At 44.5% G+C, this 72,089-nt stretch overlaps 1 protein-coding gene across 1 annotated transcript; it reads left to right on the top strand.

Moving 5' to 3' along the window:
- The first annotated feature begins 63,110 nt into the window (after positions 1-63,110).
- LOC119268529 lies at positions 63,111-68,979 on the top strand. Its single transcript, XM_037550189.1, has 5 exons — positions 63,111-64,285; positions 64,970-65,615; positions 66,330-67,716; positions 67,804-67,896; positions 68,038-68,979. Exons 1-5 carry the CDS (start codon positions 63,385-63,387, stop codon positions 68,866-68,868), a joined length of 3,858 nt encoding a protein of 1,285 aa, XP_037406086.1. The 5' UTR covers positions 63,111-63,384; the 3' UTR covers positions 68,869-68,979.
- The last annotated feature ends 3,110 nt before the right edge of the window (positions 68,980-72,089 follow it).

Genomic DNA, 72,089 nt, shown 5'->3' with positions numbered 1-72,089 from the left:
ATCCCCGTTCTTTGAACGCTTCCGTGCGTGATCTACAAAGGTATGTAGATGCAATCCGGTCACTCATTGCTAGATGAACTCCTAGATGGATCTTGGTGAAACCGTAGGAAAATTTTTGTTTTCTGCAACGTTCCCCAACAGTGGCATCATGAGCTAGGTCTATGCATAGTTCTCTTGCACGAGTAGAACACAATTTGTTGTGGGCGTTGATGTTGTCAACTTTTTTGCCGCTACTAGTCTTATCTTGCTTCAACGGTATTGTGGGATGAAGCAGCCCGGACCAACCTTACACGTACGCTTACGTGAGACCGGTTCCACCGACTAACATGCACAAGTTGCATAAGGTGGCTGGCGGGTGTCTGTCTCTCCCACTTTGGTTGGAGCGGATTCGATGAAAAGGGTCCTTATGAAGGGTAAATAGAAGTTGACAAATCACGTTGTGGCTTTCACGTAGGTAAGAAAACGTTCTTGCTAGAACCCTACTTCAGCCACGTAAAACATGCAACAACAATTAGAGGACGTCTAACTTGTTTTTGCAGCAAGTGCTTTGTGATATGATATGGCCAAAGTTGTGATGAATGATGAATGATCTATATGTAATGTATGAGATGTTCATGCTATTGTAATAGGAATCACGACTTGCATGTCGATGAGTATGACAACCGGCAGGAGCCATAGCGTGTCGTTGAGAAACTCCATGTAAATTACTTTACTTTATTGCTAAACGCGTTAGCCATAGTAGTAGAAGTAATAGTTGGCGAGCAACTTCATGGAGACACAATGATGGAGATCATTATGATGGAGATCATGGTGTCATGCCGGTGACAAGATGATCATGGAGTCCGAAGATGGAGATCAAAGGAGCTATGTGATATTGGCCATATCATGTCACTATTATTATTTGATTGCATGTGATGTTTATCATGTTTTTGCATCTTGTTTGCTTAGAACGACGGTAGTAAATAAGATGATCCCTCATAATAATTTCAAGAAAGTGTCCCCCTAACTGTGCACCGTTGCGACAGTTCGTTGTTTCGAAGCACCACGTGATGATCGGGTGTGATAGATTCTAACGTTCACATACAACGGGTGTAAGACAGATTTACACATGCAAAACACTTAGGTTGACTTGACGAGCCTAGCATGTACAGACATGGCCTCGGAACACAGAAGACCGAAAGGTCGAGCATGAGTCGTATAGAAGATACGATCAACATGAAGATGTTCACCGACGTTGACTAGTCCGTCTCATGTGATGATCGGACACGGCCTAGTTAACTCGGATCATGTTATACTTAGATTACAGGAGGGATGTCTATCTAAGTGGGAGTTCATTGAATAATTTGATTAGATGAACTTAATTATCATGAACTTAGTCTAAATATTTTACAATATGTCTTGTAGATCAAATGGCCAATGTAGTCCTCAACTTTAACGCGTTCATAGAGAAAACCAAGCTGAAAGACGATGGCAGCAACTACACGGACTGGGTCCGGAACCTAAGGATAATCCTCATAGCTGTCAAGAAAGATTATGTCCTACAAGCACCGCTAGGTGACGCACCTGTTCTCCCTGCAGAACAAGACGTTATGAACGCTTGGCAGGCACGTACCGGTGACTGCTCCCTCGTTCAGTGCGGCATGCTTTACAGCTTAGAGCCGGGGCTCCAAAAGCGTTTTGAGAGACACGGAGCATATGAGATGTTCGAAGAGATGAAAATGGTTTTCCAAGCTCATGCCCGGGTCGAGAGATATGAAGTCTCCGACAAGTTCTTCAGCTGTAAGATGGAGGAAAACAGTTCTGTCAGTGAGCACATACTCACTATGTCTGGGTTGCATAACCGCTTGACTCAGCTGGGAGTTAATCTCCCGGATGACGCGGTCATTGACAGAATCCTTCAGTCGCTTCCACCAAGCTACAAGAGCTTTGTGATGAAATTCAATATGCAGGGGATGGAAAAGACTATTCCTGAAGTATTTGCAATGCTGAAATCAGCAGAGGTAGAAGTCAAAAAGGAACATCAAGTGTTGATGGTGAATAAAACCACTAAGTTCAAGAAAGGCAAGGGTAAGAAAACCTTCAAGAAGGACGGCAAGGGAGTTGCCGCGCCCGGCAAGCAAGCTGCCGGGAAGAAGCCAAAGAATGGACCCAAGCCTGAGACTGAGTGCTTTTATTGCAAGGAAAGTGGTCACTGGAAGCGGAACTGCCCCAAATACTTAGCGGACAAGAAGGCCGGCAAAACGAAAGGTATATGTGATATACATGTAATTGATGTGTACCTTACCAGTACTCGTAGTAGCTCCTGGGTATTTGATACCGGTGCAGTTGCTCACATTTGTAACTCAAAGCAGGAGCTGCGGAATAAGCAGAGACTGGCGAAGGACGAGGTGACGATGCGCGTCGGGAATGGTTCCAAGGTCGATGTGGTCGCCGTCGGCACGCTACCTCTACATTTACCTACGGGATTAGTTTTGAACCTCAATAATTGTTATTTAGTGCCAAGTTTGAGCATGAACATTGTATCAGGATCTCGTTTAATACGAGATGGCTACTCATTTAAATCCGAGAATAATGGTTGTTCTATTTATATGAGAGATATGTTTTATGGTCATGCTCCGATGGTGAATGGTTTATTCTTAATGAATCTAGAGCGTAATGCTACACATATTCATAGTGTGAATACCAAAAGATGTAAGATTGATAATGATAGTCCCACATACTTGTGGCACTGCCGCCTTGGTCACATAGGTGTCAAATGCATGAAGAAGCTCCATGCAGATGGACTTTTAGAGTCTCTTGATTACGAATCACTTGACACATGCGAACCATGCCTCATGGGTAAAATGACCAAGACTCCGTTCTCAGGAACAATGGAGCGAGCAACCAACTTATTGGAAATCATACATACTGATGTGTGCGGTCCAATGAGTGTTGAGGGTCGCGGTGGCTATCGTTATGTTCTCACCCTCACTGATGACTTGAGTAGATATGGGTATGTCTACTTAATGAAACACAAGTCTGAGACCTTTAAAAAGTTCAAGGAATTTCAGAGTGAGGTTGAGAATCAACGTGATAGGAAAATCAAGTTCCTACGATCAGATCGTGGAGGAGAATACTTGAGTCACGAGTTTGGCACACACTTAAGAAAATGTGGAATAGTTTCACAACTCACGCCGCCTGGAACACCTCAGCGTAATGGTGTGTCCGAACGTCGTAATCGCACTCTATTGGATATGGTGCGATCTGTGATGTCTCTTGCCGATTTACCATTATCTTTTTGGTGGTATGCTTTAGAGACTGCCGGATTCATTTTAAATAGGGCTCCGTAGAAATCCGTTGAGACGACACCATATGAATTATGGTTTGGGAAGAAACCTAATCTGTCGTTTCTGAAAGTTTGGGGATGCGATGCTTATGTCAAGAAACTTCAACCTGAAAAGCTCGAACCCAAGTCGGAAAAATGCGTCTTCATAGGATACCCTAAAGAAACTATTGGGTATACCTTCTACCTCAGATCCGAAGGCAAGATCTTTGTTGCCAAGAATGGATCCTTTCTAGAGAAGGAGTTTCTCTCGAAAGAAGTAAGTGGGAGGAAAGTAGACCTTGATGAAGTATTACCTCTTGAACCGGAAAATGGCGCAACTCAAGAAAATGTTTCTGAGGTGCCTGCACCGACAAGAGAGGAAGTTAATGATGATGATCAAGATACTTCTGATCAAGCTCCTACTGAAATTGAAAGGTCCACAAGGACACGTTCCACACCAGAGTGGTACGGCAACCCTGTCTTGCAAATCATGTTGTTAGACATCGGTGAACCTTCGAACTATGAAGAAGCGATGGCGGTCCCGAATTCCGACAAATGGCTAGAAGCCATGAAATCCGAGATAGGATCCATGTATGAAAACGAAGTATGGACTTTGACTGACTTGCCCATAGAGCGGCGAGCCATAGAAAATAAATGGATCTTTAAGAAGAAGACAGACGTGGATGGTAATGTGACCATCTATAAAGCTCGGCTTGTCGCTAAGGGTTATCGACAAGTTCAAGGGGTTGACTACGATGAGACTTTCTCACCGGTAGCGAAGCTAAAGTCCGTCTGAATCATGTTAGCAATTGCCGCATTCTATGATTATGAGATATGGCAAATGGACGTCAAAGCGGCATTCCTTAATGGTTTCCTTAAGGAAGAATTGTATATGATGCAACCGGAAGGTTTTGTCGATCCTAAGAATGCTGACAAGGTGTGCAAGCTCCAACGCTCGATTTATGGGCTAGTGCAAGCATCTCGGAGCTGGAACATTCGCTTTGATGAGATGATCAAAGCGTTTGGGTTTACGCAAACTTATGGAGAAGCCTGCGTTTACAAGAAAGTGAGTGGGAGCTCTGTAGCATTTCTCATATTGTATGTAGATGACATACTTTTGATGGGAAATGATATAGAACTTTTGGATAGCATTAAGGCCTACTTGAATAAGAGTTTTTCAATGAAGGACCTTGGAGAAGCTGCTTATATATTAGGCATCAAGATCTACAGATATAGATCAAGACGCCTCATAGGTCTTTCACAAAGCACATACCTTGATAAGATATTGAATATGGATCAGTCTAACAAGGGGTTCTTGCCTGTGTTGCAAGGTGTGAAATTGAGCTCAGCTCAATGTCCGACCACGGCAGAAGATATAGAAGAGATGAGTGTCATCCCCTATGCCTCAGCCATAGGTTCTATTATGTATGCCATGCTGTGTACCAGACCTGGTGTAAACCTTGCCGTAATTTTGGTAGGAAGGTACCAAAGTAATCCCGGCAAGGAACACTGGACAGCGGTCAAGAATATCCTGAAGTACCTGAAAAGGACTAAGGAAATGTTTCTCGTTTATGGAGGTGACGAAGAGCTCGTCGTAAAGGGTTACGTCGACGCTAGCTTTGACACAGATCTGGATGACTCAAAGTCACAAACCGGATACGTGTATATTTTGAATGGTGGGGCAGTAAGCTGGTGCAGTTGCAAGCAGAGCATCGTGGCGGGATCTACATGTGAAGCGGAGTACATGGCAGCCTCGGAGGCAGCACGTGAAGCAATTTTGGTGAATGAGTTCATCACCGACCTAGGAGTCATACCCAATGCGTCGGGGCCGATCAAGCTCTTCTGTGACAACACTGGAGCTATTGCTGTTGCCAAGGAGCCCAGGTTTCACAAGAAGACAAGGCACATCAAGCATCGCTTCAACTCCATTCGTGAAAATGTTCAAGATGGAGACATAGATATTTGTAAAGTACACACGGACCTGAATGTAGCAGATCCGTTGACTAAACCTCTCCCTAGAGCAAAACATGATCAACACCAGAATTCCATGGGTGTTCGATTCATCACAATGTAACTAGATTATTGACTCTAGTGCAAGTGGGAGACTGTTGGAAGTATGCCCTAGAGGCAATAATAAAAGCATTATTATTATATTTCCTTGTTCATGATAATTGTCTTTATTCATGCTATAATTGTGTTATCCGGAAATCGTAATACATGCGTGAATAATAGACACCAACATGTCCCTAGTAAGCCTCTAGTTGACTAGCTCGTTGATCAATGGATAGTCATGGTTTCCTGAGTATGGACATTGGATGTCATTGATAACGAGATCACATCATTAGGAGAATGATGTGATGGACAAGACCCAATCCTAAACATAGCACAAGATCGTATAGTTCGTTTGCTAGAGTTTTCCAATGTCAAGTATCTTTTCCTTAGACCATGAGAACGTGTAACTCCCGGATACCGTAGGAATGCTTTGGTGTGCCAAACGTCACAACGTAACTAGGTGACTATAAAGGTATACTACAGGTATCTCCGAAAGTGTCTGTTGGGTTGACACAGATCAAGACTGGGATTTGTCACTCCGTATGACGGAGAGGTATCACTGGGCCCACTCGGTAATGCATCATCATAATGAGCTCAAAGTGACCAAGTGTCTGGTCACGGGATCATGCATTACGGTACGAGTAAAGTGACTTGCCGGTAACGAGATTGAACGAGGTATTGGGATACCGACGATCAGATCTCGGGCAAGTAACATACCGATTGACAAAGGGAATTGTATACGGGTTTGCTTGAATCCTCGACATCGTGGTTCATCCGATGAGATCATCGAGGAGCATGTGGGAGCCAACATGGGTATCCAGAGCCCGCTGTTGGTTATTGACCGGAGAGTCGTCTTGGTCATGTCTACATGTCTCCCGAACCCGTAGGGTCTACACACTTAAGGTTCGGTGAGGCTAGGGTTGTAGGGATATGTATATGCAGTAACCCGAATGTTGTTCGGAGTCCCGGATGAGATCCCGGACGTCACGAGGAGTTCCGGAATGGTCCGGAGGTAAATAATTATATATAGGAAGTGCTATTTCGGCCATCGGGACAAGTTTCGGGGTCACCGGTATTGTACCGGGACCACCGGAAGGGTCCCGGGGGTCCACTGGGTGGGGCCACCTATCCCGGAGGGCCCCATGGGCTGAAGTGGGAAGGGATCCAGCCCAAAGTGGGTTGGGGCGCCACTTCCCCCTAGGGCCCATGCGCCTAGGGTGGGGGAAACCCTAAAGGAAGAGTCCTAGGAGGGGAAGGCACCTCCTAGGTGCCTTGGGGAGGAGGGATTCCTCCCTTGGCCGCCGCCCCCCCTAGGAGATTGCATCTCCTAGGGCCGGCGCCCCCCCTAGGCCCCCTATATATAGTGGGGGGAAGGGAGGACCTCTCACCTTTGCCTTTGGTGCCTCCCTCTCCCTCTCCAACACCTCCTCCTCCTCCATAGTGCTTGGCGAAGCCCTGCCGGAGTACTGCAGCTCCATCATCACCACGCCGTCGTGCTGCTGCTGGAGCCATCTTCCTCAACCTCTCCTTCCCCCTTGCTGGATCAAGAAGAAGGAGACGTTACGTTGACCGTACGTGTGTTGAACGCGGAGGTGCCGTCCGTTCGGCGCTAGGATCTCCGGTGATTTGGATCACGTCGAGTACGCCTTCCTCATCCCCGTTCTTTGAACGCTTCCGCGCGTGATCTACAAAGGTATGTAGATGCAATCCGATCACTCGTTGCTAGATGAACTCCTAGATGGATCTTGGTGAAACCGTAGGAAATTTTTTGTTTTCTGCAACGTTCCCCAACACATATCCCCGTTGAGGTAACATAGTGTTATTCAAAATTTCTCCGGTTCCATGTTATTCGGAATGAGTTCGTTAACAAGACTTGATCAACCTTGTTAGTCGATTCCTTTTGATGATCATGAGATGGATGAAACTAGAAGGCATAACCTTCTGTACCCCACTTTTACTTTCTGTTATTTATATTAAATAAAATAAAAATAAATATTTTTCTGTCTGTTATCTGATTATCCATGCAATATAAAAATACCTCGAAAATAAAAGTTCTCCAAATGCCCTGAAATTAAATATGATTTTTTTCTAGAATATTTGAGGATTTATGGAACAAAGAACACACGAGGGGGGCCAACCACCTTGCCATGAGGGTGGAGGGCGCGCCCACCCCTCTAGGGCGTGCCCCCTTCCTCGTGGGCCCACGGTGGCCCTCCTCCACTTATTCCTACACCCATACACTCCTTCCTCCCCCAAACACGAATAACCAGCTCAAACCCGAGTCCAAGCTCGTTTTGCTGCCATTTTCGATCTCCATGCTCAAAGCACCTCTCACAAAACTGCTTGGGGAGATTGTTCCTTGGTATGTGACTCCTCCATTGGTCCAATTAGTTTTTGTTCTAGTGCTTTATTCATTGCAAATTTTTGCTGCTTGGGTGACCCTGTTCTTGAGCTTGCATGTCAAATTTATATGGTTCCAAGTAGTTTTGATGCATGATATAGGCCCTAGGCACTTGTAGGAGCAGTTGCTATCAATATTATTGAGTTTGGTTTACTTTTATTTTGAAGTTACTAAAAAAATTCAGAATTTTTCAGAGGAATAAAAATGATTAGGAAAATGTTCCAAGGTGGTTCTTCAAAGAAGCAAGGACCCAGGCTTGCAATGCATGATGCTGACGAAGAGCCACCAAGAGACGCTCCAGTGCGTCCTTGTGAGTGGCCTTCTGAAAATTTTATGGATCAAGCGGGAATAAAAGAAGAATTCAACGCATATTTGCGTAACGCTGATCTCGTGAGCTTCGAGGAAGAGAAGTGCAGTCAGTATCATGAGCTCACTAGCTCCTTTGTGAGGAGGTTTGAATTTTCAACTTCACGTAATTCTCCAATTGTCCTGTTTGATCTTTATGATAAATCTTATACCATGGACTTAGAGGATTTTACCACTGCACGCAAACTTCCACAATGGGGTAGTATAAGGGATCCTCGCAAATCTGAATTTAGAGATTTTCTTGTTAATGTAACTGTGGGAGAATCTAGAGATATTACACAAGCTACCATAGGGAGCATTCACTTGCTATACATTATTTTGCTCTCTTCATAGGTAGATGCATAAATGGTAAAGATGAGGCATGTCACATGTGTGTCCCCGATCTTAGTATTCTTAGGAGTGCTGTGTCAGGAGACAAATCATGTAATTTGGGAGCCATTGTTGCACGTAGGTTGCACCTTAATAGATATAATGGAGATTTCTTTGGAGGAATTTATGCAACCCGCATAGCTAATTTTCTTGGTATAGATGTGCGCGAAGATGATATTGAATTTCCTCGTGCCTATCTAGATTTTAATGCTATGGTTCACCACCAGTTTGTCGAGAGGAACGAATCACCTCTCCAGTATCGACTAATCTTTGACAGACGCCGTGCTGTCTGTATTACTCTCCCTGCTCCTGCTTTCTTTGATTATCAGGCAAGAGGAGGATATACTATTACCAAAGAGGAGGCAAATGAGTACGAGAGGAGAGAGGAGGCCGCCCGTCGCCACGCTGCAGCTCAATAAGCGATAGCTATTGCATCACAGTACGACCCCAGCTACTATTACGAGAGGAGGCCGCCCGTCGCCACGTTGATCTGACAAAAGAGCCCATATTGCCTTGTCTTCTCCTATTTATTGAATGCCTGCAGATTCCAGCTTAGTCCAATGCACGTGCACTATTATTATTATTCACATTGTTCGGTCGTGCAAGTGAAGGGAAATTATGATGATATATGATGGACTGGCTGAGATGAGAAAAGCTGGTATGAACTCGACCTCTTTTGTTTTTGTAAATATGATTAGTTCATCATTCTGATTCAGCATATTATGAATAAACATGTTTGCAATGATAATTAGAGATCATAGTTTCTTGTGCCATGCTTGATTAGCTATGAGTTATAATGGTTTACTTTACGTGCCAACATGCTATTAAAATGGTTATGATGTGGTATGATAGGGTGGTATCCTCCTCTGAATGATTTAAGTGACTTGACTTGGCACATGTTCACGCATGTAGTTGAAACAAAATCAACATAGCCTTCATGATATTTATGTTCATGGTGGATTATATCCTACTCATGCTTGCATTCGGTGTTGATTAATTTTAATGCATGTTCATGACTGTTGTCGCTCTCTAGTTGGTCGCTTCCCAGTCTTTTGCTAGCCTTCACCTGTACTAAGCGGGAATACTGCTTGTGCATCCAAACTCCTTAAACCCCAAAGTTATTCCACATGAGTCCACTATACCTGCCTATATACAGTATCTATCTGCCGTTCCAAGTAAATTTGTATGTGCCAAACTCTAAACCTTCAAATAAATATCCTGTTTTGTATGCTCGAATAGCTCATGTATCAACTAGGGTTGTTGGTATCTTCCATGTTAGGCGGGTATTCTCAAGAGGAGTGGACTCCGCTCCTCACTCACGAGATAAATGGCTGGTCACCGGGATGCCCAGTCCCATGCTTTATGCAAACTAAATCGAAATAATTGCAAACAAAACTCCCCCTGGGACTCTTGTTAGTTGGAGGCACTTGTTGTTTCGAGCAAGCCATGGATTGATGCTTGTGGTGGAAGGGGGAGCATAAACTTTACCATTCTGTTTGGGAACCACCTATAATGTGTGTAGCATGGAAGATATCGCCATCTCTGGGTTGTTATGTTGACAATGAAAATATACCGCTCAAAATATTATTCACCTCTGTTTCAAAACCGAGCTCTGGCACCTCTACAAATCCCTGCTTCCCTCTGCGAAGGGCCTATCTATTTACTTTTATGCTGAGTCATCATCCTCTTATTAAAAAGCACCAGTTGGAGAGCACTGCTGTCATTTGCATTCATTATTGTTAGTTTACATTGAGTATGACTTGACTGGATCTCTTTTACCATGAATTACAATGTCTAGTCAGTCCTTGGTCTTTAAAGGTGCTCTGCATTTATGTTTTGCGGTCTCAGAAAGGGCTAGCGAGATACCACCTTGTTATATCATATTATGATTGTTTTGAGAAAGTGTTGTCATCCGAGTTTTATTATTATGGCTTGCTAGTTGATTATGCTATTGATATGAGTAACTTGAGACCTATGCGTTATTGCGAATGTGGTTAGTTATAATCTTTGCTAAAAACTTGAATGCTGGCTTTACATATTTACAACAACAAGAGCAAACAGAGTTTGTAAAAGTTTTTCTTTATCACTTTCAGTTTGTCAACTGAATTGCTTGAGGACAAGCAAAGGTTTAAGCTTGGGGGAGTTGATACGTCTCCAACGTATCTACTTTTCCAAACACTTTTGCCCTTGTTTTGGACTCTAACTTGCATGATTTGAATGGAACTAACCCGGACTAACGCTGTTTTCAGCAGAACTACCATGGTGTTATTTATGTGCAGGAGCAAACATTCTCGGAATGACCTGAAACTTCACGAAGACACTTTTCAGAAAATAAGAAAAATACCTGCCAAAGATGAAGGCCAGGGGGGCCACCACCTTGCCACGAGGGTGGGGGCGCGCCTGCCCCCTAGGGCGCGCCCCCCCTACCTCATGGGCCCCTGTTGCCTCTCCGACTCCAACTCCACCTCCATATATTGAGTTTCGGGGAGAAAAAAATCAGAGAGAAGAAATCATCGCGTTTTACGATACGGAGCCGCCGCCAAGCCCTAAAACCTCTCGGGAGGGCTGATCTGGAGTCCGTTCGGGGCTCCGGAGAGGGGAATCCATCACCATCGTCATCACCAACCATCCTCCAGCACCAATTTCATGATGCTCACCGTCGTGCGTGAGTAATTTCATCGTAGGCTTGCTGGACGGTGATGGGTTGGATGGGATCTATCATGTAATCGAGTTAGTTTTGTTAGGGTTTGATCCCTAGTGTCCACTATGTTCTGAGATTGATGTTGCTATGACTTTGCTATGCTTAATGCTTGTCACTAGGGCCCGAGTGCCATGATTTCAGATCTGAACCTATTATGTTTTCATCAATATATGAGTGTTCTTGATCCTATCTTGCAAGTCTATAGTCACCTATTATGTGTTATGATCCGTTAACCCCGAAGTGACAATAATCGGGATACTTATCGGTGATGACCGTAGTTTGAGGAGTTCATGTATTCACTATGTGTTAATGCTTTGTTCCGGTTCTCTATTAAAAGGAGGCCTTAATATCCCTTAGTTTCCATTAGGACCCCGCTGCCACGGGAGGGTAGGACAAAAGATGTCATGCAAGTTCTTTTCCATAAGCACGTATGACTATATTCGGAATACATGCCTACATTATATCAATGAACTGGAGCTAGCTCTGTGTCATCCTAGGTTATGACTGTTACATGATGAACCACATCCGGCATAATTCTCCATCACCGATCCATTGCCTACGAGCTTTCCATATATTGTTCTTCGCTTATTTACTTTCCCGTTGCTATTGCTATCATCACTACAAAATACCAAAAACATTACTTTTACTACTGTTACCTTTTGCTACCGTTATCACTACTATCATATTACTTTGCTACTAAACACTTTGCTGCAGATATTAAGTTTCCAGGTGTGGTTGAATTGACAACTCAGCTGCTGATACTTGAGAATATTCTTTGGCTCCCCTTGTGTCGAATCAATAAATTTGGGTTGAATACTCTACCCTCGGAAACTGTGTGATCCCCTATACTTGTTGGTTATCAGGTCTATGCATAGATATTATATGCATGAGTAGAACACAATGAGTTGTGGGCGATAATAGTCATACTGCTTACCAGCAACGTTTTACTTCGATTCGGCGGTGTTGTTGGATGAAGCAGCCCGGACCAACATTACATGACCGCGTTCATGACACTGGTTCTACTGACGTGCTTCGCACACAGGTGGCTAGCGAGTGTCTATTTCTCTAGCTTTAGTTGAATCAATTTTGACTATGCCCAGTCCTTGTTGAAGGTTAAAATAGCACACTTGACGAAAAATCGTTGTGGCTTTGATGCGTAGGTAACAACAATTCTTGCTAGAATCCCGTAGCAGCCACGTAAAAGTTGAAACAACAAAGTAGAGGACGCCTAACTTGTTTTTGCAGGGCATGTTGTGATGTGATATGGTCAAGACGTGATAATATAAATTGTTGTGTGAGATGATCATGTTTTGTAACAGTTATCGGCAACTAGCAGGATCCATATGGTTGTCGCTTTATTGTATGAAATGGAATCGCTATGTAATTGCTTTACTTTATCACTAAGCGGTAGCGATAGTCGAAGAAGCAATACTTGGCGAGACGACAATGATGCTACGATGGAGATTAAGGTGTCAAGCCGGTGACGATGGTGATCATGATGGTGCTTTGGAGATGGAGATCAAAGGCACAAGATGATGATGGCCATATCATATCACTTATATTGATTGCACGTGATGTTTATCCTTTATGCATCTTATTTTGCTTAGTACGGCGGTATCATTATAAGATGATCTCTCACTAAATTTCAAGGTATAAGTGTTCTCCCTGAGTATGCACCATTGCTACAGTTCGTCGTGCCGAGACACCACGTGATGACCGGGTGTGATAAGCTCTACGTTCACATACAATGGGTGCAAGCCAGTTTTGCACACGCAGAATACTCGGGTTAAACTTGACGAGCCTAGCATATGCAGATATGGCCTCGGAACACTGAGACCGAAAGATACTATATGATCAACATAGTGATGTTCACCATTGAAAACTTCTCCATCTCACGTGATGATCGGACATGGTTTAGTTGATATGGATCACGTGATCATTTAGATGACTAGAGGGATGTCTATCGAAGTGGGAGTTCTTAACTAATATGATTAATTGAACTTTAATTTATCATGAACTTAGTACCTGATAGTATTTTGCATATCTATCTTATTGTAGATAAATGGCTCGTGCTACTGTTCCTTTGAATTTTAATGCGTTCCTAGAGAAAGCTAAGTTGAAAGATGATGGTAGCAACTACACGAACTGGGTCCGTAACTTGAGGATTATCCTCATTGTTGCACAGAAGAATTACATCCTAGAAGCACCGCTAGGTGCAAAGCCTGCTGCAGGAGCGACACCAGATGTTATGAACGTCTGGTAGAGCAAATTTGATGACTACTTGATAGTTCAGTATGCCAAGCTTTATGGCTTAGAATTGGGACTTCAACGACATTTTGAACGTCATGGAGCATATGAGATGTTCCAGGAGTTGAAGTTAATATTTCAAGCAAATGCCCGGATTGAGAGATATGAAGTCTTCAATAAGTTCTATAGCTGCAAGATGGAGGAGAATAGTTCTGTCAGTGAACATATACTCAGAATGTCTGGGTACCACAACCACTTGACTCAACTGGGAGTTAATCTTCCTGATGATAGTGTCATTGACAGAGTTCTTTAATCACTCCCACCAAGCTACAAAAGCTTCATGATGAACTATAATATGCAAGGGATGGATAAGACAATTCTCAGGCTCTTCGCAATGCTAAAGGCTGCGGAGGTAGAAATCAAGAAGGAGCATCAAGTTTTGATGGTCAACAAGACCACTAGTTTCATGAATAAGGGTAAAGGGAAGAAGGGGAACTTCAAGAAGAACGGCAAGCAAGTCGTTGTTCAAGTGAAGAATCCCAAGTCTGGACCTAAGCCTGAGACTAAGTGCTTCTACTACAAAGGGACTGATCACTGGAAGCGGAACTTCCCAAAGTATTTGGCGGATAATAAGGATGGCAAAGTAAAAGTTATATTTGATATACATGTTATTGATGTGTACCTTACTAATGCTCGTAGTAGCGCCTGGGTATTTGATACTGGTTCTGTTGCTCATATTTGCAACTCGAAATAGGGGCTACGGATTAAACGAAGATTGGCTAAGGACGAGGTGACGATGCGCGTGGGAAATGGTTCCAAAATCGATGTGATCGCCATCGGCACGCTACCTTTACATCTACCTTCAGGATTAGTTTTAGACCTGAATAATTGTTATTTGGTGCCAGCGTTAAGCATGAACATTATATCTGGATCTTGTTTGATGCGAGACAGTTACTCATTTAAATCAGAGAATAATGGTTGTTCTATTTATATGAGTAATATCTTTTATAGTCATGCACCCTTGACGAGTGGTCTGTTTTTGTTGAATCTCGATAGTAGTGATACACATATTCATAGTATTGAAGCCAAAAGGTATAAGTTTAATAATGATAGTGCAACTTATTTGTGGCACTGCCGTCTAGGTCATATTGGTGTAAAGCGCATGAAGAAACTCCATGCTGATGGCCTTTTGGAATCACTTGATTATGAATCACTTGATGCTTGCGAACCATGCCTCATGGGCAAGATGACTAAGACTCCGTTCTTCGGAACAAAGGAGTGAGCAACCGACTTATTGGAAATAATACATAGTGATGTATGCGGTCCAATGAGTGTTTATGCTCGCGGCGGGTATCATTATTTTCTGACCTTCACAGACAATTTGAGCATATATGGGTATATCTAGTTAATGAAACATAAGTCTAAAACATTTGAAAAGTTCAAAGAATTTTAGAGTGAAGTAGAAAATCATCGTAACAAGAAAATAAAGTTTCTATGATCTGATCGTGGAGGTGAATATTTGAGTTGTGAGTTTGGTCTTCATTTGAAACAATATGGAATAGTTTCGCAACTTATGCCACCTAGAACACCACAGCGTAATGGTGTGTCCGAACATCGTAACCGCACTTTATTAGATATGGTGTGATCTATGATGTATCTTACTGATTTACTGCTATCGTTTTGGGGTTATGCTTTAGAGATGGCTGCATTCATGTTAAATAGGTCACCATCGAAATCCGTTGACACGACACCATATGAACTGTGGTTTGGCAAGAAACCCAAGTTGTCATTTCTTAAAGTTTGGGCTGCGATGCTTATGTGAAAAAGCTTCAACCTGATAAGCTCGAACCCAAATCGGAGAAATGTGTCTTCATAGGATACCCAAGGGAGATTGTTGGGTACACCTTCTATCATAGATCCGAAGGCAAGATAGTTGTTGCTAAGAATGGATCCTTTCTAGAGAAGGAGTTTCTCTCAAAAGAAGTGAGTGGGAGAAAAGTAGAACTTGATAAGGTAACTATACCTTCTCCCTTATCGGAAAGTAGTTCATCACAGAAATCAGTTCCAGTGATTCCTATACCAATTAGTGAGGAAGCTAATGATGATGATCATGAAGCTTCTGATCAAGTTGCTACCGAACCTCGTAGGTCAACCAGAGTAAGATCCGCACCAGAGTGGTACGGTAATCCTGTTCTGGAGGTCATGTTGCTTGACCATGACGAACCTACGAACTATGAGGAAGGGATGATGAGCCCAGATTCCACGAAATGGCTTGAGGCCATGAAATATGAGATGGGATCCATGTATGAGAACAAAGTATGGACTTTGGTTGACTTGCCCGGTGATCGGAAAGCAATATAGAATAAATGGATCTTCAAGAATAAGACTGACACTGACGGTAATGTTACTATCTACAAAGCTCGATTTGTTGCAAAAGGTTTTCGACAAGTTCAAGGAGTTGACCACAATGAGACCTTCTCACCCGTAGCGATGCTTAAGTCTGTCTGAATCATGTTAGCAATTGTTGTATTTTATGATTCTGACATTTGGCAAATGGATGTAAAAACTGCATTCCTTAATGGATATCTTAAAGAAGAGTTGTATATGATGCAACCAGAAGGTTTTGTCGATCCAAAAAGTGCTAACAAAGTATGCAAGCTCCAGTGATCCATTTATGGACTGGTGCAAGCCTCTCAGAGTTGGAATATACGCTTTGACAGTGTGATCAAAGCATATGGTTTTATACAGACTTTTGGAGAAGCCTGTATTTACAAGAAAGTGAGTGGGAGCTCTGTAGCATTTCTAATATTATATGTGGATGACATATTGTTGATCGGAAATGATAGTGAATTTCAGAATGGCATAAAAGGATACTTGAATAAGAATTTTTCAATGAAAGACCTCGGTGAAGCTGCTTATATATCGGGCATCAAGATCTATAGAGATAGATCAAGACGCTTAATTGGACTTTCACAAATCACATACCTTGATAAAGTTTTGAAGAAGTTCAAAATGGATCAGTCAAAAAAAGGGTTCTTGCTTGTGTTACAAGGTGTGAAGTTGAGTCAGACTCAATGCTCGACCACTACAGAAGATAGAGATAAAATGAAAGCATTCCCTGTGCCTCAGCCATAGGTTCTATCATGTATGTAATGTTGTGTACCAGACCTGATGTGTGCCTTGCTATTAGTTTAGCAGGGAGGTACCAAAGTAATCCAGGAGTGGATCACTGGACAGAGGTCAAGAACATCCTGAAATACCTGAAAATGACTAAGGATATGTTTCTCGTTTATGGAGGTGACAAAGAGCTTGTCGTAAACGGTTACGTCAATGCAAGCTTTGACACTGATCCATATGACTCTAAGTCACAAACTGGATACATATTTATATTGAATGGTGGAGCTATCAGTTGGTGCAGTTCCAAGCAGAGCGTCGTGGCGGGATCTACGTGTGAAGCGGAATACATAGCTGCTTCAGAAGCAGCAAATGGAGGAGTCTAGAAGAAGGAGTTCATATCCGATCTAGGTGTAATACCTAGTGCATCGGGTCCAATGAAAATCTTTTGTGACAATACTAGTGCAATTGCCTTGGCAAAGGAATCCAGATTTCACAAGAGAACCAAGAACATAAAGAGACACTTCAATTCCATCCGCAATCAAGTCAATGAGGGAGACATAGAGATTTGCAAGATACATACGGATATGGATGTTGCAGACCCGTTGACTAAGCCTCTCTCACGAGCAAAACATGATCAGCACCAAGACTCCATGGGTGTTAGAATCATTACTATGTAATCTAGATTATTGACTCTAGTGCAAGTGGCAGACTGAAGGAAATATGCCCTAGAGGCAATAATAAAGTTGTTACTTATATTTCCTTGTATCATGGTAAATGTTTATTATTCATGCTAGAATTTTATTAACCGGAAACTTAGTACATGAGTGAATACATAGACAAACAGAGTGTCCCTAGTATACCTTTACTAGACTAGCTCATTATTCAAAGATGGTTAAGTTTCCTAGCAATAGACATGTGTTGTCATTTGATGAACAGGATCACATCATTAGAGAATGATGTGATGGACAAGACCCATCTGTTAGCTTAGCATAATGATCGTTTAGTTTTTCTGCTATTGCTTTCTTCATGACTTATACATGTTCCTCAGACTATGAGATTATGCAACTCCTGAATACTGGAGGAACACCTTGTGTGCTATCAAACGTCACAACATAACTGGGTGATTATAAAGATGCTCTACAGGTGTCTCCGATGGTGTTTGTTGAGTTGGCATAGATCAAGATTAGGATTTGTCACTCCGTGTATCGGAGAGGTATCTCCGGGCCCTCTCGGTAATGCACACTATGAGCCTTGCAAGCAATGTGAATAATGAGTTAGTCACGGGATGATGCATTACGGAACAAGTAAAGAGACTTGGTGGTGATGAGATTGAACTAGGTATGATGATACCGACGATCGAATCTCGGGCAAGTAACATACCGATGACAAAGGGAACAACGTATGTTGTTATGCGGTTTAACCGGTAAAGATCTTCGTAGAATATGTAGGAACCAATATGAGCATCTAGGTTCTGCTATTGGTTATTGACCGGAGATGTGTCTCGGTCATGTCTACATAGTTCTCGAACCCGTAGGGTCCGCACGCTTAACATTCGATATCGATTTGTATTATGAGTTTCGTGTTTTGATGAACCGAAGTTTGTTCGGAGTCCCGGATGAGATCACAGACATGACGAGGAGTCTCGAAATGGTTGAGACATAAATATTCATATATTGGAAGGCTACATTCGGACACCGGAATGGTTTGGGTCGTTTCAGAGTACCGAGGTAACCGGACCCCCCCCCCGAAAGTTAATGGGCCATCACGGGCCTTACTGGAGAAGAGAGAGGGCCGGCAAGAGGCGGCGCGTGCCCCCTCCCCCTTGCCTAGTCCATATTGAACAAGGGGAGGTGGCGGCGCCCCCCCCCCTCCTTCCTTCTATTCTTTTCATCTTTCCCTTCTTCTCCTACTTGGACTAGGAAAGGAGGGCGGATCCTACTTGGACCGGGAGTCCAAGTAGGACTCCCCCCATGGCAAGCCCTGATACGTCTCCAACGTATCTATAATTTTTTATTGTTCCATGCTGTTATATTATCAATCTTGGATGTTTTATAATCATTTTATAGTCATTTATATCATTTTTTGGTACTAACCTATTGACATAGTGCCAAGTGCCAGTTCCTGTTTTTTCCGTGTTTTTTAGATCGCAGAAAATCAATATCAGACGGAGTCCAAATGCCACAAAACTTTACGGAGATTTTTTATGGGCCATAAGGAACACAACGGGCCCTGGCTGCGCCTGGGGGTGCCCCGAGGGGGCACAACCCACCAGGGCACGCCAGGAGGCCCAGGCGCGCCCTGGTGGGTTGTGCCCACCACGGGTGCCCCCCGGACCGCCTCTTTGCTCTATAAATACCCAAATATTCCCAAAACCCTAGGGGAGTCGACGAAATATTCATCCAGCCGCCGCAGAGTCCAGAACCACCAGATCTAATCTAGACACCATCTCGAATGGGGTTCACCACCTCCATTGGTGCCTCTCCGATGATGCATGAGTAGTTCTTTGTAGACCTTTGGGTCCATAGTTAGTAGCTAGATGGCTTCATCTCTCTCTCTCTCTCTCTCTCTCTCTCTTGATTCTCAATACTATGGTCTCTTGGAGATCCATATGATGTAACTCCTTTTGCGGTGTGTTTGTTGGGATCTGATGAACTTTGAGTTTATGATCAGTCATATCTTTTTATATCCATGACAGTTATTTGAGTTTCTTTGATCTCTTATAGCCTCGTATTTCTTCTCCGATATTTGGGTTTTGTTTGGCCAACTTGATCTAGTTCTCTTGAAATGGGAAGAGGTGTCTGGTAGTGGGTTCGATCTTACGTGCTCGATCCTAGTGACAAAAAGGGAACCGACACGTATGTACCGTTGATACTAAGGATAAAAAGACGGGATCTATATCTACACAATAGATAAACGGATCTTGTCTGTTGGGTAACGTAGTAATTTCAAAAATTTCCTACGCACACGCAAGATCATGGTGATGCATAGCAACGAGAGGGGAGAGTGTTGTCCACGTACCCTCATAGACCGAAAGCGGAAGCGTTAGCACAACGCGGTTGATGTAGTCGTACGTCTTCACGATCCGACCGATCAAGTGCCGAACGTACGGCACCCTCGAGTTCAGCACACGTTCAGCCCGATGACGTCCCTCGAACTCCGATCCAGCCAAGTGTTGAGGGAGAGTTTCGTCAGCACGACGGCGTGGTGACGATGTTGATGTTCTACCGACGCAGGGCTTTGCCTAAGCACCGCTACAGTATTATCGAGGTGGACTATGGTGGAGGGGGGGCACCGCACACGGCTAAAAGATCAAACAGATCAATTGTTGTGTCTATGGGGTGCCCCCCTACCCCGTATATAAAGGAGAAAGGGGGGGTGCGGCCGGCCACGGAGAGGGCACGCCAGGAGGAGTCCTACTCCCACCTTTCCTAGTTGGAATAGGATTCGGGAGAAGGAAAGAGAGAGGAGAAGAAGGAAAGAGGGGGTCGGCCCCCCTTGCCCTAAACCAATTCGGTTTGGGCCTTGGGGGGGCTCCCCACACTCCCCTTGCTTCCCTCTATTTCCACTAAGGCCCATATAGGCCCATTAAGCTCCCGGGGGGTTCCGGTAACCTCCTGCTACTCCGGTAAAATCCCGATTTTACCCGGAACACTTCCGACATCCAAACATAGGCTTCCAATATATCAATCTTCATGTCTCGACCATTTCGAGACTCCTCGTCATGTCCTTGATCACATCCGGGACTCCGAACAACATTCGGTACATCAAAACATATAAACTCATAATATAAGCATCATCATAACGTTAAGCGTGCGGACCCTACGGGTTCGATAACTATGTAGACATGACCGAGACACGTCTCCGTTCAATAACCAATAGCGGAACCTGGATGCTCATATTGGCTCCCACATATTCTACGAAGATCTTTATCGGTCAAACCGCACAACAACATACGTTGTTCCCTTTGTCATCGGTATGTTACTTGCCCGAGATTCGATCGTCGGTATCTCAATACCTAGTTCAATCTCGTTACCGGCAAGTCTCTTTACTCATTTCGTAATACATCATCCCGCAACTAACTCATTAGTTTCAATGCTTGCAAGGCTTAAGTGATGTGCATTACCGAGAGGGCCCAGAGATACCTCTCCGACAATCGGAGTGACAAATCCTAATCTCGAAATACGCCAACCCAAAAAATACCTTTGGAGACACCTGTAGAGCACCTTTATAATCACCCAGTTACGTTGTGACGTTTGGTAGCACACAAAGTGTTCCTCCGGTAAACGGGAGTTGCATAATCTCATATTCATAGGAACATGTATAAGTCATGAAGAAAGCAATAGCAGAATACTAAACGATCGTGTGCTAAGCTAACGGAATGGGTCATGTCAATCACATCATTATCCTAATGATGTGACCCCGTTAATCAAATGACAACTCATGTCTATGGTTAGGAAACATAACCATCTTTGATCAACGAGCTAGTCAAGTAGAAGCATACTAGTGACAATCTGTTTGTCTATGTATTAACACATGTATTATGTTTCCGGTTAATACAATTCTAGCATGAATAATAAACATTTATAATGATATAAGGAAATAAATAATAACTTTATTATTGCCTCTAGGGCATATTTCCTTCAGTCTCCCACTTGCACTAGAGTCAATAATCTAGATTACACAGTAATGATTCTAACACCCATGGAACCTTGGTGCTGGTCATGTTTTGCTCGTGGAAGAGGCTTAGTCAATGGGTCTGCAACATTCAGATCCGTATGTATCTTGCAAATTTCCATGTCTCCCACCTGGACTAAATCCCGGATGGAATTGAAGCGTCTCTTGATGTGTTTGGTTCTCTTGTGAAATCTGGATTCCTTCGCCAAGGCAATTGCACCAGTATTGTCACAAAAGATTTTCAATGGACCCGATGCACTAGGTATGACACCTAGATCGGATATGAACTCCTTCATCCAGGCTCCTTCATTTGCTGCTTTCGAAGCAGCTATGTACTCCGCTTCACATGTAGATCTCGCCACAACGCTTTGTTTAGAACTGCACCAACTGACAGCTCCACCGTTTAATGTAAACACATATCCAGTTTGCGATTTAGAATCATCCGGATCAGTGTCAAAGCTTGCATCAATGTAACCATTTACGATGAGCTCTTTGTCACCTCCATAAACGAGAAACATATCCTTAGTCCTTTTCAGGTTTTTCAGGATGTTCTTGACCGTTGTCCAGTGATCCACTCCTGGATTACTTTGGTACCTCCCTGCTAGACTTATAGCAAGGCACACATCAGGTCTGGTACATAGCATTACATACATGATAGAGCCTATGGCTGAAGCATAGGGAACACCTTTAATTTTCTCTCTATCTTCTGCAGTGGTCGGGCATTGAGTCTTACTCAACTTCACACCTTGTAACACAGGCAAGAACCCTTTCTTTGCTTGATCCATTTTGAACTTCTTCAAAACTTTGTCAAGGTATGTGCTTTGTGAAAGTCCAATTAAGCGTCTTGATCTATCTCTATAGATCTTGATGCCCAATATGTAAGCAGCTTCACCGAGGTCTTTCATTGAAAAAATCTTATTCAAGTATCCCTTCATGCTATCCAGAAATTCGATATCATTTCCAATTAGCAATATGTCATCCACATATAATATCAGAAATGCTACAGAGCTCCCACTCACTTTCTTGTAAATACATGCTTCTCCAAAAGTCTGTATAAAACCAAATGCTTTGATCACATTATCAAAGCGTTTATTCCAACTCCAAGAGGATTGCACCAGTCCTTAAATGGATCGCTAGAGCTTGCACACTTTGTTAGCTCCCTTTGGATCGACCAAACCTTCTGGTTGCATCATATACAACTCTTCTTCCAGAAATCCATTCAGGAATGCAGTTTTTACATCCATTTGCCAAATTTCATAATCATAAAATGCGGCAATTGCTAACATGATTCGGACAGACTTAAGCATTGCTACGGGTGAGAAGGTCTCATCGTAGTCAATCCCTTGAACTTGTTGAAAACCTTTTGCAACAAGTCGAGCTTTATAGACAGTAACATTACCGTCAGCATCAGTCTTCTTCTTCTTGAAGATCCATTTATTCTCAATTGCTTGCCGATCATCGGGCAAGTCAACCAAAGTCCATACTTTGTTCTCATACATGGATCCCATCTCGGATTTCATGGCCGCAAGCCATTTTGCGGAGTCTGGGCTCACCATCACTTCTTCATAGTTCGTAGGTTCATCATGATCTAGTAGCATGACTTCTAGAACAGGATTACCGTACCACTCTGGTGCGGATCTTACTCTGGTTGATCTACGAGGTTCAGTAGTAACTTGATTTGAAGGTCCATGATCATCATCATTAACTTCCTCACTAATTGGTGTATGTGTCACAGAAACCGGTTTCTGTGATGAACTACTTTCCAATAGTGGAGCAGGTATAGTTACCACATCAAGTTCCACTTTCCTCCCACTCACTTCTTTCGAGAGAAACTCCTTCTATAGAAAGGATCCATTCTTAGCAATGAATGTCTTGCCTTCGGATCTGTGACAGAAGGTATACCCAACAGTCTCCTTTGGGTATCCTATGAAGACATATTTCTCCGATTTGGGTTCGAGCTTATCAGGTTGAAGCTTTTTCACATAAGCATCACAGCCCCAAACTTTCAGAAACGACAACTTTGGTTTCTTGCCAAACCACAGTTCATAAGGCGTCGTCTCAACGGATTTCGATGGTGCCCTATTTAACGTGAATGCGGTCGTCTCTAAAGCATAACCCCAAAATGATAGCAGTAAATCTATAAGAGACATCATAGATCGCACCATATATAGTAAAGTACGATTACGACGTTCGGACACACCATTACACTGTGGTGTTCCGGGTGGCATGAGTTGCGAAACTATTCCGCATTGTTTCAAATGTAGACCAAACTCGTAACTCAAATATTCTCCTCCACGATCAGATCGTAGAAACTTTAGTTTCTCGTTACGATGATTTTCAACTTCACTCTGGAATTCTTTCAACTTTTCAAATGTTTCAGACTTATGCTTCATTAAGTATATATACCCATATCTGCTTAAATCATCTGTGAAGGTGAGAAAATAACGATATCCGCCACGAGCCTCAACATTCATCGGACCACATACATCTGTATGTATGATTTCCAACAAATCTGTTGCTCTCTCCATAGTACCGGAGAACGGCGTTTTAGTCATCTTGCCCATGAGGCACGGTTCGCAAGTACCAAGTGATTCATAATCAAGTAGTTCCAAAAGTCCATCGGTATGGAGTTTCTTCATGCGCTTTATACCGATATGACCTAAATGGCAGTGCTACAAATAAGTTGCACTATCATTACCAACTCTGCATCTTTTGGCTTCAACATTATGAATATGTGTATCACTACTATCGAGATTCATCGAAAATAGACCACTCTTCAAGGGTGCATGACCATAAAAGATATTACTCATATAAATAGAACAACCATTATTCTCTGATTTAAATGAATAACCGTCTCGCATCAAACAAGATCCAGATATAATGTTCATGCTCAACATCGGCACTAAATAACAATTATTTAGTTCCAATACTAATCCCGAAGGTAGATGTAGAGGTAGCGTGCCGACTGCGATCACATCGACTTTGGAACCATTTCCCACGCGCATCGTCACCTCGTCCTTTGCTAGTGTTCGCTTAATCTGTAGTCCCTGTTTCGAGTTGCAAATATTAGCAATAGAACCAGTATCAAATACCCAGGTGCTACTGCAAGCTCTAGTAAGGTACACATCAATAACAAGTATATCACATATACCTTTGTTCACCTTGCCATCCTTCTTATCCGCCAAATACTTAGGGCAGTTCCGCTTCCAGTGACCAGTCTGCTTGCAGTAGAAGCACTCAGTCTCAGGCTTAGGTCCAGACTTGGGTTTCTTCTCCTGAGCAGCAACTTGCTTGTTGTTCTTCTTGAAGTTCCCCTTCTTCTTCCCTTTACCCTTTTTTCTTGAAACTGGTGGTCTTATTGACCATCAACACTTGATGCTCCTTCTTGATTTCTACCTCCGCAGCTTTTAGCATTGCGAAGAGCTCAGGAATTGTCTTATTCATCCCTTGCATATTATAGTTCATCATGAAGCTTTTGTAGCTTGGTGGCAGTGATTCAAGAACTCTGTCAATGGCACTATCAACCGGAAGATTAACTCCTAGCTGAGTCAAGTGATTATGGTACCCAGACATTCTGAGTATATGCTCACTGACAGAACTATTCTCCTCCATCTTGTAGCTGTAGAACTTATTGGATACTTCATATCTCTCAATCTGGGCATTTGCTTGAAATATTAACTTCAACTCCTGGAACATCTCATATGCTCCATGATGTTCAAAACGTCGTTGAAGTCCCGGTTCTAAGCCGTAAAGCATGGCACACTGAACTATTGAGTAGTCATCAGCTTTGCTCTGCCAGGCGTTCTTAACATTTGAAGTTGCATCAGCAGCAGGCCTGGCACTCAGCGGTGCTTCCAGGACGTAATTCTTTTGAGCAGCAATGAGGATAATCCTCAAGTTACGGACCCAGTCCGTGTAATTGCTACCATCATCTTTCAACTTTGCTTTCTCAAGGAACGCATTAAAATTCAACGGAACAACTGCACGGGACATCTATCTACAATCAAACATAGACAAGCAAGATACTATTAGGTACTAAGTTCATGATAAATTTAAGTTCAATTAATCATATTACTTAAGAACTCCCACTTAGAAAGACATCCCTCTAATCTTCTAAGTGATCACGTGATCCAAATCAACTAAACCATAACCGATCATCACGTGAAATGGAGTAGTTTTCAATGGTGAACATCACTATGTTGATCATATCTACTATATGATTCACGCTCGACCTTTCGGTCTTAGTGTTCCGAGGCCATATCTACATATGCTAGGCTCGTTAAGTTTAACTTGAGTATTCTGCGTGTGCAAAACTAGCTTGTACTCGTTGTAGATGGACGTAGAGCTTATCACACCCGATCGTAACGTGGTGTCTGGGCACGACGAACTTTGGCAACGGTGCATACTCAAGGAGAACACTTTTATCTTGAAATTTAGTGAGAGATCATCTTATAATGCTACCGTCAATCAAAGCAAGATAAGATGCATAAAAGATAAACATCACATGCAATCAATATAAGTGATATGATATGGCCATCATCATCTTGTGCTTGTGATCTCCATCTCCGAAGCACTGTCATGATCACCATCGTCACCGGTGCGACACCTTGATCTCCATCGTAGCATCGTTGTCGTCTCGCCAATCTTATGCTTCCACGACTATCGCTATCGCTTAGTGATAAAGTAAAGCACTACAGGGCGATTGCATTGCATACAATAAAGCGACAACCATATGGCTCTTGCCAGTTGTCGATAACTCGGTTACAAAACATGATCATCTCATACAATAAAATTTAGCATCATGTCTTGACCATATCACATCACAACATGCCCTGCAAAAACAAGCTAGACGTCCTCTACTTTGTTGTTGCAAGTTTTACGTGGCTGCTACGGGCTTAGCAAGTACCGTTCTTACCTACGCATCAAAACCACAACGATAGTTTGTCAAGTTGGTGTTGTTTTAACCTTCGCAAGGACCGGGCGTAGCCACACTCGGTTCAACTAAAGTTGGAGAAACTGACACCCGCCAGCCACCTGTGTGCAAAGCACGTTGGTAGAGCCAGTCTTGCGTAAGCGTACGCGTAATGTTGGTCCGGGCCGCTTCATCCAACAATACCGCTGAACCAAAGTATGACATGCTGGTAAGCAGTATGACTTATATCGCCCACGACTCACTTGTGTTCTACTCGTGCATATGGCATCTACGCATAAAACCAGGCTCGGATGCCACCATTGGGTAACGTAGTAATTTCAAAAATTTCCTACGCACACGCAAGATCATGGTGATGGATAGCAACGAGAGGGGAGAGTGTTTTCCACGTACCCTCGTAGACCGAAAGCGGAAGCGTTAGCACAACGCGGTTGATGTAGTCGTATGTCTTCACGATCCGACCGATCAAGTACCGAACGTACGGCACCTACGAGTTCAGCACACGTTCAGCCCGATGACGTCCCTCGAACTCCAATCCAGCCGAGTGTTGAGGGAGAGTTTCGTCAGCACGATGGCGTGGTGACGATGTTGATGTTCTACCGACGCAGGGCTTCGCCTAAGCACCACTACAGTATTATCGAGGTGGACTATGGTGGAGGGGGCACCGCACACGGCTAAAAGATCAAACAGATCAATTATTGTGTTTATGGGGTGCCCCCCGCCCCCGTATATAAAGGAGCAAGGGGGGGTGCGGCTGGCCAGGGAGAGGGCACGCCAGGAGGAGTCCTAGTCCCACCGGGAGTAGGACTCCCCCCTTTCCTAGTTGGAATAGGATTCAGGAGAAGGAAAGAGAGAGGAGAAGAAGGAAAGAGGGGGCCGGCCCCCCTTGCCCTAAAACAATTCGGTTTGGGCCTTGGGGGGCACACCCCACACTCCCCTTGCTTCCCTTTATTTCCACTAAGGCCCATATAGGCCCATTAAGCTCTCGGGGGGTTCCGGTAACCTCCCGGTACTCCGGTAAAATCCCGATTTCACCCGGAACACTTCCGACATCCAAACATAGGCTTCCAATATATCAATCTTCATGTCTCGACCATTTAGAGACTCCTCATCATGTCCTTGATCACATCCGGTACTCCGAACAACCTTCGGCACATCAAAACATATAAACTCATATTATAACCGTCATCGTAACGTTAAGCGTGCGGACCCTACGGGTTCGAGAACTATGTAGACATGACCGAGACACGTCTCCAGTCAATAACCAATAGTGGAACCTGGATGCTCATATTGGCTCCCACATATTCTACGAAGATCTTTATCGGTCAAACCGCACAACAACATACGTTGTTCCCTTTGTCATCGGTATGTTACTTGCCCGAGATTCGATCGTCGGTATCTCAATACCTAGTTCAATCTCATTACCGGCAAGTCTCTTTACTCGTTTCATAATACATCATCCCACAACTAACTCATTAGTTGCAATGCTTGCAAGGCTTAAGTGATGTGCATTACCGAGAGGGCCCAGAGATACCTCTCTGACAATCGGAGTGACAAATCCTAATCTCGAAATATGCCAACCCAACAAGTACCTTTGGAGACACCTATAGAGCACCTTTATAATCACCCAATTACTTGTGACGTTTGGTAGCACACAAAGTGTTCCTCCGGTAAACGGGAGTTGCATAATCTCATAGTCATAGGAACATGTATAAGTCATGAAGAAAGCAATAGCAGAATACTAAATGATCATTTGCTAAGCTAACAGAATGGGTCATGTCAATCACATCATTCTCCTAATGATGTGACCCCATTAATCAAATGACAACTCGTGTCTATGGTTAGGAAACATAACCATCTTTGATCAATGAGCTAGTCAAGTAGAGGCATACTAGTGACAATCTGTTTGTCTATGTATTCACACATGTATTATGTTTCCGGTTAATATAATTATAGCATGAATAATAAACATTTATCATGATATAAGGAAATAAATAATAACTTTATTATTGCCTCTAGGGCATATTTCCTTCATTGTCTACATCATGTCATCGTTCTTATTGCATTACTCCGTTTTCCATGAACTTAATACACTAGATGCATGCTGGATAGCGGTCGATGTGTGGAGTAATAGTAGTAGATGCAAGCAGGAGTTGGTCTACTAATCTTGGACGTGATGCCTATGTAATGATCATTGCCTGGATATCGTCATAATTATTTGAGGTTCTATCAATTTCCCAACAGTAATTTGTTTACCCATTGTTGGCTATCTTTCTCGAGAGAAGCCACTAGTGAAACATACGGCCCCCGGGTCTTCTTCCTCATATATTTGCTTGCGATCTACTTTTCCTTTGCATTTTTATTCAGATCTATTAAACCAAAAATACAAAAAAACTTTGCTGCAATTTATTTTATTTGCGATCTATTATTCCGATCTACTACAATTTTCAGGCATCGTTACCCGAAAGGGATTGACAACCCCTTTAACACGTCGGGTTGCGAGGTGTTGTTATTTGTGTGCAGGTGATGTTTACGTTGTGTTGCTTGGTTCTCCTACTGGTTCGATAACCTTGGTTTCTTCACTGAGGGAAATACCTACCGTCGCTGTGCTGCATCATCCCTTCCTCTTTGGAAAATACCAACGTAGTCCTAGCAGACATGAGCTTTTCTGGCGCTATAGTCAGAGAGCAATCAAAAGGAATTTCTGGCGCCGTTGCCAGGGAGGATCTTCTTCATAACCAAGTTCCTAATCACAAATCTCATCTCCTCGCAATTTACATTATTTGCCATTTGCCTCTCGTTTTCCTATCCCCCACTTCACAAAAATTTGTCGTTTTATTCGCCTCTTTTTCTCATTCGCCATTTTCTTGTCAGATTTATCCTTTGCTTGCAATCATGAGTGATTTCGGTATGGCACCAACAGATGATGGCCTAACTCCTAAAATAGGACGTACAGGCAATCTGGATGCTAAAACTTTTATCTTGGGGCAAGGGAATGTTATGGGAAAAGAACATATCCAAGAATTTTTCAATTGTGTGGGAAATTTGAGTCTTGATGATGCTCCTATACTTAAAACTACTAGATCTTATGCGGATGCTATTTCAGCACTAGTTCTGAAACTTGAAAGTAAATTTATTCATACCCATCCTACCTTGCAAAGATTGATTTTTGAGCTCCCCGTTATAAAGATTCCTAGAGCTAAAAAGTTGGCCACTATCGTTCTTATGAATGAGTTTGACTACATAATACGAGAAGCTAGGGAAATCTTTGACTTTTATGGTATGAATCGTGAAAAACCCTGTGATAGATGTAATTCTTTACAATAGTGACTATCCTTTAAGACATTTGCTTGGGGACAATAAAATCTTTGATGAGAATCTTAAAAAGGAAGTCCTAGTTCTAGATATAATCCAACAAGTTTTCAATAATGTTAATCAACATTACTCTTGGATTGTTGCGGGAAATCAAAAGGGGTATGATGAAAACCAACTTAGGATTGCTAAGGCCTCTATGGATAACATGTTTTATGTTGTGTTTACAAAGCCTCATGATGAAAATACCTCTAAGAAAGTCAAGAACAAGGATGACAATACTTAGATCCTTGCTTTAAGCCTAGCTAAGGGCAAAAACTATAGCGCTTGTTGGGAGGCAACCCAATGAATAAAATTTATTTTTGCTTTTTGCTTATTGTTCTTGTGTGTTAGCACAATTATGCTACTATTATCATTGTGTTTTTATCTTTTAATTAGTGTTTGTGCCAAGTAAAGCCTTTAGGATCTTCTTGGGTGATAGTTGTTTGATCTTGCTGAAAATACAGAAACTTTTACGCTCATGAAATTAATTTTCATTTTTTACCAGAGAGTGATAAAATACCCATTCCACTTGCAGTAGATCAACATACAAATTTCTCACGTCGTACTAATTTTTCAGAATTTTTGGAGTTAGAGAAGTATACATAATAGTCAGATTGTTACAGGCTGTTCTGTTTTGACAAATTCTGTTTTCTTTGTGTTGTGTGCTTATTTTGATGGCTCTATGGTTTTCTTTGATGAGTTTTTTCCATGGAAAAGTTGGAATACAGTAGATATAATACAAAAACAAAATATGAATTGGTTTGATACAGCACTTATAGTAGTGGTTTATTATTCTTATACTAACGGATCTCACGAAGGTTTTGTTGAGTTTTGTGTGGTTGAAGTTTTCGAGTTTTGGGTTATCTTACGATGGATGAAGGAAGGATGGAAGAGCCTAAGCTTGGGGATGCCCCAGCATCCCAAGCTATTATCCGAGAATGAGCAACCAACTAAGCTTGGGGATGCCCCCGAGTGGCATCCCCGCTTTCTTCCAACAACTATCGGTATTTTACTAGAGACTATATTTTTATTCATCACATGATATGTGTTTTGCTTGGAGTTCTTGTATGATATGTGTCTTTGCTTGTTTTTGTGTGTGTTTTAGGTCATCAATCCTTGCTGGACACACCTATTTGAGAGAGCCAAAATTATGGCATGACTTGTTAGAATTGCTCTCTATGCTTCACTTAAAATCTTTTATGAACTAGGACTTGCTCTAGTGCTTCACTTATATCTTTTTGAGCACGGTGTGCTTAGTATTTTTGAAGAAATGCTCCCTTGCTTCACTTAGATTTATTTGAGAGTTAGTAAAATTTGAAGAAATTCTCTCTTGCTTCACTTAAATTATTTTGAGAGAAAGAAATATTATGCTCATTATCTTCACTTATATTTGTTTGAGCTTATGAAAGCAACACATGAAAATTAGTCCCAAAGTGATAGATATCCAAGAAGGATAAAGAAAAAATGTCATGAAGATCATTGGACAAAATAAACTTGATTCTTAGTAATAGTTTTGAGATATGATCATGTGATATGTGAGTTATGTTGATGAGTAATTATGCTCTAGTAGGAATATTGGTGTTAAGGTTTGCGATTCCCGAAGCATGCACGTATAGTCTCTCATTATGCTATGATGTTGGAGCATGATTTATTTTTTATTGTCTTCCTTATGAGTGGCGGTCGGGGACGAGCGGTGGTCTTTTCCTACCAATCTATCCCCCTAGGGGCATGCGTAGTAGTACTTTGCTTCGAGGGCTAATTTTTTTTTGCAATAAGTATATGAGTTCTTTATGACTAATGTGAGTCCATGGATTATACACACTCTTACCTTTTCGCAATTTGCTATCCTCTACCGTGCTGTGCATTGCCCTTTCTCACATTGAGACGTGGTGCAAACTTCGCACGTGCATCCAAACCCCGTGATATGATACGCTATATCACACATAAGCCTCATTATATCTTCCTCAAAACAGCCACCATACCTACCTATTATGGCTTTTCCATGGCCATTCCAAGATATATTGCCATGCAACTTCCACCGCTTCCGTTTGATGACTTGAGCATTTATTGTCATATTGCTTTGCATGATCATATAGCTAACATATTGTTTGTGGCTCAGCCACCGTTCATCATTTTTCATACATGTTACACTAGATCATTGCACATCCTGGTACATGCCAGAGGCATCCATATAGAGTCATACTTTGTCATAGGTATCGAGTTGTAATTTTTATTTCTTTTGAGTTATAAGTAAATATAAGTGTGATGATCATCATTACTCATTTTTAGAGCAGTGCCCCAGTGAGGAAAGGAAGATGGAGACTATGATTCCCCCACAAGTCGGGATGAGACTCCGGACAATGAGAGAAAAAAAGGGGGAAAGAAAAAGAAAAAAAGAGAAAGAAAGAAAGAAAAAGAAAAAAAGGAAAGAAAAAAATAAAAATAAATAAATAAATAGAAAGGGGGCATTGCTAGTATCCTTTACCACACTTGTGCTTCAAAGTAGCACCATGTTTTTCATATGGAGAGTCTCCTATGTTGTCACTTTCATATACTAGTGGGAATTTTTCATTAAAGATTAGATGCACACCCACTTAGTTTTGATATTGAGATTTCATACACTTATAGCTCTTAGTGCATTCGTTGCATGGTAATCCCTACTCCTCACGTTGATGTCAATTGATGGGCATCTCCATAGCCCGTTGGTTAGCCGCATCGATGTGAGACTTTCTTACTTTTTTGTCTTCTCTATATTTACCCCTATCATCATATTCTATCTCACCCGTAGTGCTATATCCATGGCTTGCGCTCATGTATTGCGTAGGAGTTGAAAAAGATGAAGCACGTTAAAAAGTACAAACCAATTGCTCGGCGTGTCATCGGGGTTGTGCATGATAAATACTTTGTGTTAAGAAGACAGAGCATGACAAGACTATATGATTTTGTAGGGATAACTTATTTTAGCATTGATATTTTGAAAGACATGGTTGCTTGTTGATATGCTTGAGTATCTAAATTATTATGTCAACACTAGACTATTGCTTTGAATCACATAAAAAGTCAAATTGTCCATGCTATAAAGAAAAAGAATATGATATGACATGTTAAACAACACTCCACATCAATTTTTTTTGTTTTTATCACTTACCTACTCGAGGACGAGTACGAGTTAAGCTTGGGGATGCTGATACGTCTCCAATGTATCTATAATTTTTGATTGTTCCATGTTGTTATATTATCAATCTTGGATGTTTTATGATCATTTTATAGTCATTTTATATCATTTTTGCTACTAACCTATTGACATAGTGCCAAGTGTCAGTTCCTGTTTTTTCCATGTTTTTTACATCGCAGAAAATCAATATTAGACGGAGTCCAAATGCCATGAAAATTTACCGAGATTTTTCATGGGCCAGAAAGAACACAACGGGCCCTGGCAGCGCCTCGGGGGTGCCCCGAGGGGGGCATAACCCACCAGGGCGCGCCCTGGTGGGCTGTGCCCACCTCGGGTGCCCCCGGACCACCTCTTTGCTCTATAAATACCTAAATATTCCCCAAACCCTAGGGGAGTCGACAAAATATTCATCCAGCCACCGCAGAGTCCAGAACCACCAGATCCAATCTAGACACCATCTCGGATGGGGTTCACCACCTCCATTGGTGCCTCTCCGATGATGCGTGAGTAGTTCTTTGTAGACCTTCGGGTCCGTAGTTAGTAGATAGATGGCTTCATCTCTCTCTCTCTCTCTTTTGATTCTCAATAGAATGGTCTCTTGGAGATCCATATGATGTAACTCTTTTGTGGTGTGTTTGTTGGGATCTGATGAACTTTGAGTTTATGATCAGTCATATATTTTTATATCCATGAAAGTTATTTGAGTTTCTTTGATCTCTTATATGCATGATCTCTTAACGCCTCGTATTTCTTCTCTGATATTTGGGTTTTGTTTGGCCAACTTGATCTATTTATCTTGCAATGGAAAGAGGTGCCCGGTAGTGGGTTCGATCTTAAGGTGCTCGATCCTAGTGATAGAAAGGGAACCGACACGTATGTATCGTTGCTACTAAGGATAAAAAGACGGGATCTATATCTATGCAATAGATAAACAAATCTTGTCTACATCATGTCATCGTTCTTATTACGTTACTCCGTTTTATCATGAACTTAATACACTAAATGCATGCTGGATAGCGGTCGATGTGTGGAGTAATAGTAGTAGATGCAGGCAAGAGTCGGTCTACTAATATTGGACGTGATGCCTATGTAATGATCATTGCCTGGACATCGTCATAATTATTTGAGGTTCTATCAATTGCCCAACAGTAATTCATTTACCCACCGCTTGCTTTCTTAAGAGAAGCCACTAGTGAAACCTACGGCCCCCGGGTCTTCTTCCTCATATATTTGCTTGCGATCTACTTTTCCTTTGCATTTTTATTTAGATCTATTAAACCAAAAATACAAAAATACTTTGCTGCAATTTATTTTATTTGCGATATATTATTCCAATCTACTACAATTTTCTGACATCGTTACCCAAAACGGACTGACAACCCCTTTAACACACCGGGTTGCGAGGTGTTGTTATTTGTGTGCAGGTGCTATTTACGTTGTGTTGCTTGGTTCTCCTACTGGTTCGATAACCTTGGTTTCTTCACTGAGGGGAATACCTACCGTCGCTATGCTGCATCATCCCTTCCTCTTTGGGGAAATACCGACGTAGTCCTAGCAGACATGAGCTTTTCTGGCGCTATAGTCAGAGAGAAATCACGCCCCCTTCTAGGGTCGGCCACCTCTCCTCCCCCCTTTATATACGTGGGAGGGGGAACCCCAAAGGAACACAAAAGTTTCTCTTAGCCGTGTGCGGTGCCCCCCTCCACAGTTACAAACCTCGGTCATATCGTCGTAGTGCTTAGGCGAAGCCCTGCGCCGGTAAACTTCATCATCACCGTCGCCACGCCGTCGTGGTGACGGAACTCTCCCTCGGCCTCAACTAGATCAAGAGTTCGAGGGACGTCACTGAGCTGAACGTGTGCTGATCGCGTAGGTGCCGTACGTTCGGTACTTGGATCGGTTGGATCGTGAAGACGTTCAACTACATCAACCGCATTACTAAACGCTTCTGCTTTCTGTCTATGAGGGTACATAGACACACTCTCCCCTCTCGTTGCTATGCATCTCCTAGATAGATCTTGCGTGATCGTAGGAATTTTTTTGAAATACTGCGTTCCCCAACAGATCTAGCCCCAAATTCCTTCCTCCACATTTCGGCGTTCATCATCGTGTGCGAGGCGCTCCTCCGCATCCCCCACTTCGGCCTATGGCCTAAGGTTTTCAACGTGAAGCCGAAAGTGGTCGACTAGCAACATGCGGACTGCGGCGACGCCATGGTGAGCAAGCTCCCCAACGTCACCTGGCCCAAAGGGTCCTTTGTGGAGACCGTGAAGGGATGGCAACCGGAGTGGTTCTACATCACCGAACCCCATGGCGCCACATGGGCAGCCACTCCTGAGTTTAAATCTGGACCCCCAATGTGGCTCACGTCGTGGATTAACAAGGGCCTGGATTGGGCATCGTCTGATGAAGTGATGGTGCTGCAAAAGCAAATAAAAATATGATAGAGAAGAACACCAGTCTCACTGATGTGATTCAGGTGATGCTTTTCCGCCGGATCCTCCCCTGCCAGCGCTGGCCTCTCCACATGTGGGAGTTCAATCTAGAAGGTCCGCAGATCCTGCAGCTATTCTTCGGCACGATGCACGGAGAGATCTAGAAATTACTTTTCAAGGCCCAGAAGTCATGGCCAGAGACAACCGATGACATCGGCCTCGACTGCACTCATCCGGCCACCCCGGTAAGTTTTCTAGTTTCTGAACATATCATCAGTTCGTAAATCAAAGGGTATGCTGAGCCTTCCATCCTTTAATCAGGGTTGGACAAAGAAGGCAGAGCGGATCAAGTGTCCGGCTCTGCTACTCGAAGACCCAACCATTCCCCTGCTAATGAGGATGCTGGTCCCGGTGCCGTACTAGGCGGCGGAGAAGAAGGCCAAGAAGAAGGGCAAGGAGGCCAAGAGTGGCCTCCGCTGTAAAGGTACTTCAGACGCTGTGTCTGGAGATACTGAAGCTCCCTCCTCCCACGAGGGAGATGAAGAAGAAGAGGAGGAGAAGGAAGAGAGCAATTCTCCCCTTAAGGGGAGGAAGAAGAAAAAGGCGGCCTCCATGGACCTAGAGGTGGAGGTGTCCAAGAGGGGGAAGATATCCCTTTCGGACGGCTCGGACTCGGATGCCGAAGCCATCCCCGAGTGGCTCCCCAGATCGAAGCCCCTGGCCGCATCGTAAGTATCCTAGGATACAGTACATATATCTAGTTTTTATGATTGTAGTTTTAACACATTACATTGTGTGCTACAGTCGGGCCCGTGATCTTCCCCAACTATCATCATCTCCGAGGAACTCGCTGGAGCCGGGGATGGTGGAGAGCGAGATGCCTCCGTGAGCCTCTCCGCTAACCGCCATGGACAACACCGAAGTGTTGTCCGCAGGGCCTCTCTAGGCCATGGAGAGGTGCGGGAGGCCGCCAAGACGACGCCAGAGGGTAATACCTCGGCTACCGAGAACATGGGGGAACCAACCCCATGAAGACTGGCGACAGGGGCCATGACCAATCCGGCCCCCGGCCAAACATTATTTCGGAGACCCATACGGCTCCGAAATTGAGCGAACAACCCTCTTTAAAGGAGGGGGGAGTGTCGACTCCACCGACAAACTCTATCAATACAGAAGCGTCGGACACTTTGCTGGAAGCACTTCGACGTACTTCCATTGTGGAGGAGCATCGTACCCTCATGGGTACGGTGGTTGAGAAGGTTCAGTCCGCCAAAAGCAGGCTGAACAAAGCCTTCACCAGCCGATTAACAGGCTTTGAGGTACGCAATGTAATATTCCTAGTCACTTTGCATATGCAAAAATATGCCTGTGTATAGATAGTAGCCCCTGAGACTCTATTTGGTTTTTGAAAAAAGTCCGAACAGAGGATCAAGTAAAATTCGCATGAGATAACATACTTGTCCATTTTGATAAACAGGCTTCACTATTAGCGGTGACCGCCCAGGCCGCCGAAGTATCTGAACTCAAGCGGAAGCTGGAGCGGGCCGATGAGGACCTCGTCCGCATCAACAAGCGGTTTGATGAGGCGCAAGGTATGTTTGAAAAAAAATGTTTACACACCTGAAGTAATATGCCAATGCGTAGTCTAATCTCCTGTGTTGCCCTGATTATATTTGCAGGTAGTGCGGCCGAGGTTGAGACCCTGAAGAACGCCCTCTCTCAAGCCAAGGAGCAGGCACGAGTGAGCCAAGCGGCCGCTGACAAAGCGGCTGCGGATTTAAAGGCCGAGCAGGTCACCCGTCGCAAGTATGATGAGCGGGTGACCGAAGTGGAGCAGGAGCTCAAGGATGCCGCCAGCAAGTGCGAGGCCTTGGAGGAGAAGAATAAGGCCCAAGCCGTCAATCTCACCAAGGCTCTTCAGGAGGCCAAGGAGGCACGGACCGAGTCCCGGGCGGCTCACGAGGATATCAAGCAGGCCAAACAGATAGCTGCTGGTAAGCCCTTTCTATTACAGAGTATATTTGGCGGTCGGAGCTATGCTTTACTTAATCGACTATGGAGTTCTCCAGACACCTTTTGCGGACCTTCCGAGGAGTGCTGCCGACGCTGCACAGTATTTCCGGGCCCAAGAAGGGAACATGATGGAGAAACTCTTCTAGTCACAGTACCTGGCGCCGGAGCGGCCAGCGCTGCTGAACAGCCAGATGATGCAACTGGCGGAGCTGCATAGTGTTGGAAATATGCCCTAGAGGCAATAATAAATTAGTTATTATTATATTTCCTTGTTCATGATAATCGTTTATTATCCATGCTAGAATTTTATTGATAGGAAACTCAGATACATGTGTGGATACATAGACAACACCATGTCCCTAGTAAGCCTCTAGTTGACTAGCTCGTTGATCAATAGATGGTTATGGTTTCCTGACCATGGACATTGGATGTCATTGATAACGGGATCACATTATTGGGAGAATGATGTGATGGACAAGACCCAATCCTAAGCCTAGCACAAGATCATGTAGTTCGTATGCTAAAGCTTTTCAATGTCAAGTATCATTTCCTTAGACCATGAGATTATGCAACTCCCGGATACCGTAGGAGTGCTTTGGGTGTGCCAAACGTCACAACGTAACTGGGTGGCTATAAAGGTACACTACAGGTATCTCCAAAAGTGTCTGTTGGGTTGGCACGAATCGAGACTGGGATTTGTCACTCCGTGTAAACGGAGAGGTATCTCTGGGCCCACTCGGTAGGATATCATCATAATGTGCACAATGTGATCAAGGAGTTGATCACGGGATGATGTGTTATGGAACGAGTAAAGAGACTTGCCGGTAACGAGATTGAACAAGGTATCGGGATACCGACGATCGAATCTTGGGCAAGTGTCGTACCGATAGACAAAGGGAATTGTATACGGGATTGATTAAGTCCTTGACATCGGGGTTCATCCGATGAGATCATCGTGGAACATGTGGGAGCCAACATGGGTATCCAGATCCCACTGTTGGTTATTGACCGGAGAGTCATCTCGGTCATGTCTGCATGTCTCCCGAACCCGTACGGTCTACACACTTAAGGTTCGGTGATGCTAGGGTTATAGAGATACTAGTATGCGGTAACCCAAAAGTTGTTCGGAGTCCCTGATGAGATCCCAGACGCCACGAGGAGTTCCGGAATGGTCCAGAGGTAAAGAATTATATATAGGAAGTGCTATTTCGGCCATCAGGACAAGTTTCGGGGTCACCGGTATTGTACCGGGACCACCGGAAGGGTCCCGGGGGCCACCGGGTGGGGCCACCTGCCCTGGGGGGCCACATGGGCTGTAGGGGTGTGCGCCTTGGCCTATATGGGCCAAGGGCACCAGCCCCAAGAGGCCCATGCGCCAAGAGAGATAAGGAAAGGAAGAGTCCTAAAAGGGGAAGGCACCTCCGAGGTGCCTTGGGGAGGATGGACTCCTCCCTGGCCGCACCCTTCCTTGGAGGAAGGGCCAAGGCTGCGCCCCCCCTCTCCCTTGGCCCTATATATAGTGGGGGAAGGGAGGGCAACCATACCTAAGCCCTGGCGCCTCCCTCTCCCTCCCATGACACATCTCCCTCCTCCCGCAGCGCTTGGCAAAGCCCTGTTGGAATCCCGCTACTTCCACCACCACGCCGTCGTGCTGCTGGATCTCCATCAACCTCTCCTCCCCCCTTGCTGGATCAAGAAGGAGGAGACGTCGTTGCTCCGGACGTGTGTTGAACGCGGAGGTGCCGTCCGTTCGGCGCTAGGATCATCGGTGATTTGGATCACGATGAGTACGACTCCATCAACCCCGTTCTCTTGAACGCTTCCGCGCGCGATCTACAAGGGTGTGTAGATCCACTCCTCCCTCATTGCTAGATGACTCCATAGATTGATCTTGGTGACACGTAGGAAAATTTTGAATTATTGCTACATTCCCCAACAGTGGCATCATGAGCTAGGTCTATGCGTAGTTTCTATGCACGAGTAGAACACAAAGTAGTTGTGGGCGTTGATTTTGTTCAATATACTTACCGTTACTAGTCCAATCTTGATTCGGCGGCATTGTGGGATGAAGCGGCCTGGACCAACCTTACACGTACACTTACTTGAGACTGGTTCCACCGACTGACATGCACTAGTTGCATAAGGTGGCTAGCGGGTGTCTGTCTCTCCCACTTTAGTCGGATCGGATTCGATGAAAAGGGTCCTTATGAAGGGTAAATAGCAATTGGCATATCATGTTGTGGTCTTTGCGTAGGTAAGAAACGTTCTTGCTAGAAACCCATAGCAGCCACGTAAAACATGCAAACAACAATTAGAGGACGTCTAACTTGTTTTTGCAGGGTATGCTATGTGATGTGATATGGCCAAAAGGATGTGATGAATGATATATGTGATGTATGAGATTGATCATGTTCTTGTAATAGGAATCATGACTTGCATGTCGATGAGTATGACAACCGGCAGGAGCCATAGGAGTTGTCTTTATTTATTTATGACCTGCGTGTCAACATAAACGTCATGCAATTACTTTACTTTATTGCTAACCGTTAGCTGTAGAAGTAGAAGTAATAGTTGACGAGACAACTTCATGAAGACACGATGATGGAGATAATGGTGTCATGCCGGTGATGATGATGATCATGGAGCCCCGAAGATGGAGGAGCAAAGTGATGATGGCCATATCATGTCACTATTTGATTGCATGTGATGTTTATCATGTTTATGCATCTTGTTTACTTAGAACGACGGTAGTAAATAAGATGATCCCTCATTAAAATTTCAAGAAAGTGTTCCCCCTAACTGTGCACCGTTGCGAAAGTTCGTCGTTTCGAAGCACCACGTGATGATCGGGTGTGATAGATTCTTACGTTCACATACAACGGGTGTAAGACAGATTTACACACGTGAAACACTTAGGTTGACTTGACGAGCCTAGCATGTACAGACATGGCCTCGGAACACAAGAGACCAAAAGGCCGAGCATGAGTCGTATAGAAGATACGATCAACATGAAGATGTTCACCGATGTTGACTAGTCCGTCTCACGTGATGACCGGACACCGCCTAGTTGACTCGAATCATGTAATCACTTAGATGACTGGAGGGATGTCTATCTGAGTGGGAGTTCATAAGATGAACTTAATTATCCTGAACATAGTCAAAAGGTCTTCGCAAATTATGTCGTAGCTCGCGCTTCAGTTCTACTGTTTAGATATGTTCCTAGAGAAAATTTAGTTGAAAGTTGATAGTAGCAATTATGCGGACTAGGTCCGTAAACTGAGGTTTGTCCTCATTGCTTCATAGAAGTATTATGTCCTTAATGCACCGCTCAGTGTGCTGAACCTCGAACGTTGTCTATGGATGTTGCGAACATCTGACATACACATTTTGATAACTACGTGATAGTTCAGTTAAACGGCTTAGAGTTGAGGCACCGAAGATGTTTTGAAACGTCGCGAAACATATGAGATGTTTCGAGGGATGAAATTGGGATTTCAGGCTCATGCCCACGTCAAGAGGTATAAGACCTCCGACAATTTTCTTAGCCTGCAAGAGAAAAGCTCAATTGTTGAACTTGTGCTCAGATTGTCTGAGTACAACAATCGCTTGAATCGAGTGGGAGTTGATCTTCCAGATGAAATAGTGATGGTTCTCCGAAGTCATTACCACCAAGCTACTTGAGCTTCGTGATGAACTATAATATATCAGGGACATATATGATGATCCTTGAGTTATTCGCGATGTTTGACACCACAAAAGTAGAGATCAAGAAGGAGCATCAATTGTTGATGGTTGGTGAAACCACTAGTTTCAAGAAGGGCAAGGGCACGAAGGGATACTTCATGAAACGGCAATTCAGCTGCTGCTCTAGTGAAGAAACCCAAGGTTGAACCCAAACCTGAGACTAAGTGCTTCTGTAATAAGGGGAACAGCCACTGGAGCAGAATTACCCTAGATACTTGGTAAATGAGAAGGCTGGCAAGGTCGATAGAAGTATATTGGATATACATTGTGTTGATGTGTACTTTACTACTACTCCTAGTAGCACCAGGGTATTAGATACCGGTTCGGTTGCTAAGTGTTAGTAACTCGAAATAAAAGCTACGGAATAAACGGAGACTAGCTAAAGGTGAGCTGACGATATGTGTTGGAAGTGTTTCCAATGTTGATATGATCAAGCATCGCACGCTCCCTCTACCATCGAGATTGGTGTTTGCGTTGAGCATAGACATGATTGGATTATGTCTATCGCAATACGGTTATTCATTTAAGGAGAATAATGGTTACTCTGTTTATTTGAATAATACCTTCAATGGTCTTACACCTAAAATGAATGGTTTATTGAATCTCGATCGTAGTGATACACATGTTCATGCCAAAAGATATAAGATAGTAATGATAGTACCACCTACTTGTGGCACTGCCACTTAAGTCATACCGTATAAAACGCATGAAGAAGCTCCATGTTGATGGATCTTTGGACTCACTCATTTTTGAAAAGTTTGAGACATGCGAACCATGTCTATTGGTGTATATGCATGAAGAAACTCCATGCAAATGGACCGTTTGGACTCACTTGATTTTGAATCACTTGAGACATGCAAATCATACCACATGGGCAAGATGACTGAAAGCCTCGTTTTTCAGTAGAATGGAACTAGAAAGCAACTTGTTGGAAGTAATACATTTTGATGTGTGCAGTCCAATGAGTGCTGAGGCATGTAGTGGATATCGTTATGTTCTTGCTTCACGGATGATTTGAGTAGATGTTGAGTATATTTACTTGATGAATCATGAGTCTGAATTATTGAAAGGTTCAAGTAATTTTAGGGTGAAGTTGAAAGATCGTCGTGACAAGAGGATAAAATATCTATGATATGATCATAGAGATGAATATCTGAATTACGAGTTTGGCACAGAATTAAGACATTGTGGAAATTGTTTCACAACTAATACAGCCTGGAACACCATAGTGTGATGGTGTGTCCGAACATCATAACTGCACCCTATTGGATATGATGCATACCATGATGTCTCTTATCGAATTACCACGATAGTTTATGGGTTAGGCATTAGAGACAACCACATTCACTTTAAATAGGGCACCACGTCATTCCGATGAGATGACACCATATGAACTATGGTTTAGAGAAACCTAAGCTGTCATTTCTTAAAAGTTTGGGGCTACGACGCTTATGTGGAAAAGTTTCAGGCTGATAAGCTCGAACCCAAAGCGGATAAATGCATCTTTATAGGACACCCAAAACAGTTGGGTATACCTCCTGTCTCAGATCCGAAAGCAATAACGGATTGTTTCTAGAATCGGGTCCTTTCTCGAGGAAAAGTTTCTCTCGAAAGAATTGAGTGGGAGGATGGTGGAGACTTGATGAGGTTATTGAACCGTCTCTTCAACTAGTGTGTGGCAGGGCACAGGAAGTTGTTCCTGTGGCACCTACAACAATTGAAGTGGAAGCTTATGATAGTGATCATGAAACTTCAGATCAAGTCACTACCAAACCTCGTGGGATGACAAGGATGCGTACTACTTCAGAGTGGTACGTGATCCTGTCTTGGAAGTCATGTTGCTAGACAACAATGAATCTACGAGCTATGGAGAAGCGATGGTGGGCCCGGATTCCAAAATGGCTCGAGGCCATATAATCCGAGAGAGGATCCATATATGAAAACAAAGTGTAGACTTTGGAAGAACTACTTGATGGTCGTAAGGCTGTTAGGTACATATGGATTTTAAAAGGAAGACGGACAATGATGGTAAGTATCACCATTAAGAAAGCTCGACTTGTCGTTAAGATTTTTTCCGACAAGTTCAAGGAGTTGACTATGATGAGACTTTCTCACTCATAGCGATGCTAAGAGTCTGTTGGAATTATATTAGCAATTACTGCATTATTTATGAAATCTTGCAGATAGGATGCCAAAAACCATTGTTTCCTCGACGATTTTTGAGGAAAGGTTGTATGTGATACAACCGGAAGGTTTTGTTAATCCTGAAAGATGCTAATAAGTATGCAAAGCTCCAGCAATCCTTCTAAGGACTGGAGTAAGCATCTCGGAGTTGGAATGTATGCTTTGATAAGATGATCAAAGTTTTGGGTGTATACAAAGTTTATGAGAAACTTGTATTTCCAAAGAAGTGAGTGGGAGCATTATAGAATTTCTGATGAGTATATGTTGTTGACATATTATGGATCAGAAATGATGTAGAATTTCTGGAAAGCATGTAGGGTTATTTGGAAAGTGTTTTTCAATGGAAAGCCTGGATTAAGCTACTTGAACATTGAGCATCAAGATCTATAAGAATAGATCAAAACGCGTAATGGTACTTTCAAATGAGCACATACCTTGACATGATCCTGAAGGTGTTCAAGATGGATCAGTCAAACAAGGAGTTCTTGCCTGAGTTGTAAGGTATGAAGTTAAGACTTAAAGCTCGACCACGGCAGAAGAAAGAGGAAGGACGAAGGTCGTCCCCTATGCTTTTGTCGTAGGCTCTATACAGTATGCCATGCTAAGTACCGCACCTGAAGTGTGCCTTGCCATGAGTTAGTCAAGGGGTACAAGAGTGATCCAAGAATGGATCACAGGACAGCGGTCAAAGTTATCCTTAGTAACTAGTGGACTAAGGAATTTTCTCGATTATGGAGGTGGTAAAAGAGTTCGTCGTAAAGGGTTACGCCGATGCAAACTTTGACACTAATCCAGATTATTCTGAGTAGTAGACTGGATTCGTATAGTAGAACAGTTATTTGGAATAGCTCCAAATATAGCGTAGTAGCTGCATCTACAAGATGACATAGAGATTTGCGAAGTACATACGGATCTGAAAGATTCAGACCCGTTGACTATAACATCTCTCACAAGCATAACATGTTCAAACCCAGAACTCATCGAGTGTTAATCACATGGTAATGTGAACTAGATTATTGACTCTAGTAAACTCTTTGGGTGTTAGTCACATGGGGATGTGACCTTGAGTGTTAATCACATAGCGATGTGAACTGGATTATTGACTCTAGTGCAAGTGGGAGACTGTTGGAAATATTCCCTAGAGGCAATAATAAATTAGTTATTATTATATTTCCTTGTTCATGATAATCGTTTATTATCCATGCTAGAATTGTATTGATAGGAAACTCAGATACATGTGTGGATACATAGACAACACCATGTCCCTAGTAAGCCTCTAGTTGACTAGCTCGTTGATCAATAGATGGTTACGGTTTCCTGACCATGGACATTGGATGTCATTGATAACGGGATCACATCATTGGGAGAATGATGTGATGGACAAGACCCAATCCTAAGCCTAGCACAAGATCATGTAGTTCGTATGCTAAATCTTTTCTAATGTCAAGTATCATTTCCTTAGACCATGAGATTGTGCAACTCCCGGATACCGTAGGAGTGCTTTGGGTGTGCCAAACGTCACAACGTAACTGGGTGGCTATAAAGGTACACTACAGGTATCTCTGAAAGTGTCTGTTGGGTTGGCACGAATCGAGACTGGGATTTGTCACTCCGTGTAAATGGAGAGGTATCTCTGGGCCCACTCGGTAGGACATCATCATAATGTGCACAATGTGATCAAGGAGTTGATCACGGGATGATGTGTTACGGAACGAGTAAAGAGACTTGCCGGTAACGAGATTGAACAAGGTATCGGGATACCGACGATCGAATCTCGGGCAAGTGTCGTACCGATAGACAAAGGGAATTGTATACGGGATTGATTAAGTCCTTGACATCGTGGTTCATCCGATGAGATCATCGTGGAACATGTGGGAGCCAACATGGGTATCCAGATCCCGCTGTTGGTTATTGACCGGAGAGTCATCTCGGTCATGTCTGCATGTCTCCCGAACCCGTAGGGTCTACACACTTAAGGTTCGGTGACGCTAGGGTTATAGAGATATTAGTATGCGGTAACCCGAAAGTTGTTCGGAGTCCCGGATGAGATCCCGGACGCCACGAGGAGTTCCGGAATGGTCCAGAGGTAAATAATTATATATAGGAAGTGCTATTTCGGCCATCGAGACAAGTTTCGGGGTCACCGGTATTGTACCGGGACCACCGGAAGGGTCCCGGGGGTCCACCGGGTGGGGCCACCTGCCCCGGGGGGCCACATGGGCTGTAGGGGTGTGCGCCTTGGCCTGTATGGGCCAAGGGCACCAGCCCCAAGAGGCCCATGCGCCAAGAGAGATAAGGAAAGGAAGAGTCCTAAAAGGGGAAGGCACCTCCGAGGTGCCTTGGGGAGGATGGACTCCTCCCTGGCCGCACCCTTCCTTGGAGGAAGGGCCAAGGCTGCGCCCCCCCCTCTCCCTTGGCCCTATATATAGTGGGGGGAAGGGAGGGCAACCATACCTAAGCCCTGACGCCTCCCTCTCCCTCCCATGACACATCTCCCTCCTCCCGCAGCGCTTGGCGAAGCCCTGTTGGAATCCCGCTACTTCCACCACCATGCCGTCGTGCTGCTGGATCTCCATCAACCTCTCCTCCCCCCTTGCTGGATCAAGAAGGAGGAGATGTCGCTGCTCCGTACGTGTGTTGAACGCGGAGGTGCCGTCCGTTCGGCGCTAGGATCATCGGTGATTTGGATCACGACGAGTACGACTCCATCAACCCCGTTCTCTTGAACGCTTCCGCGCGCGATCAGAAGGGTATGTAGATCCACTCCTCCCTCGTTGCTAGATGACTCCATAGATTGATCTTGGTGACACGTAGGAAAGTTTTGAATTATTGCTACGTTCCCCAACACATAGGATGTCCGGTTTTTCCATGAAGGACATCATAGTCTGGTTATGGCCAGCCAGACCCATTCCTAGCAGCTACTTCGGCCTGGTCAAGTGGCTCGGCGACGCTTTGCCCCGAGTTGAAGCTGTAAAGCGCTCGACGTGCATAGGGGGCGCTCGGATGGCCTTTGCATGTGTCAAGATGCACTGGGCGAAGATGAAGGCCGTCGTCGTGGTACTTGAGGGCCCACCTGAAGGCAAGGACTACACAAGCCGGAGTGATATTTCGAAGATGTCCTAGAGGGTGCCCGTTTAATAGAGGGTCAATGCTCAAAGAATATTATGTTTGAATGAATGTATCCGGGTTGCCCAGACTTTGTGTTATGAACCAAGGCTTTTATAATATATTTGTGCCTTTATCTAAAATTATTTTCCTCCCGTGCGGCCGTTTTTATATCTGAAAGTTTGCCAGTCGTCGGCTTCAGCCCCCACGTAGATACTACGGGGGTGTTCGGAATAGCACATGACCACACTTGACCCAACGTCTTGGTCCGTAAAGGAGGTGATCGTGCAGCGAACCAGGCAATCAGACTATGCGGCTTTATCACTCTCACTTGGCCATAGGAGTTTGACAATGGGACTATGAGCTAGCCCTTGGTGCGTGTGCGGCTATCCGAACTTGGATGCCTTAGGCGTGTGACTGGGTGGAGGCTAGTCTGTCATATAATACGAAAAAATCGCAAAAGATTTAGTAAGTCGTCGAACCGCTGACCAGCTCTCGCTATATCATGATAGTCAGTTTTCGACTTTCTCTGTTGAGGTGTTTGACCGGACGAACTAGAAACACAATCGCAGTAGTTCTCCATTTACTACCTTAGCCGAACAAGCGGAATGTAAGGAGGTAACCACAGGAGTCGGGCAACCCAACTATTGACCAAAGACATGATTCGGAGCCGATGCATATAATGCAGTATTCGGGGCGCCGAAGTTTACTATAAAATTATTCGGACTTTTTAGTTTTGAAAAATGTGTGGCTGAATAGAGCCCCTGGCAATTTATGCCAAGGTGTATATGTCAATCTGTCATGAAGACGGAATACAGATTATGAAATAAGCCAACACCAAATAGGGTTGGACAAAACTGTTTCCACTATAGTCTGATTGATACGTCAAAACGTGCTCTTACAGAGAATGCCATAAGCATCAAGGCTATTTCACATGCCAAGAATTTGTGAATAAGGGAAAGTTGTATACAAGTCCTAAAAAAGGTGGTCTTGAAGATCCTTTGGACACCCTGCCGCACGCCTGCGCCGCTTTTCACCTTGGTGAAGGATCCTTTGAAAGGATCAATGACCGTATATATAGAAGGGGCCTGGGAAAGGGCCCTTGTACCACCAAAAAGTGATCTAGGTTTTAAAGAACATGAAATAAGAGAGAAAAGATAAAATAGAAAAAAAGATGAAGATTAAGGTCCGAATAGGGCCGAGCCGTATTGTGGACCTTGTCCTTAGTGTGCCTCCGTCCTTCCCCAAGGTATTTTCAGTGTGTAGTTATGTATGTGCGGTATGTATGGCATGATTAGATGGGGGTTTTGACACAGGCCAAATTGCTAGTCCAGCTCTGGATGAACTGAACTGTCATTCTGCAGGGTAAACCGGACTTGTCTGACACTGTCCGGGGGCGCAATGGCCGATGAAGTATTTGGCTTGATAAGGCCACCCCGTACCTCAGCCGCGAGAGCCGCGGTATGCTCCTCGGTACAGAGGGAGCGCTCCATATTTCCATTGACTATTATAACACTGCGTGGTCCAGGCATCTTGAGCTTTAGATAAGCATAGTGCGGGACTGCGTTGAAACGGGCATAAGTGGTTTGTTCGAGCAGTGCATGATAACCACTGCGGAAGGGGACGATGTCGAAGATCAAATCTTTGCTTCAGAAATTATCCGGTGAGCCGAAGACTACTTCCAGCGGTATTGACCCTGTGCAGCAGGTCTCTACGCCGGTATTACTCCTTTAAAGGTGGTTTTAGTAGGCTTGATCCTTGACGGATCAATACCCATTTTACGGACAGTGTCCTGATAAAGCAGGTTAAGACTGTTGCCGCCGTCCATGAGGACTCGCGTGAGATGGAATCTGTCAATGATTGGATCGAGGACCAATGCTATCGAACCTCCATGACGGATACTGGTCGGATGGTCCCTGCGATCAAAAGTGATCGGATAGGCCGACCATGGGTTGAATGTTGGGGCGACTAGCTCTATGGCGTAGACGTCCCTTAGTGCGCGCTTGCACCCCGCCTAGGGATATGAGTGACGTAGATCATATTCACTGTTTTTACCTTGAGGGAAATTTCTTTTGCCCCCCTGTATTCGTCGGGCGAGGCTCATCGTCATCCTCGCTAGGCAGCCCTTTCCCCTTATGTTCGATGTTTAGCTTACCGGCCTATTTAAAGACCCAACAATTTCTGTTGGTATGATTGGCAGGCTTGTCAGGGGTGCCATGGATCTGGCAAGGCCGATCGAATATTCTGTCCAAGTTGGATGGACCATCTTTGTTTCCTTTTAATGGTTTCTTCCGCAGACCGGGTTTAGAGCCACTGAATCTAGCGTTGACCGCCGTGTCTTCGGTATCTTCATTATTGCTTCGGCGCTTGTGTTTGTTGCGTCGTGGCCTACCGTTGCCATCTCTGGCTTCGGTGGTGCCAGGGTCGCTTGTGTTGTTGCTTCTACGAGCTAGCCAGTTGTCTTCTCCCGCGTAAAAGCGGGTCATGAGTGTGGTAAGAGCTGCCATGGACTTCGATTTTTCTTGGCCGAGGTGTCGGGCAAGCCATTCGTCACGGACACTGTGTTTAAAGGTCGCGAGGGCTTCGGCGTTCGGACAGTCAACAATTTGGTTCTTTTTAATTAAGAACCTAGTCCAGAGTTTTCGGGCTGACTCTCCGGGTTGTTGGACTATGTGACTAAGGTCATCGGCGTCCGGAGGCCGGACATATGTACCTTGGAAGTTGTCTCTAAAGGCATCTTCCAAATCTTCCCAGCTACCAATGGAGTTCTCTGGGAGGTTGTTTAACCAGTACCGCGCTGGTCCTTTCAGTTTTAAGGGGAGATATTTGATGGCATGGAGATCGTCACCGCGGGCCATGTGGATATGGAGAAGGAAACCTTCAATCCATACCAGGGGATCTGTTGTGCCGTCGTACGATTCGATGTTTACGGGTTTAAACCCTTCTAGGAACTGGTGTTGCATTACCTCATCGGTAAAGCATAAGGAGTGTGCGGCGCCTCTGTATCGGGCAACGTCATGACGGAGTTCGGATGACATCCGTATGCGTTTTTTGGCCCTGGTGAGGTTAAGCCTATCGCGCCTAGCCCGATGGCCGTCTTCTCACGTTGGGGCACACCCCCTTGATCCATAGTTTGATCTGGCTTGGCCCGCTCTATTGTCCAGGTCCTGCTGTAGGTCGTAGTTGTATCCTGGAGCCATTGTCTCTCTGCCTCTAAGACGAGGTGGTGCGGGTTGGTGTTCGACATAGGTGGCCGCTTTATCTCGCCCACGTGGTGGCCGGTCTGGTTCATAAGCACAGTCATGTCTTGATAGTATTGGCTCGAGGGCCTCGTCGTCAAATTGTGGTAGTAGACGACGCTTCGAATAACTCTTTGTTGAGCATTGGAGGCCATATTCTTCGGCAGCTAGGACCTGGGTCCATCTGTCGTTGAGTGTATCCTATTTGGCTTGGAGCTGTTGCTGCTACTCTTTTAGGCTTCTCACACTGGCGATTAGTTGGTGCTTAAAGCGCTCCTGCTCAAGGGGTTCCTCTGGCATGATGAAATCTTCGTTGCTGAGGCTGACATCATCCTCGGAGAATGGTATATAGTTGCTATCTTCCAAATCCTCATTCCCGACTGGATCGTCGGGGTTAACTTGCCCCTCCTCCATATCACCCTGTTCGGATGCGGGCTCGACGGGGGCTTCTGGGTCTTCGGTGTTCTCTGGAGTGTTATTGTCTCTGGTGCCGGTATTACTGTCTTTTTCATGACGCCATTTTGAGCGGCGTTGCTGGCATCGATGCTTCGGTGGTGCCTCTGCAGGTTTGTCCTCCACCGGATCCTTACTGCCTTCGTCGTCATCCTCTTTGGGTGTATCCACCATATACACGTTGTATGTGGAGGTGGTCATCCAACGTCTGACAAACGGGTGGTCTTGGCTTTGTTCGTCTCCGGCATCGTCGTCCATGCCATCGATATCTTCAGAGGTGTAATCCAGCATGTCGGTTAAGTCCTCGACGGTGGCTATGAAGTGGGTGGTGGGTGGGACGTAAAATTCCCTACTCTCAGCCCCTAATCCTGGTTGGGCGTAGTTTGGAGGTGATCCCGCTGTAATGGCGAGGGATCGCATTAAGTCTAGAGCCTCGTTTAAGAGCGAGGATTGGACAGGGAAATGAGAGTCCGCGGAGCCAGCCAGGGCAAAAGCCTCTTGGCCATGCTCACTTGGCGTGGATTTCGAGAGTTCGGAGCTAGAGTCCGGGGGCGAGTCCGACCTTTCAATGATAGGGGGAACCCAGTTTGACTCCGGGCTTGCCGAGGAAATAATCGCCTCCGGATCTCCGATAGTGAGCTTCATAGCAGAGAGTCCGGCGGTGATGCGGAGCATCCCATGATCATCCCCATGAACGCACCTACATCTCCAACGACACCACTTGGACCAATGACAAGAGCCCGAACCAAGGCTATCGAAGATAAGGTGAACTCACTCCTCTCCGAACTTCCACTTCCTAGGCATGAGACATGGCTACTACCTAAGTCCGAGACGTTGTGCATGATCAGGTACCAAGAGGACCCTCCCGAAGATGCACGTGAAGATGTACAAGCCCCCAAGTCCACGGATGAAGAGACTCAACGGAAGAAGACAAGTACACCTCCTAGGCCCCGGACAATCGGCCGCGACCCTGGACATCCGGCCCCTGGAGCGTCGCCCACTACAGCAGCCAGCCGCCGAGCATCTACAGGCCCCGGACATCCAGCCCTAGCCCGGACATCCGACCCTGCCCGGAAATCCGGCCTCAAGCCCAGATATCCAGACACCACCGAACCAGGGAGCAGCAAGGCCAGCGCATCCAGCCCGGACATCTGGCCACCCAGCCCGGACATCCGGCTCCTCGTGAAAGCCCGAACATCCGGCCTGATGCCCGGACATTCGGCCTCCCCTGTCTGCGCACAGTGAAGGGCCGAGGCCCGTGTACTCCTTCTCCCCCCTATACTATATATACTCCATCTCGTCCAACTTTCTAGGGTTAGCAAAGGATTAGCTTCTTTTTTGTGTGAGAGCTTTGCTCATCCACTTGGTTACCTTCTCCTCGGAGATTCGAGCCTCCACCGGAGAAGATCCCCCAAGCGGATTCAAGACCCCTCTTTAGGGAAGAACTCAAGACCTCCTCACAGAGAAGACCGGTTACCGTGTATCGTCCGTTGTTGACTTTGGATCGTGTATCTTCCCCTTTGTACTCGAGGATCTAGCACATGTGTGACTTGTTCTTGTTAGTTTGAGTGTTCCTCTTGTGTTTCCCCTTGTGTTTTCCCTCGTTTCCCTCCTCGTGTTCTTCACGGGATTCGCTCCTTTCGTGAAAGATCGGCCGATTAGGGTTCCACCCTACATCATCTTGGTATCTAGAGCCACATTGATCATGATTTCGGAGCCTCCCCATTGTGTTTTATAGCCTAGTTTTGTTGATTTTGTCCCTAATTCAAAAATTCCCCCAAAAAATAGACCCAATTTTTTTTGTGATTTGTTGGTGTGATGAAGTTTTGCTGGATTTGATCCGCGGATTTCGTGTGTTGCAGGTAGATCTAGCTTTCCATCCACTTTTCCCCAATTTCCATCCACAAATTTCTCCGAATTTTGCCCGGATTTGAACTCTCCTCGCGATGATCTTCGAATCCACCCGTGGATCCAGAGCCCGGACATCTGTCCCGATAGCCCGGACAACCGGCGCCCCGAACATTCGGCCACGACCCCGGACGTCCGGCCCCTGGCAGCACCACTTCCTCTCCACCGCCCGTTTTTCGCCCATTTTTCGCCAAATTTTGTTCCGGTGCCCACACATACTTCTGCATACCCCCCACCACTTCCGCATACCACCACCATCGCTTACCACTTCCAACTCCGACAATTTTGGTCCAATTTTGCTTTGAGAATTTGAGTTGCGGTACTACGTCCTACTTGTATTTCAGCTATTTAGGTACGGTTCGACATCAACATCACCGCCGCTCATCTTCGCCACGGACACGTCACCAACAACGACCACCTCGACTACATCTTGGTATTCGGTCCACCATTTTGACACCATATCATAAGCAAGAACGGTAACCTCGTCTTGGTATCGTGATACATCATTCTTGCCATTACATTGATAGCCATCATCGCCTTACTCCTTTGCGTTGCTTACCCATCGAGACTAGCCATTGAGTATTGCCGATAACGAGACTTGTGCACATTAGTGATCAAACTTCCCATAGCATACATACATCATTGTTGAATATCTTGGTATCATCTCTTGTGTCACAAAGTTGTCATCGCATACACAATTGCTATCTTGGTTCGTCAAGCATTGCATGAGAAAAGAGCTCAAACATCAAAGAGCCAAACAAGCTTTTAAGCAAAGAGGGAAAGATAAGCAAAGAGCTTTTAAGCAAGAACCATAGCATCATACAACATTAAGATTGTCATACTCGATCATTTTGGATCATTGCATAGAAACACCTTGCATAGAGCATACTGGGGATATGAGTCGTTGCATTTTTGCTAAGTAGGTTGTTCACACGTTCTTGTATCTGCCTATTGTGCAATCGTGCTAGTGTCTCTCTAGTGTTGTGCAACAAGAGCATTTTTGTGGATTCCACATTTTGGCTCATCCTTGGTTGCACGACCACACTTATCGTTTTGCATGTGTGTTTCCGTGTACCTTATATGCTTGGTCTACTTGTTACATTGCATCTTGCGAATATTTTCCAACATTATTGAAGCTCACTTACAATTGCATCAAATTTTTGTGCCACCATCCTAGCCAAGCTCCACCATAAGCTTTTCTTGTGTAGGTGTGAGAAACAGACAAGAGCTAGTACTAATTGTGCTATTTTCTTGCCCTACATTGGAGTGATCATTGATCCACTTTCAAATTCGGTCAAGGTACATTTGGTATTCGTTGTTCTCTTTCTACCACTCACATTTTTCTTGGAATGATGGATAGGCCAAGTACTTCTACCAACCCACTCTTCATTGAGCATGACGACATGAACTCCTATGTCACCAAGAGCCACCTCTTTGGTGCACAACGTGCTTTGCATCAAAAGCAACAAGCAATGAGTGAACACATCGACAACCTCGCCGCTGACTTGCGACTCTCCGAGCAACGTACAAGGGACTACTTCGACCACAAGCTTGACGATCACAAGCAAGAGAATGATGCAAGGATGGACGAGAATCGTGCTTTGTTGCTCAACCGCTCTTCTTCCACTTCGTCTTCATCATGAAGGACCCGCTCAAGTTGACACTCCAACTTCACCCTCTCCGGCTCAAGTACACCGACATCGAACACTCTACGCCGTGCTGCGCGCAATGATCGTCAAGCAAGCCTCAATACCCTACGTGACACCGACTCTCAAGAGCGCCGACAACATCAAACTCAAGAGGCTTTTGCACTAGCACGAGAACGGCAAAGACAACGCCAACATGAAGGGGAAGAGCGTGCGCGTCTACATCAAGATGCACAAGATGCCGAGGCACAACGCCAAGAACAACAACTCCGTGAAGCTCAAGCACTTGAGGCGCAACAAGCCTCCGATATTCAAGTCGAGTCGTAGCCGACCGAGGCTGACAAGCTCGTGAACATGAAGAAGCACTTCGCGACGAAATTCAAGAACGAAGATTTCAAGCTCGCGTGCATCGTCAAGTTCCTCAAGTTCCTCATCGAGCTCGACAAGCTCCTCCACAAGCTCGCCAAGAACATCAAGTTCATCAAGAGCATGACGGCAATAGAAATCCTCCATGACAAGAGCAACATGAGGTTGACAACCCTCCTCACCAAGAGCGACACGAGCTTGACAATCATCAACAACATGGACGTCATCATCCCTGACCCCAACACAATGAAGAGCAACGCTACGGCAAGCTCAAGTTCACCATGCCCAAGTTCAACGGAAGCAACGATCTCGAAGAATACCTATCATGGCATTGAAAGTTGACAAGATCTTCCATTTGCACAACTACGACGAAGAGAAGAAGATCGCGATGGCATCACTTGAGTTCCAAGACTATGTCCTCATTTGGTGGGAACAAGTTATCAAGCGCCGAGAGGCAAGAGGTGAACCACCTATCACTACTTGGGCGCAAATGAAGGATGTCATCAGAGCATGCTTTGTGCCTACCTACTACAACCGCGACCTCTTCAAGAAACTCCAACTACTCAAGCAAGGAACCAAGAGCGTTGAAGAGTACTACAAGGAGATGGAGATTGCCATGATACAAGCCAATGTCACGGAAGCCGATGAGCAAACTATGGCACATTTCTTGAATGGACTCAACCATCCTATCAAGAAGATCGCCGACTTCCAACCATACTCGAACCTCATCGAGCTAGTGCATCAAGCTACAAAGGCGGAACGTCAAGTGCAAGACGATTTCAAGTATGCCAAGTTCTCATCCAAGTCCTACGGCTTCTCCAACAACCAAGCTTCAACGACTCCAACACTGTCTATCAAGCCTTCTACTAGCAACGTTGACAAGTCGAGTTCCAAGAAAGCTTCATCAACTCCAAGTCATCCTCCTACTGCAAGCAACTTTAAGCCGAGAGCTTCATCATCCTCAACCCCCACCGATGAGACCGTCAAGGCAAGTTCCTTCAAATGCTTCACATGCGGAGGCCGAGGCCACAAGTCCTATGAGTGCACCAACAAGCAAACCATGATCGAAAACGACGAGGCACCTACGACTCGATGAGTGAAGGAGAAATGGACGCTCTTGAGCAAGTCGCCATGCACCGGCAAGTGAACGATGAAGAGGAACAAGTCTTTTGCGATGAAGATTCAAGTCCCGCTCTTGTTGTCTCCAAGGCCTTGACTCTCCAACATCACCAAGAAGAAGACCAAAGATGCCACATTTTCCACACCAAGGCCGACATCAATGGACGATCCGTCAAGGTCATCATCGATGGAGGGAGTTGTCATAACCTCGCAAGTGAAGAACTTTTCTCCAGGCTCCAATTGCCCAAGATGAAGCACCCACATCCATACAAAGTGCAATGGCTTAGCGACTACGGCACTATCCAAGTCGAGCATCGAGTACAAGTCTCCTTCAAAATTGGCGCCTGTGAAGACACTTTGGAGTGCGACGTCATTCCAATGACCGTTTGCCACCTTCTCCTTGGACGGCCATGGCAATTTGATAGAGGTGTCATTCACAATGGCCGAACAAACCACTACATCTTCAAGATGAAGGGCAAGGAGTACGTACTTCGTCCCATGTCTCCAAGCCAAGTTGTCGCTGACAAGCAAGCCACCCATCGTGGAGATCATAGTGAGAGAGCGAGCCACCAAAAAGAGAGTGAGCGCCACAAGCCCAAATCGCACACCTCCACGATGAGCGAAAAGAAGAACTTAGTCCTATTGCCACCAAACGTGAGATAAGAGGAGTGTGTGAGAACCCATCTAGTGTCCTACTCTACGTCCTTTTGTGCAAAGACAATGCACCACAAGCTAACACTTCTCACACCCTTCCTCTAGTGTTGTCTTCTCTTTTGCAGGAATTTCACGATGTTTTCCCCGACGAGCTACCTCCGGGACTACCTCCACTACGAGGCATTGAGCACCGCATCGACCTCATCCCCGGAGCACCGCTTCCGAACAAAGCTCCCTACCGCGTCAACCCCGAAGAAACCAAAGAACTAGAAAGGCAAGTAAAGCATCTCATAGACCATGGACATGTGCGTGAAAGTTTGAGACCTTGTGTCGTCCCAGTCATTCTTGTGCCAAAATGAGACGGTAGCTTTCGCATGTGCTCCGATTGTAGACCTATCAATGCTATCACTGTTTGTTATAGGTATCCCATTCCACGCCTTGATGATATGCTTGATGAACTTAGCGGTGCCACTATCTTTTCCAAAATTGATCTTACGAGTGGTTACTATCAAATCCGCACACAAGAGGGTGATGAATGGAAAACTGCCTTCAAAACCAAGTTTGGCTTGTATGAGTGGTTAGTCATGCCTATGGGTCTATCGGAAGCACCGGGTACTTTTATGCATCTTATGAATCATGTCTTTCGCCCTTACATTGGTGTGTTTGTTGTGGTCTACTTCGATGACATCCTTGTTTTTAGCAAGTCTCTCAAAGAGCATGCCACCTATGTCCGAACCGTTTTACAAACTCTTCGAAAAGAGTGTCTCTATGCTAATATGGAGAAATTCCTTTTTGGCGTTGACAAGCTCGTTTTCTTGGGTTTTGTTCTATCTTCTAAGGGTGTTCATGTTGATGAGTCCAAGATCAATGCTATTAAGACTTGGACACAACCAACCAATTTGCAACAAGTGCGTAGCTTTCTTGGCCTTGCGGGTTTCTATCGTCGCTTTGTGAATTTTTGAGCACCATTGCTTCGCCTTTGCATGCTTTGAGCAAGAATAATGCGCCTTTTGTTTGGGGACCATCCCAAGATATCGCTTTCAATGAGCTTAAGATTTGCTTACTCATGCTCCTGTGCTTGCATTACCCAATTTCGACAAGCCTTTTGAGATTTATTGCGGTGCTAGTGGTAATGACATAGGAGGTGTGTTAACACAAGAGAAGCACCCCATAGCTTACTTTAGTGAGAAACTTTCCGGCGCGCAACTCAATTACCCCATATATGACAAAGAGCTATATTCTTTAGTCCGCGTTTTACATGAATGGGAACACTATCTTCGCCCTCATGAGTTTATCATTCATACCGATCGTGAAACGCTCAAGTATCTTAAGGGCCAAACCAAGTCGAACAAGTGTCATGCTAAATGGAGTGAATTTATTGAGTCTTTTTCTTATTTCATCAAGTACATTAAAGGTAAAGAAAACATTGTGGCGGATGCCCTTTCCCGCATATGCATGCTTGTTACTCAACTTGGGTTAGATGTCATTGGCTTTGAGCATATAAAAGACTTGTATGAGCATGATCCTACCTTTGCTACTCCTTATGCCAAGTGTTTGACGCACACCTCTTGGGAACGCTATTACATCAAAGATGGATATCTTATGAGAGCTAACAAGCTTTGCATCCCCGAGTCCTCTCTTCATTTGTTGCTTTTGCAGGAATCTCATGGAGGAGGCTTAATGGGACATTTTGGACGAGACAAGATGTTCGCCACGCTCTCGAAGAACTACTTTTGGCCCAAGATGTTTCGTGACGTCAACCGCTTCACCAACCGATGCTCTACGTGTCGCAAAGCTAAGTCCAAAGCTCAATCCCATGGCCTTTATATGCCTCTACCAATTCCATGTCAACCATGGGAAGACATTAGCATGGGCTTTGTACTTAGTTTGCCTAGGACTCGAAATGGGAAGGATTCCGTATTTGTCGTTGTGGACCGTGTCTCAAAAATGGCACATTTCATTCCTTGCAACAAGATAAACGATGCTTCACATGTTGCCAATCTCTTTTGTAGGAAAATATTGCGTCTTCATGGAGTGCCAAAGACGATCGTCTCGGATCGTGACGTCAAGTTCCTTAGCTACTTTTGGAAGACCCTATGTGCCAAGCTCGGAATCAAGCTATTCTTCTCCACGGCGTATCATCCACAAACCTACGGCCAAACAAAAGTTACCAACTGCACACTCTCCGCTCTACTTCGAGTACTCATCAAGAAGAACATCAAGGAGTGGGAGGAGTGTCTACCTATCGCCGAGTTCGCCTACAACCGCACAAGACACTCAACAACTGGCAAGTCCCCCTTCGAGGTCGTCTACGGATTCAACACGTTGTCCCCATTGGACATTCTACCTCTACCACTCCAAGAGCGCATTAATTTGGACGCAAGTGCACGTGTGACTCATCTCAAGAAGGTGCATGAAGATACAAGACATGCTATCGAGCGCCAAGTACAACGACTTGCGACCAAGCTCAACATCAACAAGCACCCCATGGTCTTCAACATTGGTGATCTCGTGTGGCTACACCTTTGCAAGGACCGCTTCCCCCAAGAACGCAAGTCCAAACTTCGACCACGAGCGGACGGACCCTTCAAGGTGCTTGCACGCTACAACGAAAATGCTTACAAGATCGACATCCCATGTGACAAGTACTCCGTGAGCGACATCTTCAACATCAAAGATCTCTCGCCATACCATGGTGATGAGGATTTCGATCCGAGGACGGATCTTCCCAAAGGGAGGGGAGATGATGCAGAGCATCCCATGATCATCCCCATGGACGCACCTACACCTCCAACGACACCACTTGGACCAATGACAAGAGCCCCAGCCAAGGCTATCGAAGATAAGGTGAACTCACTCCTCTCCAAACTTCCACTTCCTATGCATGAGACATGGCTACTACCTAAGTCCGAGACGTTGTGCATGATCAGGTACCAAGAGGACCATCCCGAAGATGCACGTGAAGATGTACAAGCCCCCAAGTCCACGGATGAAGAGACTCAACGGAAGAAGACAAGAACACCTCCCAGGCCCCGGCCATCCGGCCGCGACCCCGAACATCCGGCCCCTGGAGCATCGCCCACTATAGCAGCAGCCAGCCGCCAAGCATCTACAGGCCCCGGACATCTGGCCCTGCCCGGAAATCCGGCCTCAAGCCCGGATATCCGGACACCACCGAACTAGGGAGCAGCAAGGCCAGCGCATCCAGCCCGGACATCCGGCCACCCAGCCCGGACATCCGTCTCCTCGTGAAAGCCCGAACATCCGGCCCGACTGCCCAGACGTCCGGCCTCCCCTGTCTGTGCACAGTGAAGGGCCGAGGCCCATGTACCCCTTCTCCCCCTAGACTATATATACTCCATCTCGTCCAACTTTCTAGGGTTAGCAAAGGATTAGCTCATATTTTGTGTGAGAGATTTGCTCATCCACTTGGTTACCTTCTCCTCGGAGATTCGAGCCTCCACCAGAGAAGATCCCCCAAGCAGATTCAAGACCCCTCTTTAGGGAAGAACTCAAGACCTCCTCACCGAGAAGATCGGTTACCATGTATCGTCCGTTGTTGACTTTGGATCGTGTATCTTCCCCCTTGTAATCGAGGATCTAGCACATGTGTGACTTGTTCTTGTTAGTTTGAGTGCTCCTCTTGTGTTTCCCCTTGTGTTTTCCCTCGTTTCCCTCCTCGCGTTCTTCGCGGGATCCGCTCCTTTCGTGAAAGATCGGCCGATTAGGGTTCCACCCTACATCAGGCGGGCTGCAAACTCCCATCTTCGGACTCGACAGTTTGCTCCGGAGCTAAGGCCAGAGCGGTGGTCGGGGCTGCGAACCCTTCGAAGATCAAGTCTCCTTAGATATCAGCGACATAATTCAGGTTCCCAAAACTGATCTGATGACCAAGGGCGTAGCTGTCGATCTGTTCGAGGTGGCCAATTGAGTTGGCACGCAGAGCGAAGCCGCCAAACACAAAAATTTGACCGGGGAGGAAAGTTTCCCCCAAAACAGCATCGTTGTTGATGATCGAACGAGCCATCGAACCTTCTGTCGACGACATAGTGGAACTCTCAATGAAAGCACCAATGTCGGTGTCAAAACCGTTCGATCTCGGGTAGGGGGTCCCGAACTATGCATCTGAGGATCATAGGTAACATGAGACAAGGGGGACACGATGTTTACCCAGGTTCGGGCCCTCTTAATGGAGGTAAAACTCTACGTCCTGCTTGATTGTATTTGATGAGTATAGGGGTTACAAGAGTTGATCTACCTCGAGATCATAATGGCTAAACCCTAGATGTCTAGCCTATATGAATTCTGATAACCTCTACGGACTAAACCCTCCGGTTTATATAAACACCGGAGGGGCCTAGGGTTGTACAGAGTCGATTTACAGAGAAAGGAAACTACACATCCGGACGTTAAGCTTGCCATCCATGCAAAAGAGAGTCCCACCCGAACACGGGGAAGGTCTTCTACCTTGTATCTTTACGACCCATCAGTCTGGCTCACAACACACGGGCTGGACTCTCGAGGACCCCTTAGTCCAGGACTCCCTCTCACACCACCTTGGTACGGTCCATGGCGGCATGCGGACCGCTACGACGGACAACGAGCTTGTATTGGAAGTGGAAGAGGGAGCAACGACATGGATGGGAGGAAGAGAGGAGGAGAATGGGGATGAGGCTAGGGTTGCCTCACCATCCATCTTACATAACCGATTTTGGTTCTAGTAGCGCGTAGAAGCGACGCCATGAACACATTCACACCCAACCGGAGGAGGCGCTAGTCGGACCGGTGGGCTTTGGCACGGTCTCGCCTGTCAATCCAGTCCGGACGTATAGAGCCGTCTTGAGGGGTCTGGTTGGGTGTTGTTTTTGTGACCGGGCCGTGCGCCCATACGTACAAGAAGTTTTTTTTAACATGGTACAGACACAAACACTTACATATACACACATACACTCACCCCTATGAACGCACATACACACACCCTGCCCCTGGAGCATCTCCAAGAGATTGAACCAAACTCGCCACAGACGCCTTCGTAGTTGACGGAAACACCTTCTCATACTGAACACACATCGTCGGAAGGCCTGAAATAAATTCAGAAAATATAAGCACCAACGTCAAGTCTATAACTTGAACCCTGGTGGTCTAAGGATACCAGGGTCCTTCTAATCATCCAACCACACAAAATGATTCACACATACAAAAAGGGTTTGAGGGGTGCAGATGCTCTTGAAGAGCAAGTGTAATAAGATGGTCTAAGCGGGCAATAAAGATTTAAGTAATATACTTTTGCTGAGTTGGAAAATGAGAAAATGAGAGAGAAGATAAGCAGGTTGTAGATTAACAACCATCTGCAACACTGTTCATAGAAGCAGTTTTGAGAATGTAAGGTGGGCCATAGTAGTACATATTTATAGCTAACTATTATATGTGCTGACAACAAGATCGGCTATAGATGATATGACAACAACATATACTATTAACCATGCTCAAAGCGCGCTATTGGCTCGCTGCTGAACTTACCGAAGCTGCACGTAATAGGTAGTATCATGCATATGATACTAGTATATGATGTTACCTCCATAATACATAATATCATACATTAGTGCCATATAAATGACCTTATTTTATTGTCATGTGTGATGCGTAGTAGCATAAGATACGTTATCTATACCTAACAATAAAGGGATTAGAGCTTCTGTCCGTCCATTTTAAATTTACCCCAAAAGTTGGCACAAATTATCCACTTTGCCACCCGTAAGTCAGAAAATTTCCTTCACAAGGCGCCTTTGGTTGGTTCATTTAGATGAAATCCCATTAGATATCACAAGCACGCACCGCGCTCGGTAGAGCTTCTCTCTTCCACCCGATAGACCCAGGTTTGGTCCCACCTTTCTGCGCTTTATCCTCCCTTTTCTCTTTTATAAATCGTGAACACCAGAGAGCCGGCGCCCTATTGGGCTGGCCCATGAGCGGGGCTGGACTCTGTTTTTTATTTGTTATTTATTTTTTCTTTTCTGTTTTTTCTTTTCTTATTTGAAATAATCCGGGATTTCCATAAGAATCCAAGTTCCAAACAAAATGCGAATTTATGAAAAATGTTCCAGAAATTATAAACAATTTGTGGGCTAAAAAATGTTCATGATTTTGAAAAACTATTCATGTACTCAAAAAATCTTTATGAATTTGAATCAAATGTTCGTGAATTCAAAAAAAATCATGATCTTTTTAAATGTTTAGAAAATAAAAAATGATCGTGAATTACAAAAGAATTTCATTGATTGAAAAAATGTTCATGAATTCAAAAAATGTTCATGCATTTCCAAAAAGTGTTCACTGATTCCAAAAAGTTCCATCTATTCAGATAAATGGTCGATTCATACTTTATTTTATCAATTCAAAAATGTTTGCCGAGTCAAAAAATGTTCATCAATTAAAAAAATGTTCGTTGATTCAAAAATTGTTCATGAATTTGTAAGACAATACAAAAAATGTTCATGATTTATAAAATGTTTATGCATTTGTAGAAAATGTTCTTGAATTTGAAAAATGTACTTTGTTATTTTCATCCTAGTGTAATTTTTGTTGGGTATGACTGAGGAGTAACGACAGAAAAAGCATAAACAGTTACAGGCAACTAGATAGGTATTTATTTTGTCTAATATAATTTGGAAACACGTACCGGCAAGTAGATAGATATTTATTTTGTCTAATATAAATTGGAAACACCTTGAGTACACTTAAAAATTCATCCCATATTTATTTAGTTGTGCAACACCATTGGCTCCTAGGAGCATGTGCTCCCGGATGAACAGTAAACTCGAAAGAATGTAAAGAAATTCAAAAAATTCTGATCTTTTTGTAGATGTTCGTTTTAGTATCGCAAGCATGTTTGACAAATTTCATGCGAAACAGAGCAGCAGTGTTTCGTTGGTGAAAAACAAATAAACTTGAAGTGACTTTTGGTCTTTAATTTGTCTTTTTTTCATAGGCCAAAATGCTTAACCTTTTTGCCTTCAAATTTGCAGGTAGCATTTTTTGTGACTAAGATCACATAATTTTTTTGTCTTGATTTTTTTGACATCTGAAAAAATATATATTTTTGGGCCCGGAAGCCAAATTAATTTTTCTCATTTATCATGTTGTTTGTCATGTAGTACAGTGAAATATTTCAAGAGATTTACTGATGTCGTCGGGTGTTTTTATGAGGGATGCCTTTCTTTTTTTCGTTACAACGCACGGGTATGTTTGCTAGTCATGATAAGATGCTCGACCCTTTCTTTCTTTATTTAATTCTATATATACCATCTAATTAATATTGTCTAGTGACACACATAATAACAATACACCCGGTACACGCATGGCTTTACGGCGGCCGGATTCGACTCGATTTCGTAGTACGGACATTCGACTACCGAAGGACCCGCGGGCGACGTGCATCGACTCTCGTGTCTGTCCAATCCCGCCCCGGCGCCCCTACGGCCGCACGCAAGCAAACCACCCGCCCCCGGGCCAACGAGACGAACGCACCGCACCACACCACACCAAACCCCCTCCAAATCCAAAGCCGAACGAAACAAAACTGAACCATTTTCTCCACGCACGAACTCGTCGTCGCCGCCGCCTCCACTCCTCCCACCCTGTTTCCCCACCACACCAAAACCCTAGCCGCCCGGGGCCAGGGTCCACTCTCTTCCTCCCCTCCCCCGCCGCCACGACGGCCGCCTAGATCCCCTGGATCTCGCGCGCCCTAGGGTTCCGGCTTCCCTCGCATCCTCGCCGCCGCCCCGAGCGCGGTGCGATTCGAGGCGGGGTTCTGGCTGGCGCCACCATGCCCCGGAGCTCGCGCCACAGGTCGTCGCACCGGTCGCACAGGCGGGGCGGCTCTGCGGAGCGGTCGGAGTCCGAGGGCGAGGATGCTGGCGCCCCTGGCCCGCGGGAGGAGGCCCCGGCCGTGGCTAGGGTTCCGCGAGATCCCGAGCCAGAGAGGCGCAGGTCGTCGTCGGCCAAGGAGCTGGTGAGCTCGGGGAACGGCTACTCGGAGCACGGGAAGAAGAGGAAGGATAGGGTCGAGGAGACGGTGGTGGATGTGGTCAGCGACAGGTGGAACAGCGGCGTGTGCGAGGATCACTTGGTCGAGAAGAGGTCTAAGAGTGAGGTGTTTGGGCCCGTCGATGTGGAGAAGCTGCCGGAGAAGCCCAAGGCTTCAGGGGATGAGCCCAAGAGGTCAAGCAGACGGACGACGGGATCGGATGAGAGGGTTGAGGAGGTTGTGTCCAAGAGTGATTCCGGGAAGCGGCGGTCGGAGAAGGAGAAGGAGAAGGACCCGGGGAGGAGGGAGAGTAGTGGGCAGCATAAGGATGACAGAGATAGGGATAGGGAGAGAGATAGAGAAAAGGAGAGGGAAAGGGAGAAAGAATGGGAGAGACTGAAGGAGAGAGAGAGGGAAAGGGGTCGGGACAGAGAGAGGGAGAAGGAGAAGGAAAGAGAACGGGAGAAGGAGAAGGAGAGAGAACGGGAGAGGGAGCGGGATAAAGAGCGTGACAGGGAACGAGAGCAGGAGCGTGACAGGGAACGGGAGCGTGAGAGGCAAAAGGATAGGGAGAGGGACAAGAAAGACTATGATTCCAAGCATGAGAAGTATGAAGATGGCAGTGCCAGGAAGAATGGCTCGAAGACTAGTAGAGGGGAGGATGAGGGTTACTCATACAAGAGACACATAGAGATCAATGGTAAGGTAACCCTTGTTTGAAGTGTTCCTGACAATGCTGATAATATTCCAGCTACCTGTGCTACTGTTTAGTTATGCATGCTTTAATTTGTGTAACACATTACTTAGTTTGATACTGTGACTGCATTTGGACTTGTGCTGCTTTCCTCCACCACCATTTTAATCATATAACGAATATTAGTGGCCCCATAAGATGAGAAGTGTTGAACTTTACTGTTTCGTCTCTACTTGGTTGCAAAGAGTCCATTTTTCAGTTAGTCTTTGTTTTTTCTTGTGCTTTGTCTCCATCCATCGTACCTATTTGGTTAACCAAACTGCTGAAGAAAAAACCCTGTCCTACCATAGAAATTTAATAACGTTATTATCATTGGATATTAGCATTGGAGAGCTGATTTGAGATTTCCTTAGCATACTGATAATCTTATTATATTCATATGATTAAACTTTGCCTTGCTCATATGCTGATCTTCTGGAACTTATGCAAGTAGCTTTTATATTTTTTCTGCAATCATATTTTTCTATATCTGCTCCAGCATTTTTGGAACGGGCGTGAAGTTGTGAACAAATTACCAATTAGTTAATTTACTTGTTCTGTTTGTTCCTTCCCGCCCGCCTCTACATGTTTTTTATTGTTTCATAATATTCTTCCTTATGTCGGTTTCTAAAGTGCACATTTTTGAAACAGATACTCCAGCTAAAGAGAGACACAGTAACCCCGATAGGGATAGGGAGACTGATAAACACAGCCGACGAAAAGACGACTCGGAAGACAAAGATAAGTGGCCAATTGACAATAGAGACAGTGATGACAGGAAGACTCTGTCCAGGTATGATCATGGGAAGGTTAGGAGCTCTAAGGAACAAAGGTTTGATGATGAGAAGTATAAACAGAAGTACAAGGATGATTATGAAAGGGATAAGAGACAGCAAGATGACAAGTGTCTGGATGAGCGCATGATCCGAGATCATGGAAGTGACAGGGTTGATTACAAGAGCACAAAAGATGGGCACCGAATTTCAGAGGGCCATTACAGAAAAGATGTAGTTCAAGACGGTGATCGTTATGATGAGTATGGCAGTAGGTACAAGGAAAATAGAGGTAGAAAAAGACTTCCTGAGGAAAATGATGACCATTATGATCTGAAAACTCCAAGCGCACGGGAGCAACGTGGAAATTTGGAAAAATCTTCAGGCAGTGGGCGACTCGATTCTCTGATTGAGAGAGCAAGGTCTGAACATAGACATCAAGAAAATCTTGATTCTAGTCCGAGTAAAGTCCATGCAAGAACTTCGCCTGGCTCAAATCCTCATCATGAAAAAGATCAAAGCTGGTAACATTTCTTCTTTATCATTCATCATACGAAAAGTCCGTAGTAGATTAGAAGACTTAAGCTTTGTACTGTATCTTCTCTTGTTGTTGGAGATATCATGTTCCACTTTAGCATCATAACTAATCTAAATAGCGAGGTGATATGTCTTTGTCATGCATAATTATAGATATCATTTAAATTTAACCATGCAAATTTTGGCATGCTTATTGATGTCATATATAGGTGTATTGAGTAAGTGTATATCACTCAATCGAGGGCTGTAAGGTTTCTACATGGATTTGGTTGCTGATTAGCAGCATTAGCTACTTGGCATCTCAGAGTGAGATAATACAACTGCTTGTTAGGTAAATATTGGTCATGAATGTGCAGGTAGGAGTATGACTAAAAGTGTTTATTGCGGTTATTGATGGTGAGAAATGGATAAATGCAAATAGAAGAACTTGCATGGAGTGGAATTTATCATTTGGTGTATTTCAGAGAAAAAGCATATTGTAGTTTTGACTGTTTGTATATGTGTTGCACATTTGCCTATCAGAAGGTAAATACTTGTAGGAATCCTTGTATTGTGATCTTTGCCCTAGTTTTTTTTTCTGGTTGATAAATAGTCTTAGAAATTCAGGACTAATAAAACAATCTGATGCAGTTCATGATGCCTACATTTCTCTTTGATGCTTGCTTCTTCTAAAGTTGAACTGACCAATCAATTATCTGCAGGCATGGATCTAAACTGGCAGATAATACAAAGAGAGAGATACAATATGATGAAAGAAGTATTCGACCAAGGACATCCTCAGGGAGAGAACGGACACCTGCTTCTAGACTGCGTGACAGGGATACAGACAATTGGTCTTCGGATCTCCAGTCACGTGACATACCATTGGAAATTTCTACATCGTCACAATATGATCGAACACCAAGGAAAGATACACATCCTTCACCAAAACAGCTATCTGATAAATCCCCGTCTTCAAACGACCAAAGGTTTTCAGGTAGGCTTAGCAGTGGCCGTAGTCTTGATAACAAAGGGGAAAGGAGCAACCTGACTAAATATAGAGATCGGGATGGTGATTTATCCTTAGAGCGGTCACTTCATCAAGATCGGACACCATCTAAAATTCCATACAGAGAATCAACACCCTCTGCATCATCCATAAGCAGAGGTGGGCATTTTTCAGGCACTTCTCCAAATCGTCCACTGCTGCCACCTGCGAGGCACAGAGATGATTCTTCCTTCTTGGGTTCACATGATGATGACCGTAGACCACAAAGTGGAGATAGGAGGTTCCATGGCCATCAGAAGAGGAATGATATGAATTCTGGGCGCTGCCATGGGCATGCCTGGAATAATGCACCGAGCTGGCCATCTCAAGTTGCAAATGGTTTTGTCCCCATGCAGCATGGTGCTCCTGGATTTCACCCACCTGTACATCAGTTTCACCCCCCACCTATGTTTAACCTTAGGCCCCAAATGAAGTTGAGCCAAACTGGAGTTTCATATCCTATGCATGACTCGGTTGACAGGTTTTCGCCCCACATTCGCCCATTTGGGTGGCCTAATCCGCTTGATGAATCATGCCCCCCTCACCTACAAGTTTGGAATGGGGGCACTGGTGTATTTGGTGGTGAACCTTATATGTATGGCAGGCAAGAATGGGATCAGAACAAGCTGCATGTCGGCAGCAGAGGGTGGGAGGCAACTGGCGATGCATTGAAGGGACAAAATGAATTGCCTGACACTGAATTTCCTGCTGCTAAAAAGGAGCTTGACTCTTTAGCAACCCCTGTTTCAGAGTCTTCAGGTGGACAATGCAATCTTAATCCTTATGAGCAGAAAGAAGCAAACCATTTGATTTCAGAAAAACGTGAAGCAAAGGGTGATGTCATAAGTGCTGTAAAAAGTTCTGATGCTCCCAGGGGAACAACACTCATGGCCTCCATGTTGTCAAGCAACGGTACTGCAGTATTTTCTAGAAACTATTTATCGAGAGTTAGTGTGTCGCATGATCTTGTTGAGTCGGAGTTGTACAAAAGGTGCACATCTCTGCTGGGAGGCTTGGGCATAGCAAATGGTGGCCCTGATGTTTGGAATGGCTCTATTCAGGTATTACAGTGCCTATTTTAATGTATCTGTTTCCTCTAATATGGTTTTCCTATTTTCTCACTATGGCTTTTGCTTTTTTTTTCTCAGAAGAATGGAAATGCTGGAAAGATAAGTAGAGAACAGGGAAGCCCCAATCTGTTGGGTTTATTTTATCTGAAGAACAACGATGCAATTTTTCAGGCAAGTTAATCCAATCTACTCTTGAAGATTATTCAATTCTGATTTTGAATCCAGTAATTCATTTTTATGTTACTTGTATATACCAGTCTTTACCTATCAATTTTTTGACATGGGTGTTAACATTTTTTTTAACCATAACAGAGAGCTATGGCCCTTCACAAGAATCAGACAGAGAGAGCTGTGGCTCCTACCCAAGCGCAAACTGATGAGAAAATGGACTTAACACAAGAGAATAATGAGGACACAGAAATGCTTGACCGTACGCCACTGAAGGAATTGACGGTGAGTAACCCTGTCTTGCACCACCCTACTGGCATTATTGAAGGGCCACCTGCAACTACAGAATCTGGTGACGTGGATTCACCTCCAGCAATCACAGAATCCGGTGATGTGAATGCACCTCGAGCAATCACAGAATCTGGCGATGTGGATGCACCTCCAGTAATCACAGAATCTGGTGAGACGGAGATGGTGGCACCTCCTGTAACCGCAGGTTCTGATGAAGATATGGAGGTGACCGCCTCTCCATCAATCACAGAACCTGATAAAAACATGGAGGATGTGTCACCGCCTGCAGTTGCCGTACCCGCGGATGGCCCAGCAGATGGTGCAACAGGAATAATCATAGAACATATTGATGGCTCGCAGGAGGTTCCTTCTGCAAATGAAGAACCAGGTGATACCCTAGAGGTTGTGCCTCCAGCGTTCACAGAACAATCTGGCCAAGTCAAGGATGATCCTCCTTCTGTGGCTACTCCTAACAGTGGAGAGGCTGTCTCCATGCATGCAGCAGTTGAAAAAGATATGGACGAGGTTACTGATGACAGCCCTGGGGATGGTGAAGTGAATGCATCTAACTTTGTTTCTGAGTTGGATGTTGTTGCAAGTGGCGCTCAGGATTGTGAAGGTGTGTTGGTGGAGGGTAGCTTAAATTTAAGCCGGATACCTAATTCTCCAGAAAGTACACATTGAAACACCTTTTATTTAATTTTTAATTCCTTATTCTCCGAGGGGTTTGTGCCTTCCGCCTGGAGTTATTTTGAGTTGCGTCGGTTTTTATATACCACCCATTGTTTTTTCCGTCTAGTGCAGTGTTTGCCGGTGGGCTGGCTTGCTGGTATGAGCTTAACGTGCCTGTGGGGGATCCAGGAGCTGCTGGTGGGGCATCTGTCGCGTTCTTGCGCTACAGTTGTCCTTTCAGCATTGTTCCGCGTGCACGTACTACTAACCTTAGGCATGCGCTTTCAATTTCATCCTGCAGAAAAATTTAAAATTACTGCCAATTTCGCTACGTTGCCGTGTTAATAATTTGTTTGTAGGCTAGTATAGTCTACACATTGCAACGCTTAGACTGAAATAGAGGTTGATTTTTTTTATACTTGCACCCTTAGCTTCATGATGCAAGTAGTTTTACAGTTAAACCTCAAAAACATTTTTCAGTTACACTATATTGTAGGAAGTTGATAACGTGGACAATATCACAACAGTATTACTCCCTCCATTCCTAAATACAAGTCTTTTTAGACATTTCAATATAGACTACATACGGAGTAAAATGAGGTGAATCTATACTGCGTCTATATACTACACCATTTGTAGTAGGTGAAATCTCTAAAAAAACTTATATTTAGAAACGGATGGAGTACTAGATTTATCATGAAACAATACTTGATATCACTAACGGAAGAAAACGTAGGAAGAGTTTCTACTTTCCTACATACAAGTCTTAGGTGTATTTTGTACTTTGCCGCAATTTTTAAGCTGGGTATTTGGGTGCAGCTGATTCACATGCAATTTAGACTTTTTTTTTTGTCAAACTGGACTCCTATGTCCTTGGGGTTCGATCCATTAATATAAATTATTCGGTTAAGAAGTGAAAAATCAGAAATGGTGGCACAACGACCGCACCAGCCCACAGGGCACCCCGTATACCCACAGATGCCACCAATGAGAGAAACACTGTGGAGGTTAGGCTTGTACTACCTCCGAGCGTTTAGATCGTGTTCGTACTCCCTCCGTAAAAGAATATGATAGCGTTTAGATCGTTAAAATAGTGTTTTAAACATGTTTATATTTCTTTATAGGTAGTGCAAAGTGTTTAGAGAGATGCTTCGTACAATAAATCAAGTACTTTTTAGCATTAGTGCTTATAAATAAACACCGGTGCTTAAAAAACTGGTTTATTTCTCTAGGCATTTTATCTAAGCACCTTGCATTATAGAAGCCTTTACTATTGTTACTTATCGTGAGCGACAACAAAAAAAACCCTCGTTGCGACAAACACATGAGATCCCTCACGACCCATGCTTACTATCCTGTCAAACCCTTTTAAAAAACACTATTCGATCAAATACATCAAGGACTGGGCATCTCTGACTTTATTCATAAGCCTCGAGCGAGAGATACACACTTTGCATCGACAAAGCATGACATTCCATCGCAGTGCATTATTTTTTTTAATAAGGGGAGGCACCAAAGGCAATTTACATGAAGGATTCAAAAATCCTTTACATTTAGATTGCTTAGATTTAAGACCATTGGACATTGGACATATGTACATTGAGCTACTACATCTCACTATTGTACTCACACTCCGATTAATCCACTTCTCTAAACATCTCAAAAACTTTGAATTTGAATTTGAATTGAAGAATTTGATTATGCAATATCCGACTAGAGTGGATTCACAATAATTCAAAATATATTATGATATGAGTTTTTTATTTCATAATCATTTCTAGTTTTATTTTTTAGAAGATAAAGAACCTATATTATAATATGGGTTATGTGATTAATCATTTGCTATGTCAGTATCTATACGTGCTTATTAAATGTAAAGCATAAAACCCCTCTTTCTTTAATTTAGAATTGAGTCTCTGCAGCTATCCTTTTCCTTTGTATTTTGGTTAGAGAGCCCCTTTGTTTTGTCAAAACACGAATTTGGCTCACTATTGCCCTTTTTTAATTCCAGGGTTTCTGTGAAATTTGATCAAGCCTATAAACATTGGATGCACAAGTTTGTGCTTCCCTATTTATTAAGGTTTCTAGGGATATGAAGCACCTGAGTATGAACTGGAGAAGTTGTAGCAAAGAAACTTGCTAGTTGACCTCTAATTTCCCAATGCCCTAGGAAGAGAAGAGATCCCTTGAATTTGTAGCCTGGGTAAGGGTGATGCTGTCTGTGAAGAAAGTGATGGTCAAGCTTTGAATCTGGGACACCACCCGCGCTACAAACGGGAGAGCCATCGCCTCAGCTTGCAAAGGAGAAGATATTTTGCGCCCAGTAACCCAAATGGGGACGCTTACTTTGACTCCTGCATTTTCAAACAATATACAAACTCCTACACCTGTTGTGTTGACACCCGCCGAAGCTATGCTTGCATTGTTTGTCCATGCAACATCCGAAAAAACCTTGCAACCTATTGTTTGCATTTCCCCTGCATTCTTGAATTGTCGCAAATTGCTTTGGGATCTCAGTTGTGCTGATTAAGGCAACTGTATTGTTGTATTTGGTCTTCTTAGTAGGCATACTCTTGATTCATTAAAATGGCTTGCATTATTTGATGGATCTGGAAGGGAGTAGTGTTTTTCTTGCCAAAGAGGGTGTCATTCCTGGCTTTCTAGATACACCACAAAAATGTCATGGTATTAAGGAGCAAAGCATGTGGGTGATTTGAATTAAGGAAAGCCTGATAATTTTCTTGATGTTAGTAAGGGTATGAGAATGGGTTTCAGAACTGATATACCAAAGTTCAGAGATCCAAGCGACCTTGGCAAACGGACATGTAAGGAGCAGGTGCATGTCATCTTCTGGCTGGTCACATCTAACACATTCCTTTTTAACATGCCCAGTCACATCTAATGCATTCCTTTTGAATACGAATGGAGTATTTTCCTGCTCTCATACCTATTGGGATTGCTTTTCTCAAGAGTCTCCAAGCAAATGTTTGCACCTTGGGCACCATGGCCTTTTCTTTCCATACCTGTTTTATTAGCTGCTTGGTTTCCTGTGGCACCTATCTAGGCATGGGTGCTCCCTGCTTCTGCATGTCCTGTAAGCATGCCCTATGGGCTGTTTTGGAGGTACATTTCCTAGATGGGTGAAGTTTCCAACAAAGAATCTCCGCACCTTCCTGTTGGATTATTGGAATCTGCATAATGGTATTAACTACCTGGTGGTCAAACAGAAAGAA

The sequence above is a fragment of the Triticum dicoccoides genome, chromosome 3A (genome assembly GCF_002162155.2).
Source record: "Triticum dicoccoides isolate Atlit2015 ecotype Zavitan chromosome 3A, WEW_v2.0, whole genome shotgun sequence".
In the NCBI taxonomy this organism is placed as follows: Eukaryota; Viridiplantae; Streptophyta; class Magnoliopsida; order Poales; family Poaceae; genus Triticum; species Triticum dicoccoides.
This window is presented reverse-complemented; position numbering and strand designations above follow the sequence as displayed.

Excerpts from the sequence above, each read along its gene's own strand:
- LOC119268529 (XM_037550189.1), top strand. The coding sequence starts at position 63,385 with ATGCCCCGGAGCTCGCGCCACAGGTCGTCGCACCGGTCGCACAGGCGG. Across the intron at positions 67,717-67,803 it reads TTTGGAATGGCTCTATTCAG|AAGAATGGAAATGCTGGAAA; the intron begins GTATTACAGTGC and ends TTTTTTTCTCAG. Across the intron at positions 67,897-68,037 it reads ACAACGATGCAATTTTTCAG|AGAGCTATGGCCCTTCACAA; the intron begins GCAAGTTAATCC and ends TAACCATAACAG.